Here is a 72089-nt window from a genome sequence, read left to right on the forward strand (position 1 = left end):
GTGGTCAGAATTGATGAGGTGAGAACCATTCCAGTTCCCTTTTTCCTTCACCTCAAACCCTTTGCAGATGTGAAGCTTAATCAGATCATCGCAGCCCAGACCACGAATGGAAACTCCAGAAACCTCAGTCTAGGGACGTCAGGCCACAAGCACACTCTCCGTGGCAGGATCGTTCTAGAAAGCATTCTGACCAAGCACGTCAGTCACGCTGGTTAGAAATTCATCTCCATGGCGATGAAGCAGTCACCGCAAGAATTTGTTCGTATTTTTGGATCACATCAGTGTGTGAAGGAACCATCCTGACTTGATAGAGGAATGGCCCTCAAAGGCCAGAATCTTAGCAGGTTGTTGAATCATTAGTACTGACCTTCACTCCTATCCTTCCCTGTAGAGCGCCCTTGTTTGTGTGACTTGTTCTGGGAGGAAAATTATCTGCTGGAAAATGTATTGGTCTTATAAATAATGGATGTTTTCTTGCTTATCATAACTTGCCTGGTGTCTCAGACCCTATAAGCTTGAAGAAGATGATTTATTAATATTATTACATCCAGTTCTAGCATGAATTAAAAAACAAGAAGATGACGAGGACAGGAGGGCATGAGCTGTGCCTGTGTAATGCTCTAGATCGTGATTGAGTTTGGGTCCATTTTCATCACTTTTGCTCCATGGATATTTATACTGGTTTCCAAGCTCAGGAGTTTTCACTGATTTCCAAGAGGGACCATTGCTCCCAGTGTTATCATTTCTAAAACCAAGACATTGGTGTCATATACTGTCCCACAGAAGCTCAACTGTTGGAACGTTTATTTAGTATTGGCTGATTTGGGCATCAAAAAACGTGTAGATCTGGATCAGAGAATGGGAGTGTAATTCATTCCTGGAGGGGCCTCAGGTGACAGATGGAGGGACAGTTTCTTCAGAATGACTCGCTTTTCGTCCCAGAAGGTAATCTTGAGCTTGATGGTGAAACCAGAAGTTCACGACAGTTTCCAGCTGTGGTTGGTGAACTCAGAATGGGCAGCCCGCGTCCAAGTACTGGAATAGCGTGGAAGCTAAAATATCGAATGCATCCCGTGTGTGCACTCTTTCTTGACATTTTTTCTCAGTCACACATATATGTGTGTTAGGCTGATGCAAACTTTCTTTCTATGCAGTAGATGATGGATTTATTCTTACTCAGATCATCAGGGTCATATTAAAATAATTTCAGTGAAAGGAGGATCCTCTGTCCTTGACTTACTCAGTATGATATGCTCTCTCCTACATAAGAAGGAAAGAAACAGCATTTTAAAGTAAATTTTTCCTTTTTCCAAACAAATAAGCATGCTTATTTTAGAAACGATAGCGCACATAGGTAAGCACAGAGGGAAATAAATTAAAATTTGTTCTCACTACCTAGAGATAATTAGTTGGTGTATGCATATTTTCCAGTTTTTGGATACATGTGTGTATGTGGGTAGGATGTGTGTGTGTGTGTGTGTTCAATGAGATTGTTACTACATATAATTTTGTACCCTGGTCTTTTCAAATAACCTCAGCCAGATATTATGAGTACACTAACTCATTATGAATATATTTTTGTAAAATACCATTTAAAGTGGCAGAATTACCTTCAACTTCAGCATTTTTTTAAAAAAGCAAGTTGTCGAGTAGATAAATGAATCTTGGACTGTGAGAGACCACGTCGACCATCACGGAACCTGGGATTTGGGAATAAAAATGTCAAGATAAGTCTAAAGAGGAAGAAAAGCAGGGACACAGGTGCTCTTAGCGAAGGGAGATGCATTGGGAACATGAAAATTCAAGGTAGTCTTGTTGGCAAACTTTGATATAGAAGAACCTTGCATGTCGAGAAGTGCCAGGAAATTTATCTTCATTCAGGCTGTACACAAGATGGACCCTAGGATGCTAACGATGTCCTTCAGACAGAGTAAAAAGTTGTACTGTTTTTTGAGAACTCTATTAGGTTATTCACCACAAGTACACGTCCCACAGGGGTTTATAATTTTTCAAAGCTCTTTTCAATAAATGGTCTCCTGACAACCAATCATAAACAGCCAACCAGGCTTTCTGAAATAACGCAACCACTCAGGCCTTCGCCAGTCAAACAATTTCCTTGCTGTCCCTCCTTCCCTTCTCTATAAAAGCCTTTCCCTAGCTCCTGTTGGCGTAGTTCCAACCACTTCTGGTTTATGCTGCTGGATCCAAGTTGATCTCTGCTCAAACAAATTCTCAAAAATTTAGGGAAAAAAAAAAGTCTTCTTTGGACCTCATGAGAGCCCCGTACGGAGGTGCAGTGTCCTCATTGTGATCTGTACTTCATGGACTGAGACTTGGTGAGATTGAGCGGTTCTCCCAAGGTCCTTGTTTTTGGGAAGGCAGTCTCCAACATGGAGTTGTTCCACCCCCAGGAGGTCACAGGAGATCAGGCTTTGGACCTGGACACATCCTTACGTGAGGTAAGGAGTCCTCACAGTCAGTGCTGGACTTGCCCCTTGTGTGGGAACAGCTTTCCTGGCTCTCCTTTGTTCTGCGTACACGGGTGCATCCTCTAGCATCCATCGTCAACCCCACTGCTACATCCTTCCCCCGTGAGGAGGGAACAGAGTCCTTCTGCAGCAGCTCAGGAAGGGAGGGACCCCTGGCCACGGGGAACTGACCCCACCCCTGAGGCTGACCTTGACTCCGTCTCTTCTCCACGTGAGGGGAGTGCGGTTCCATCCAGTGCTTGACTGCCGCTGGGTTTTCCTCCGTGACTCGGATACCAAGATGCAGTGGGTCAAGTGCTCCGACTTCTACTCTTGATGGCAGGCGACAGGTGCCGCTTGCTGGACAACAGAGATGCGGCCACAGTAGCTGCGCCTGGACTACATGGCTTCTGGTTCCAGAGTCGTGTCCTTCCTCTGGCTCCATCAGACCCACTTCCCCCTCCCCTGTGACTGTCACGTGGGTCTGGATGATTCGGTTTGGCCCCAAGCAGGGAGCGATGGGGCAGAGCTGGATCAGACCACAGCCTCTCATCTCTCGCTGCCTCTAGTCCTAAACTAAGAGATGTTGTGATTGTGTTGAGAATGACCAGTGAGGAATTCTTAGACAGCTTTTCAAACTGAGTGGAGAGCAACTAAAACTCGAATGAAACTGCCTGATGAACCCGTGGAGCTTGCTTTTAGGGTGAAACTTCCTTACAGTGATGGGCACTGAGCCTGTGCCAATGGGAGCTTCGGGCTGGATGCATCTTTTGAAGAGTGTCACTTTGTAAAGAAGAGAGGGTGTCTTCACTGCAACAGTTTCACAGCCTCGTGAAGAGACTCCGCTGCTCCTGTGACGACCGCCCGTAGCACACCTGCAGAAGTGAACAGAACCCTGAAACCCCGGCAGAGGATTAACCCCTGCTTTTCTCATGCTTGCAGTGTGCTGACTTGCTTTTCTTGGTTCTCAAACCATGCGATCTGACCGCTCAGCAGCTTCCTGTTTGAGGGTTAATTACTTTTTTATGTCTATGTTTAAGATGCTTAAATCTGTGATTCATTCTCTGTAATTAGATGCGATGCTTAGAATAGATCCAGGTAGATCACATTAATGTTCCTCCTTTGAGGGCTATTATTTCTCCCTCTGAGCAGCTGCCAATGGACTCAGATCACGAAAACATGATGAGAATGGCAACTCCAAATTTGTGGTGGCCTTGGCCGTGAGTCAGGAGAGCCCCAGCTGTGTCGCTGCAGAAAACTCATGTCCCCCCAAGACTGGTGCCGGTGACAGGGCCCCTGGGGTACGTGCGCCTTGTGGTTTGAGCGAGGGCTCACCGGCCTCCCCTTGCTGGCTTCTCTGCCCCTTGAGGGCGAAACCAAGAAATGACTTAGAGAGTGGGAGGGTAGTCAGCGAGGGGGTGGCGGGTGGAAGATAAGGCCTCAGGCAGGTAAGGGAAGGCTGGCGGATGGTCTGAGGCTCATTTGAGGTGGCAGAAACGGTCTCCCTCATCTCCCCTTCCTTTGCTCTGTTGAAAGAAATAGCAACTTCAGCGAATTCTCAGACTCCAGCACGTTTCTCTTCCATCGTTGCTTCTTGCTCAAGGATATGTGCTCTGTTGAAATGAAGAAGCCGGCCTTTTCTCTTCCCCAGATGAGGAAAGAGAAGAAAGGGAAAGTGGTGAGAGCCAGGAGGGGAGAAAAAAAAAAAAACAAGGAAGTGAGGAAAGGATGGAAGGAAAAGCGCCAGCGGAGGAGGGGGCAGCCTGCCTCCAGGGGCGACTGGCTTTCTCTGCTTTGCCAGCAGCTTGATGGCTGTCACTCCAGCACCTGGGACTTCCTCTTTCTCCAGACACACTGAGCTGGTGTTTCACTGGTAACAATAAGTTAATTGAATAGCCTGTCGACAGATGGGCTGTGGCTCTGAGCTCCGCACTCTTTTGTTGTATTTCTGTGTGAGAGACTCTGAAATAGAACGTATCTTTCAAAACACACACACACACACACACACCCATCTTTCATTGGGCACCTTCTCTGCCTCTCCTAGTCTTCTCACAGTTCTGCCTTTTAAAGGATTTAAGAAGTAATAGAGTGCAGTTGTCCCATGGTATCCCCAGGGAGATTCGTTCCAGGACCCCCCCAGGGTACCAAAATCCTTGGATGCTCAAATCCCCATGTACAATGGTGTAGTATTTGTGTATAACCCACGCACATCCTCCCGTACGTGACCAACTTCTGCAGGCTGGGCTGATGATCAAAGAGGCTTCACGGTCCAGGCTGGGTCAGGCAAGATGCTCTCATGTCAGTAGCTAGTGGGGGCCGTTGATGCACACGGTGTCCTAGCTGTGAAGGGACTTACAATCACTTCTGCTCATTTTCCTCCTTCAATCAAAAGTCAAAGTTCCCTCCCACCTAGAAAGGTCTTTGAGAAGTTAAAAAGGCGCCAAGTTAGTGGCTCAGTAACCCAATGTGCACAAGACTCACCTGGGATGCTTGTTAAACGATGTGGAGGGCCAGGGTCCACTTCCGACGTTCTGAGTCAGCACGTCTTGGATGGGGCTCAACAGTGTGCATTTTCAGCAAGGACTGTGGGAGGTTCTGAGGCAAGACCTCATTCTGAGAAACACTGGGAAGAGGAGTAACTCTCAGAGCCCGCATCTCCCTAACGCGTCCCTTAGAGAATCAGCAGTGCACCAGACAACGCGCCCCAGCCGTGTGCTACACGCTGTTTTCGGTCTTGGTGAGAGGGAGACCAAGAAATACGAAGCCTACTCTCGGTCCTCCGGGAGCTGGCTCCTTTCAAGGGTCTGGGCAGCCCTCGCAGGGAGGCGGAAGGTGACAGGAATGGGTTAAGGCTTTCAAGCTGAGGAGGGGAAGGCAGCAAGGATGCTTCATTGATCCAACCTGTGGAGATCTGAAGCTCGGTGCTGACTGAGCTCTGACTTGCTTGATACTGTTTATATGATGAATAATAAAATAATTCTTGGGTGACTCACTAGCTATCTGCAGAGCCTTATCATGGCCTCGAGTGAAAACACCACTGACTCCTTAGTAAGAAAGGGGCCTTTCTGAGCAGCTGTCTTGCCGCAGGACGCCATGAGGAAGCACGGGCTGAGCGGGCCCGGCCTCCCTGGCGCTGGCATGGCGCTGGCATGGCAAGTCAGCGGAGGCGAAGCCCGCCCCGGGGGGAGCCGACGGCCTGGGCTCTTGCCGGGTGCTGCGCCCGCGTCGACACTGAGGTCCTGGGTAGAGAGCGAAGCCAGGTGAGCGACGACGGACGGACGGGAGCGCTGGGCCGGCCTGGGGAAGGAGAGAGGGGCTGGGGTGGGGAAGGGGGTACTGGTGAGCGGGGGAAGCTGCTGGAGGGTAACCAAGGCCGGGTTCCCACTTGGAAGCCAGGGCTGGGTGGGAAAGCAGGTCACTGAGGGCGAGGAGGTGTGGGAGGCCTGGGTGTGTCCCGGAGGATGGGGTGCTGGGGGAGCACGTCTGCAGAGGGGCGAGGCCACTTGGTGGTGGAGGAAAGCTGCTGGAGAAGAGGGAGGGTCCAGGCGAGGGAGAGGTGGGCGGGAGCCAAGGGTGGCCTGCTGGGCGCTGGGAGGCCCAGGAGAGGGGAGGCCGGGACGGCAGACGCTTGAGCTCACTGCTGCTTCTGGAGACTGAAAACCAAGCTGTATTTCTAGCCCTGGTGGGGTCTGTGGTCTGTGGGGCGCCGGGCCGAGCAGGGGGAGGCTCCCTGTGATTCGACCTCACAGCAGCAGGGCTTGGGCTGGGCTGACGGTGGCTTCCACGTGCTCGTGCTCGTGGTTCTGGGCCCAGCGAGGAGGGACTAGCAGAAGCCCTGAAAGGAAGGCAAGTCGCTTCCGGACTCACGAGCTGGCTGGCTGGGGAGGAGCCCAGCCTCTGCTTGGGGTTCCTTCTTGGGTCTTCATAAGCAGGACGAGCCTTGGCTTCATTTAACCCGGACCCTGTTACCAAAGGATGGAGGGCATCCATCCAAGTCTCCAGACCCAGATTCCTTCTCCTTGTCCCTGGACGAAGCGAGGGCCACCTTTGGCACAAAAGGCACTTTCTTAAAGGAACAGACACAAACTAGGTCAGTTTCAGGGATGGAGTGTTGCAATGCTTTTAGGGAGGAGCAAATGGGTGTCGCAACAAGGGATGGGTGGACAAGCTCCGAGAAAATGTTCCCCGCCCCCACCCCCACTCTGCTTAACTTTCTCTTGTTTCACATCGGAGCTAAGGGATGCTCAAAAAATATTTTTTTGGTTATTATCTTTTATGAGTGAGAACTATTTCCCCCCACGCGCCTCTTTCCATTTGGTTCCCAGTAGTAGTTTGGGATTTACCAGCAATGATCTCCAAGCTTTGTGGAATCGTAGACCTGCAGGGCCCTTCAGACAGTAACTTAGGGTAAAGGAAGCATAAATGTTCCTCTGCTCTAAAAGGCTGGAGCTGCAAGGGCCCTCCGAGGTCACTCTTAACTGATGGGGAAGCTGAGATTGGGCTTTGCTCGCGGTCTGGGAACAAAGTCTTTCAGAAGCCGTCACAGAGCGTTACAGGTGTCCTTCCGAAGACCTCTGGGGAAGCAGAGCGCATCATTTTCTTTGCCATCGTCCTGTGTCACCATTTCTGAGGCTCAGGAAGTGTGTTTGATTTATCACACTTACATTTTATTTATTGTCTTACAGAGTAGGGGTCTTGGTAAGGGGAATATCATTCCAATACAATTTTGGGATAATTGGATGTTACCATCTTTTCAACTGCGTGTGGGTGGGGGCTGAGAAGTGCACCCAAAGGCAAGGCTATGTTTCGCCAGAAGCTTCCCGTTTCACTGGAGTCCGCATCCATCTAGAAAGACTGAGCTGGTTGCAAATCAAACTTGTAAATAAGCTTTAAAAACACCTTGAAGCTCGTAGATGTGTTTACCAGGTGACAGTCTCTCTTCCTCATCCGAATACCTAATTCTTTTTACCCGTGTCTCTTTTGTGGTACTTACAATGTTCTCTGTTGCGTTCTAGTCATTAATTTAATACATTGTGTCTCCTGTCCTGGAACTGTGTCTGCTTGGTTCATCAATGGCTTGAACTTAGCAGGCACTCCTGATGCAATTATTGGGTTAATGACGCTTCCCACAGTGGCAAAGGTCACCCTTTGTGGGTCATGCTTGTACCTTCTCGCCAACTCACTTAGCTTCCATCGGCGATGGATGAATTTCACTTTGGAGCTTAGGATTCGCTATCATCATTATTGGTTTTTTTTTCCCCCTCAAATCTCTTTGCAAAGAAAATCTAATAAAAAATATAAAAATGAACAGGTAACATCTTTTTCTTTTGGGACTGTTTTTGGATGTTAATAGGTGTTAATAGGTGACCCTCCAGACTGTGTATTAAGATGAGTATCGTAATTCTAATCTCAGAGAAATCAGGTACTGACTTAATAGAAAATTCGCCCCACTCCTTGCCCACTAAAGGCTGCCCAAGGAGGGTCATGGAGGGGATGTGGTAGTGGGAAGCCCATATGGAATCTCACTTGGTGGATGAAACTGGTCCCCCTTGAGGCATATTCCCATGGGATATGCTGGAGCCTCGACCCCGAGAATCAGCCGGTTGGCCTGACAGGTTTGAAATCTACTTGGGCTCCGAGGGAAGTGTGACCTGTCCCCATCTCCTCTCCATCCTTGTTCATCTGATGCTTGATGGTAAACCATGAAATCAGCACAGGATACGCTCATCTGTCCTATCAGGCAGGGGAATTCGACTTTAACCAGTGGAAGGGAACCTTTTGTGAGTTTGCTAGCAGCCTCTCACCAGAGTCCAAATTCAAACATGCATCCCAGGTCGAAGTCTTCATTTTTTAAGGAATACATGGGCCACATTGTATGTCCTCTCACAGTGATGCCCGTCAGCTTGGGGGCCTGGAGGCGAGGCATCAGGATTCAGTAAACAGGTCCCAGGGGAGCACATGCTGTTGAGGGGGCACGAAACACTCAGGCTCGCTGCTGAGCCTGTGAGTGTTTGGTTTCTGGGATCTGCGGCAACAGGCTTTGGGAATGGCTCTCCATGGACCACGCCTGGCAGTTTGTTGTCACAGCTCCCGCGGTGTACAACCTGTTGGCTTGTTTTTTTTTTTGGTAGGGATGGTTGGTCTGGAGGGGAAGGCTGGTGGAAAATAAAGAGCAAGAAGACAATCCCCCTTCAATTCCTAATGTAATAGTGAATTACTTGGGGGTGAGTTGATGTGGAAAAACACCAAGCACTCTAAAATCCTAAAGCAAGAGGGATTATTGAGAGATCGTTGGCGTCCTTTCATGGGCTGAACCACAGCTAGAACTTACTCGAGGTTGCGTGGAGGTTGTGAATGCAGCAAATCCCAGCCTCTACAAGCGTATTCTGCCAGGGGCGTCCAGCTAAGGTCCCCAGGTCTGTGTTTCTGAGCATTTTTTTCATTAGTTCTATGCTGCTTAAAGCCCGGGGATGGGTGGGAAAAAGCAACCCAGTTCCTTTTCGGAGCCAGACATAAGTACGACTGTTTCTCTTCACGCAGTGCCCTGCTGATTCCGGATTAGGTGCCAGTATCAAAGGGCGTGGTTCCTCCCACAGCTCAGAGTGCTGGCAGGCACTTCCACGTCGGGTCCCACAGCACTCTGGGGGGATGGAGATGGGGGGGAAATAGCAGAAACACAAGTGTTTTTGTTCATTGGAGGAAATGGGGATGTGTACCGAGGGGGTCTGAAGTTGCACCTGGAAATGGATGCTGTCAAGCGTAGGAGTCACGTTGGGGGCGGGGAGTCATAAGGGCACAGCACAAAGCCTACAGCCGTCCACTCCTGGCTCCGCCACCTCCTGGCAGTTTAATTTTAAGCAAATTAAATCGTCAACATTTAAACAAATTTTTTTCTGACTTCACTGTTTTTTTTTTTTAATTTATAGTTGATTTACAATATTGTGTTAATTGTGGGTGTACAGCATAGCAATTCAGCATTTTTGCAGGTTATATTTCATCATGGGATACTACAAGATGCTGAGTATAATTCCCTGTGCTATAGAGAATATCCTTTTGGTTGATCTGTTTTATATATAGCGGTTTGTGTCTGTTAATCCCATACTCCTAATGTGTCCCTCTCCCCTCCCCTCTCCCCTTTAGTCACCACGAATTTGTTTTCTACATCTGTGAGTCTTAAACAATTACATTTTTAGTGATATTCAATCATTTAAATTAACATTAAGCAAAATATCATTTCTTAACAATAACAGCGGTTTCAATGGCAACATCAAAAGACTAAATAAAATACTTGCCGACTGTTGTAAGGATTGGAGGTAGTGCAATGCTTATCCTCAAAGCAGGACTTCTGGACTCTTGCCTGTTGGATTCTCAACTTTGAACCGTCATTTTTTTTTTTTTTTTTAATCCATCGTTTCTGTTTGTAACAGGCAGAGGGCTTTGGGATGAGATCGCTTAGGTCTGCGTCTTGGCTCTGCTCCGTGATAACCATGTGGACACAGAGGGGTTTCCGATGGGAAGCTACTTTCTCCATCTGGACGTGGCCGTGATGAGACCTCCCTCTTTGCATTGCTAGAAGATTGAGGGGATATGCTTGTGAAACGTTTAGCAGAGTCCTTGCGTGTGTTAAGGGCTCAATAAATAGGGTTAAGGATCTGGCTCTTGTTTATGGGCTTCACACAGGGGGTCTGCTGTTACGGGGAGAGGGGGCAACAGCTCACCCCATCTCTGCACAGTCGGGGCAGGGTGGGCTTGCCATAGGGGCGGGCAGGGTTAGTTTCCTTCCACTTTGCATCCATCACTTACCAGGTAGTTATCTAACCCTCTTACCTTTCTGTGCCTCAGTCTTCACGTCTGTAACATGAGGGGAGAAATCGTACCCACTGCACCCGGTCGCCATGAGGATGAAAGGGCTTCATGTACACAAAGCCATAAACAGCTCCTGGTGAGTGCAAAGCACCCAGCGCACGGTAACTGTTTTATTAGGCGACTCACTTAACACATCTGGGGGCAGTTACAGTCTCAGCTCTTGGAGGAAAGCAGTTTCTTTTCTGTTCCTATGGCCTCTGGTTATTACAAATTTTAATATGATACAATCCCTGCTGTGGTAGCAGACTTTTTTTTTTTTAATGTCATTATGGCTTCCTGCCATTGACACATCATTGCTGACATTAGTAGGTGTAGGAAAAATGTTGTGGTCTGATCTATGGAGCAAAAATATTTGTGGGAGGCCCCTTTGATTAGCTTTATTACTGCGTTTAATGCACTGCACATGGGCAGTCAAACATGTTTGGAAAGAGGCCGTATTGGTTTTAAAGACAGATGATCTAAAACTAGCTCTCATTCTATTGTGGATTAGAGGAATTCCAGCTAGTGTTTCCAAGAGCTGCCACCAAATATTTGGTGGTATTCTCCCTGTGACTCCCAGAGTTATTTTGACTCTCCCCTCCCTGCCTGCCCACCCCGTCCCCCTGCCCCCATCTTGCCCTGGGTCTCCGACATGGATATAAAATAACATATCTGAGTTTTCATAGTTTAGATTTTATTTGTGTCAAATTTACACATGCACATAGTTTAGAGTCAGATCACAAGATTTATGATGACAGATGGCAGTCTCTCGCCAATACCCCTTGCTATGGTCTGAATGTGGACGTCCTCCCCAAATTCACAGGTGACAGTGTTAGGAGGTGGGACCTTCGGCAGGTAACTGGGTTGTAAAGGGGGATCCCTCCTGAATGGGATTAGTGCCTTTATAAAAGAGACATCACAGAGGTCCCTAGGCACCTTCTCCTAAGGGAGGACACAGTGAAAACTCTCTGACCCAGAAGATGGCTCTGATTTCAGACTTTCAGCCTCCAAAACTGTGAGAAATAAATTTCTGTCATTTATGCCACCCGGAATGCAGTATTTTTCAGTAGCAGCCTGGATGGACTCAGACACCCTCTTACATGTCCCTGATCCTCAGTTATTCATCTTCACCTGCTTTAACTATTCTTTTTTGATAATAACCTCCCTTATCTCTAAGTAACAGGTTTCTAAATGCTCTTTCTTTATTTTTACTATTGGGTATTTTCTCTTTTCTTTCCACTCTCAAAAATTCAAAGATGAATTTTTCTCTTTCACCAAACCTGCACCTCACCTGCTTTCCAATACCTCTTGCAATATTTACTTCCCGTCTCCTCCATCCTCTCAATAAATTATGTAGTAAGTGAAGTGATGTTACTCTGACTATCTAAATGCTAATCATAGCTGGGACATTTGCCATACTATGATTACCTTGCTTTCTTGCAAAACTTTTTGATTTTCCTGGAGTTAATAATTGCCTTGTTTTTACTTAGTTTTTGTTTTTTGTTTTAAATGATCACTGATCCCCCAAACTTCCTTTCCCTTGTTTTAATCCCCTCTCAAGATATTCAGATTCATCAGGTACATTCTTAATTCATTGTTTTGAAAGTTCTCTCCTGTGGTCACCAGTCTGGTAACTGCTTTCAAGCTTTGGAATCTCCCTTCCCTTTATCTGAGAGAGTCCCTTTCCCTTTGGTGGGTTTTGGCACCAGAACCCCGTCTCCTGGTCCCTAAGTCTCTATGTCTTCTTGTTTCTTTCCTCGCTTCGTTTGCTGGAGAATCTCCTGCAGTAGTTTCCTTAGGAGGGAGATACATTTTTGATTCTACCTATGTGTCTGAAAGTGTCTTTAGTCTATCCTCAAACTTAATTACAGTCTTAGTGTTACAATTCTCAATTGTAAATAATTTTTCCTAAGCATTTCCAAGGCATTACCCCATTGTCTTCTAGCTCTCAGTGTTGAAATCGAGATGCCTCCATCTATTTGGATTCTAAGTCCTTTGTATATGTTTCTTCTTCCTTTTCTCAATATTTTAAGATTCTTTTTGTTGCTGTTGTTGTCTCCAGACTGAGACTTCACCAAGCTGTGCCTTGGTGTGGGTCTCTTTTCATCTGCTCTGCAGGGCAGTCAGTCTCTTTTAATCTGGAAACTCATGCTCCTCTACCTGGGAAACTTTCTCAAATGATTTATTTGATAATTTCACCCTCACCTTCGTCCCCTCTTTTCTCTTTTTCTGGAATTCCAGAACAGATCTCTGATTTTCTTCTCTGCTCTCTCTTATTGTCCATCTTTATGCACTATGTTCAGAGGCATTTTCTGACCTTAAGTTGAGATTTTAATTTTTGATGTCAATGTTTTTAATTTTCAAGAGCTCATCGTTGGTTTTCCCTACCGTAAAAGAACACTCTTCTTTATACATCAGTGATGATATAACTTCATCTTCCTGCGTAGTTTTTCTTTTCTTCTTGATGCTTTTCCCTGTTTGCTTTGGCCTCTGCTTTTTTTTGTTGTTGTTATTAAAGGCTTTTCCTTGAGTGTCTGCTGATGCCTTAAATTGGACTGGATGTAATTCTGTGCTACCTTCTACACTTTTATATAATGACATTCCTCGTGTGTCCCCTGCGTGCTAAGCATAGTTACTACACACGCCATCTCTGCGAGCTGACTCGTCTTCAGGAGATGAACGTATGGCACACAGTTGAGAGAAGGAAGTGGGCCCTCTTCACCCCATGCCCAATCTATCAGTTCAACACGTAGTTGGAGAGGCTGGGTCCTCCTCGACAGTCTCTCTGTAAAATGCCCATGTTGGCTAAACCCTCCAACCTTTAAAAGATAATCCTGAAAATCAGTGTTCCGCTTAGAACCTTAGCGCTGGAGGCCAATGTAGAGATGGTCCAATCCCTGTTTATTGATGAAGATACAAAGGCCAAAGCTGGGAACTGACTTGCCCTGGTTTGCACACCAGAACCCAGGATGTTGCTTGTAGCCACAAGTGGAGGCGGAAAGGTCTTACTTATTTTAAAGAACAGTTTGGCTGAGAGTTTGTTGTTCAGAGTCTTTATGAGAAAGGTACACAGGCCTTTATTCTTCTCTGTCTGTGGCTGGGGAGGTAGAGGACTGTATATTTTTTCCCATGGAAGAGGGCAAAGATGATGTGCATGGGATAGAAAGTCGTGTATAAAAATGGAATCCAATTTTGTAAGACAGGAAAAATAGGTAGGAAAAAATGACAAGAGAAATAAACATTATGAGAAAATGAGAGAGAGAGAGAGCGAGAGGAGAACCTCCTTCCCAGCTGAGCTCTGGGAGGTAAGAGGTGAAGTCTCAGGGCTGCAACTGTGCTCAGCACCATGGCAGCAAGAGCCCAGATCTGGTGAGCAGAGAGGAGAGCCTTATTGGAAAAATTATTATTTTTCAATGAAAACCATTCCTGGCATCTTTCAGAAGCAGCTGGACGATGTAGCGTTGTCTCCGATGTTGAGAAAGCAGAAGAACCCATGTTGGCCTCCTCCATAAGCAGCAGAGAAAACTGTGTGCGGGCACCTTTCCCTGGGGGGGCTCCTACCTGCGAGACAGATGACAGGCTGAAGGACAAAAATGAATGTCCACAGACAAACCCACAGTGGCCGTGGGTCTGAAGTAACGCACACTCTCACAACTACACCAGAGGCACAACCTTCAGTGGAAACGGCTCATCTGGGTGGTTGGCCAAACCACCCATTTGGGTGGGAGAAAGAAGCTGCGTTGGATTGACTTGCACGGCTTCCGGTCTCTCTAGCTGCGTTTACCAGCAGGGGTTGCCTTGATTTGTGTAATTGGGGAAAAAAAAGAAGCAGCTCAATAAAAAGCATTTGGTTCTGTGTCTCTACATGAGCAGTTAACAAATTAGCACAGGGGACGCTTTTGCAAATGAGAGATTAAATTTCTTTGTTTAAGTTGGAAATCTCCCTCCATCTCTGTCAGCAAATGTGCAGTAACATTCTTTCTGTGTTGGGCTGGCTTTCAGTTCGTTTGTTATTTTTGTTTCTTTTGTTCTTCCTACAGGCCTTCAGAGTGACCATCTTTCTCAGAGTAGATACAAACTCTTGCCTGGGGCTAGGGTAGACTTCCTGGGGCAGGGCTGGGAGTGGAGTGGAAGGAGGGTTGCCAGATAAAATACAGGATGCCCAGTTTAATTTGAATTTCAGATAAACAATGAGGTGGTTTTTTATTTTATTTTATTTTATTTTTTTAGTATAAGTATGTCCTAAATATTGCATGGGACATACTTATACTAAAGAAATTCCTTGCTTACCTGAAATTCACATTGAACTGGGCACTCCTGTATTTTTATTTGCTCAATTTGGGCAGTGGCAGAGTCTCCCCTAGTGTGGGAAGGAAGTTTCTATGCCTGAGACATCCCAGGGCCATAGGAAAAGGCAGTTTTTCCTACCCTCTTCCTCTTTGGCTGCACCAGACTAGATTTTAACCTGCATCTGAAACTTGGTTTCCCTCTGGGCTGGGACTGGGGTGTGGAGAGTGAAGCACTTGCCTTGGGCACAAACACAGTAATCGAGAGAGAGAATTAATGCAATATTAAAAAAAAATTAAAAAAGGAATGGTCCTGGCTTTATGAAAATTTTTCATATTTTAAAATCTTAAATATGATTTTATCATAAATATTTGGGTTAAAATTTTTTATTAAGGTTAAAAATATTTCATCTTTGTTTTTAAATTGAAGTACAGTCTTTTTTTTTTTTTTTGGTTAGGTTTTTTTTTTTTTTTTTTTTGAGGGGCGAGGTTATTAGATTTATTTATTTATTTTTAGAGGAGGTACTGAGGACTGAACCCAGGACCGTGGGCATGCTAAGCATGCACTCTACCACTGAGCTATCCCCTCCCCGAAGCACAGTCTTAATTACTGAGTTTTTTCCACACTGTTTCCTGTTTTCGCTCCCGAGGTGGAGCGGTGGAAAGGAGTGTTAAATGCAAGCTTGTAGTTCTATGAAGAGCAATGCCAGAATTCGTCATTTAAAATTAAAATATGAGTTTTTCACTTTATTTGACCTCTATTTACATATAGACTTGGGGAAACCTGTGGTCTTCCCTTATCAGCTATAATATGGTGGTTACTTTGAACCTGAGTGAAGTTTCTTCCCTCCATTGCCCTGATCTTTGCCTGCGAAGATACTTTTTGGTCCTGATTTCCTTCTTTCAAAGCAATGGTATGGTAGCTCACAGAGAAAAAAATGTGACAATGAATATATATATGTTCATGTATGACTGAAAAATTGTGCTCTACACTGGAATTTGACACAACATTGTAAAATGATTATAAATCAATAAAAAATTAAAAAAAAAAAGGCAATGGAGATTCTGGTGTCTTATATTTTTTTTAAACCTGAGGATAACATCTGAGGATAAGACCCTGGCTTTGTTCAGTGGCGGAATCGTCCCAAAGAAGCTTGGGTGCGTAGGGGCAGGATGGGTTACTGCGGACTTAACGACTATTAATATCATCTTATGCGGTACTTAAAATGCCATGTGTGGGTTGTTATTCAAAAAATGTTCCTGCATTATTAGTTGACCACTGCAGATGTATGAAATAAATGCGATTTAGCAATGCAAATAATTAGCATCCATAAGGGGATAGTTTTTTTTAGCACATGTACTCTGTGGGATCTAGGAATCCTTGCTAACCACGGGTTTTGCAAACCATGATTGGTGTACGTAAACCCCGAGTTTGAGTCTCGGAGCAAACGTAGTTAATGGTAGTAAGTTGTAGCCTCCAAAGGCATACGATGTTCACACTACGGCCATGTGTGTCTGTACGTCTTTCTTGCCATGCATAAAAATGAACGGAAAACCAGACATTATTAGAAGATTAAAAAATACGGAAGAGGAAAAGGCCAGGGCAGGCCTGACATGGGTTAAGGAGTGAATGAATGAGTGAGTGAGCAGAGTCGGGGCCACACACGGGAGCCAGGGTGTGGAGAGGAACCCAGCCCAGGACGGGTGCTGACAGCCTGGCAGACTCATCTGGCCGCCGGGTTCGACTCCAGTCCAGTGGCCTGGCAGCGAGGAAGAGCTCAGATTCTTGTTTCCACCCCCAAAACGCAACCGCTGCTTTTAGTTTTGCATCATTTAATATCTTCTCAGTATCCAGAAGAGAGTGAACGATCGGTCTGTTTAGAAGATAGAGAGGATCTCAAAAATAAATATGACGTGTGGCGCGCTGATGGATGGCGCGCACGGAATTTCTGAGCTTGTGAATGAGCGACAGGGATTGAGCAATTTTATCTTCGTGTGCTTAGCCTAAGAAACTTGAATTTGAGCAAAGAGCAGTTGACAGTGATGTTCCCCACAGAGTGGTTTATAAACACTGCCAGCTGCCCAAGTACAACAACAGAGGAATGGGTAAGTAAATGATGGAACAATTGTATAATGAAATGGTGTGCACTTATTTAAAAAATCCTGTAGAAGAATATTTAACAAGGCGGGGAATGTCCATTCTATTATATTAGATAAAAAAGTTTACAGAAGATAAATGAAGTACTATCACATTAAAAATCTATCAATTATCTGTCATCTGCTTATCTACAAATTATCCATCTATCCATCCATCCATCTATCCATCCATCCATCTATCCATCCATCATATCTATCATCTATCCATCCATCCATCTATCCATCCATCATATCTATCATCTATCTATCTATCTATCTATCTATCTATCTATCTATCTATCATCTATCTATCCATCCATCACATCTTTTTATCTATCCATCTATCCATCCATCCATCTATCCATCCATCATCTATCATCTATCCATCCATCCATCTATCCATCCATCATATCTATCATCTATCTATGTATCTATGTATCTATCTATCATCTATCTATTTAGTCTAATCTATTTATGTCAGGAGGGAGAAAAACCTAGAACCTACAGCAAAATGTTGACAACAGCAGTTTTCATGTGGTGGTGGGACTATAGATTGATTTTATTTTTCTTCTTTACCATTTTCATTATTTCTGTTTTTTATCATAAGCCTATATTACTTTATAATTATTAAAAAATAAAAGTTTTTACATGTAAAATTTAAAGTTTCATTTAAAAAATTACTTTTTTTCATTTTTAAAGAGGAAAAAAAATCCAGATTACGAAATAGTTATATGGAAAGTGATCTGGATATGCGTGTACGTCATACACAGAATATGGATTGTAAAGAGATAACCAAGATGTATACCTTTTCCATGTGTGATGAGCTTTCAGAAGATTAAAACCTTTTTTCCATATCTTGTACAATTTGCACAAGAAACATGTATTATTTTTGAAATCAGGAAGCAAGGTACAATAAAAGTGAGTCCATGTGTAACAGTGAAAAAAGAAGTGTATTTGAATTATATGTAATAATATTCTTTCTCTCCGTATTTTTCCACGAAAGACTCCCAAGACAATTTTATAAGAGAGTTACAAACAAAAGATAGCGCAAACTTTCTGTTATTCTTACACCTCCATCACCACATAGACTTCTGCCTACTGTCTTTTCATTAGGACTTTCTCCATCCCATAGATAATGGCTAGAAAACATTAATTTTTTTTATTATTATTTTTTAAATTGAAGTATTGAAGATTTACAATGTTGTGTTAATTTCTGGTGAACAGCATAGTGATTCATTTATACATACATATATATTCCTTTTCATATTCTTTTTTCTAAAGCACACAGATATGATCAAGTTAAATCTCTGCTCAAAAACCTATGAATTCTTAAAAAATTAAAAAAGATTCCGATTATAATCAGAATAAAGCCCACTTGTTTTTGCCCTTATTTAAGGCTGTTTACTGTCTGATAGAAATCCAGTTTTCTCCTTTCAGACTCCGCAAAATTTACTTGTTCATCAACCAATGTTTAGTGAGTTCTCCCTCTGTGTGGGACACCATGCTGGGTGCTGTCTCTTCTAGTCTGACTAGACAAGGCAGCTTTCTCATTTATGACCTGGGATTACTCATCACAGTGTCTCCTCTTAGGCCACTTTCTTTTCATGAGTATTCTTCCCTGCACTTCTGCTCTCGAAATCCTACCCACCCTTTGATTCCCCCGCCAAGGGGCCACCTGCGAGTTGCAGCTGGGGATGTTTCTGTTTTCTGAATCATTCCTCGTTGGTACGTTTCTCACAGCGCTTGTCACACACTGCTTTCCACTAGAGCTGGCAGAGGCTGGCTGGGTCACAGCGATGATCGTGCCGGGGCGGGGCTGGGGCTGGGCAGGGTAGAGGTCCGAGGATTGCTCCCAAGAAGGCTGGATATATTCGCGTCTCTGCTGGGCCAGGCCTGGGGTCGTTCAAAATAGCATATTAAAAACAGCCATCATTTCATTATATTTTTAGCTTTGGTATGAGATTTGTCTGGACTTTAAAAATCAGAGTATCTAAAGGGGTGTGAATTAAAAATTGTGACTGCTTTATGAGATTGTATGGATGTTTCTATAGCTGTTGAATGAATGAATGTGGAAGAATGAATGAAGAACTGCTTTCCCCCATCGTGTACATTAGAGTTCACCCCTGGTGTTTTGCGTCCTATGGGTTTTGACAAATGTACAATGACATGTATCCACCATGACAGCATCTCACTGCCCTAAAAATCCTCTGTGCTTCACCTCCTCACCCCACTCTCCCCTCAACCCCTGGAAACCACTGATTTTTTTCCTGTCTCCATAATTTTGCTGTTTCCAGAATGTCATAGAGTTGGAATCATATGCTATGTAGCTTTTTCAGACTGACTTTTTTTTTCTCACCTTGGGACATGCACTGAAGTTTCCTCCATGTCTTTTCATGGCTTGATAGCTCATTTCTTTTTAGCACTGAATAATATTTTCTTGTCTGAATGTTCACAGTTTATTTATCTGTTCACCTTCTGAAGGGCATCTTGGTTGTGTTCAACTTTTGGCAATTACGTGTAAAGCTGTTATAATATCCATGCGCAGGTTTCCCGTGGGCAGGTTTTCCTAGTTTTTAACTCCTTTGGGTAAATACCAAGGAGCGTGATTGTTGGATTGTGGGGTAAGAGTATGTTTAGTTTGATTAGAGACTGCCAAATTGTCTTCCAAAGTGGCTGTACCAGCTTGCAGTCCCACCAGCAACGAGTGAGAGTTCCTGGTGCGCCACATCCTTGACGACTTTTGGCATTGTCAGGGGTCTAGACTTTGGCCATTCTAATAGGTACACAGTGGCATTTCATTGTTGTTTTTATTTGCATTTTCTTGATGACACATTTCCTTGATGCACATCTTCCCATATGCTTCTTTACTACTGGTATGTCTCCTTTGATGAGGTGTCTGTTCAGATGTATTGCACATTTTTAGAACTGGGTCATTTGTTTTCTTGTTGAAGAACTGCTTTTGATCACAGTGTGCCCGTGGCTGTGATGGGCAGTGAGTTCCAATAATTCCAAGTTCCAGTGACTTAAAGATGACACTGTCCATCACTCTTCTAGGTGAAGGTGACGCTGTCCATCACCGATTTGCTGATGTGACAATTGTTTTTGCCAAGCAGGGTTTTTTTTTAAATTTTAAAATAGTTTTTTTATGTGACATGTATAGATAATAAATTTACCATGTTGTAATAAGCACTTTGAAGATTCAGGCTTAGTCTAATTCATAATTTGTTTCTTTCAAAGCAACTTGTACAATTTCCTACAATAAAGGGGGTCTAATATTTATTCGTTGAACTTAACAAAAAAAAATCCAGTCATTGAAATAGTTCCATTGTCCTTTACTGCGCCTGCCATTTAGAGGTATGAATAGTATGACTAAGAAGATTAATTTGAAAATATTAAGGGGGAAATAACAGGCCTTGTTTGTTTCTATCTTTTTTAGCTTCAGGAGCAGAACCCTGGGGTAATCATTTTTTTTCAGTCCACAGTACACTGTCAGCATTGGTTTTCAAAGGCCCCACTCTTTTTTTTTTTTTTAACAGCAACATTATTTATAATTGCCAAGATATGGAAGCATCCTAAATGCACATCAATAGATGAATGATGTGGCATATATGTGTAATGGAATACAACTCACCCACCAAAAAGAAGGATATCTTGCCATTTGCGGCCCCTAATGCACTTTTTTTTTTCACTTCAAAAACCAAAATTTTATAACTGGCAGAAGACTGGGACCTCCACGGGTTCCATGCTGCACAGAGAGATTCAGATTTAGAAGAGTGTCTGGTGGCTAAAGATGCAGCGTAGAACCCATTTGGGGTGGTGCTGAATGGTGGAGACCCTGGGTCCCCAGAGGCGGAGCTGCTGGTGGAAAAGTTGACCTCCGTGGAGGTCCTGGTGCTCTGGAACTTCTCCTGCAGAATTTGGGGAAGACTTTAGGCTGGATATTTTTCAAGCCTGGTTCTCTGGCCTTCTGGGAGCTTCTGGGAGCTACCTCACAGCTTTTAATAACTTTGCTGCTCAGACCAGTTAGAGTGGGTTTGTGGCTTGCAGCAAAGGGCCCTGGCAGGTGCAGACCTCTCTCTGGGTGTACCAGTAGCCTAGTCCTTCCCACCCAGGCTATATTTAATCTACTACAGAGATGACTTCAGCTGGCGTTGGGTCCTGCCAGAGCTGTCTCTCGACTGGGAATGAGCCATCTCCCAGCCCTGCAGGGCAGCAGCTGCAGTAAGAAGGGCAAACTTATACACTGGGCTGAAATCCAAATTTTTATGGACGTAATTATGCCAGAATTCAGGTCACCCTCTAGGCTGGGTTGACTCACAGTCCGTGATACACAGGAAGGAAAACACCGTTTGAGCTGCTGTGGGGGTGCTTCTTGACTGTACTTTGAAATGTTGTTTAATTATTTGTCTTCTTCCATTTACCTGCAAATTACTCTGTTCATCCAAGTATCACCTTTACCTGCTTGAAAAATAAATACCCCAAATGACTAGGCGTGAAGGGCTATAATTAAATGATGGAATGCCCTGATGGGCACCTCAAGAATGACAGGGAGTTGGTGATTTTCTAAAAGAAAACTCTAAGTTTCAAACTATTAAAAAGGTCTGAGGTGACCAAATTTGTCTACTTAGGCCTCAAAAATCATTGAACGAGATCGTGGGTACATCCTAGCCTGAAAGACACTGACTTAGGTATTTTTGTTGGTTCTGTGTTTTCAGTGTTGAAACTTCCCTGCCTTGCGCCCTCTCTCTTCCCAGCATTTCTCGGTCTATCTGAGGAATGGGACAGTGCGGCTAACTCAGTGCTCTTGTGAGTTGCCTTGTCTGAAACACTGGGGAAGTAAAGGAACGCAAAATTAGCATTTAGTCAGGAAATAGCACATGGAAGCCAAAATTCCCTCTGCCAGTCCACTTCCCCTTTTCCACTGGTTATCTTGCTCGTGGTGGACGAGCATGCAGAAAGCTTCTTGGTTCAGATGTCTCCATAGTTTTGCCATTTCCAGTTGGAATCATTCAGTAGGTAGCCTTTTCAGACTTTCTTCTTTTACTTAGTAATATGCCTTTAAGTTTCCTCCATGTCTTTTTTTGGCTTGACACCTTATTTCTTTTCAGTGCTGAATAATATTCCATTGTCTGGGTGGACCACAGTTTATTCATCCACTCACCTTCTGATGGACATCTTGGTTGCTTCCAAGTTTTGGCAATTATGAATAAAGCTGTTATGATATTCATGTGCAGGTTTTGTGTGGACATAAGTTTTCAGCTTGTTTGGGTAAATACCAAGGAACATGATTGCTGGATTGTATGAGAGTATGTTTAGTTTTGGAAGAAACTGCCAAACTGTGTTCCAAAGTGGCTGCACCATTTTGCGTTCCCATCAGCAATGAATGAGAGTTCCCATTTTTCTACCTCCTTGCCAGCATTTGGTGTCATCAGTGTTCCAGGTTTTGGCCCTTCTCAAGGCATGTAGTGGTATCTCATTGTTTTAATTTGCGTTTCCCTGATGACATACAATGTGGGGTATCTTTTCGTATGTTTATTTGTATCTTCTTTGGTGAGATGTCTGTTAAGGTCTCTGCCCCATTTTTAAAATCAGGTTGTTCATTGTCTTATCATTGAGTTTTAAGAGTTTTGGGGCAAATATTTTCTCGCAGTCTATAGCTTGCCTTCTCATTTGCTTAAAGATTTTTTTTTTAAACAGTTAGACACTGTATTTTTGGTGTATTTTATTTGTAGGTTCCGTTGAACTAGATGTTATAAGATAGTCACTTAGAGAAGGTAAAATTATTAAGTTTGGTATAAAATGTAAGATTTTGGTCCCTTTTCCTGTCCATACAGTTACTCTAACCCTTATGACTGGGCACTTACATCTTCAGACTAAGCAAACCATAAACACACCCAACCAATAGGAACCCGGAACGCCTTAACTATCAGCAGCCCTCAGAAGATGGTTTCTGCATCCATCAGAACGCAGCAAACAAGCAGTAGAGGCTGGATGTGGCTCCACATCAACACCGTATATTTTTATTTGTGCTTCCTCAGGGCTCCTGAGTGTCGGCACCTCTCAGCGTGTCATTCACAGTGTGTCATTCCTCTTCCACCTCGGTTTCTACCCTATAGACTTGGTTTTTTTGGTTCCGCCTTCTGAACTCCAGGATTGTGTGTATAAAGCAACGAGGTTACCCGAATGGTAAAGGTGAATTGATTATCAATTAATGATGGTAATAAAATAAGGCCGTGCCTATGGTAAAAATACGTTAGGTCACGCGTGAGGCGGGAAAACAGGTGACGTGAAGACTGTCCCTTCCTTCTCGAGGTCCTTTCCCTGGAGCCTTACCTGCTTTTCTCCACCCTGGTGGTGCTCCCTTTCCTCCCTCATCTCCGAAGGATGCTGCTTCTTGCTCTGGACAGGGAACGGGGAAGCATCAGGGTGAATGTCAGGGAGAGCCAGGCAGGAGAAGGGGGCGCTGCCTTTCGAGCACACACGTGATGGGCTTACACACAAAGGAAATCCCCACAACCTTTAAAAAAGATTATTTCACATCGTGTTTCACCACCAAAAGCTCACCAAGGGAGCTTTTGTAAAAGCTGGGACTGGGGCGGTTCTGAGTTTGTCTTGCATTAGTTTACGTGAATTCAACCCTTTTCCAAATCCTGCTTCCTGTGTTTCCCTCTGGAGTCCACTGTCAGCAGCCGAGATGCTCCTGTGTGGATGAACTTCAGATTGGTCTCCGTGAAAAGTGTTTCTGTTTTAATTTTATTTTTTTAATATTTTAAAAATTTTAATTGAAGTATAGTCAGTTTACAATGTTGTGTCTATTTCTGGTTATATGTGGAATCTAAAAAAAAAGACACAAATGATTTACAAAAAGGTGTTTCTGGTTTTGACATTTGCTTTGAAGCAGTGAGGTTGCTGGTGTTGACAACACAAATACAGATCAACAAAAGTTGGTATCTGCCTGTTGGCTTTTCATTATTATCAAGACTCCTTTAGGAGAATAATGGAATTAAATGTTTTCTTGGTGGGGGCTCTACGTATGTGTTTCTCCTGACACTTTGACCAGCAAGTGCATTATTAGTGCTGTGTGTATCTCTAGTTCTTTCCCATCTCTAGGATTATTCCATAGCCTCAAATTTTTGTTTCCTCTTCTCAACTTCAGGACAGCCAAGGCAGTTATCTTACTACCAAGTTGTCAGCTTACTACCTTTTTGTTTGTTTGGTTTTTAAAGGAGTATCCTTGCAACCAACTAACAAACCCATGGTCTGACTGAAGGGGAGGCTACTGTTGGGTAGCACAGAGAGAGCGCGTTGCATATTCAGAAGATTCCCGTGCTCCCATCAACCTAGCGGCCGGGGAGGATGAGTGGTGCCTTGTTCGCTTGCCTTGAATAGAGAGCGGTCCCCACTGCTGCCATTGGGAGTGTACTTGAGAGGGTTTTAAGTAAATACCACCATGGGGCCAGTGTGAGCAGACTGTCAATTTGTATTTATATGATGTGTGACTGTGCTGAAACAGGCATCATGAATCATTCAGGATTACCCTCATGGAGAGCCTCTAATTCTGCCCGAAGGATTAGGGAAACAGGGTTCAAATGCCATTCATCAGCCTCGTCTTTCAGGGAGCACCAGTGAAGTCACCCAGCGCCTGACCTATCATTGAAACACTCCATCTCCAAGTCTCTGAGAAAGGTCACCTAAAGGTAATGGAATATTTTTGTCAAGGTGGCATAGCCATGCCCCCTAAGCTGGTTTGGGAAAATATTTTCTGGGGCAGGAGACACAGGAGAAGGGGGAACTCATGGAGCATGAAAGGAGAGAGATGGTTCAATGCCCTGTGCATTTCTAAAAAATGTCTTCCTGGATGATAGATATTAATGTCGTTTTGCAGAATAATCCCACTGACACGCACGTTAACGTCTCCCCGAAGGAGACTCAGTTCACTGTCAAGTGGTCGCTAACCACGCAAGCAAGGAGGAAGTTTTTCAACAAGTGGTTTGGAACTCCTTTCCTCTTCCGTCTTCTCATGTCAGAGTCTGAATAATATCTGGATCGTGTCTGTGCCCAGCAACCTTTTCTTTATTCTCTTCATCACCCTGGGTGTTTGCGTTGAGAGCAAACATATTTAAATATCTAACCAAAATTTCAAGGGAGAAGGGACTTCAGTGAATCACCAAGAATGAGAAGGGGGAATAGCAGAATTCAACATAAGAGTGAAGTAGCCTAGATACAGGATTTTACGTTTGATGGTTGGCTTCAGTCACCTGTACCAACACTTCTGTGGCTGCTGTGAAGCTGTTTTCATCACGGCTGAGCTGTCAACAGCTTTTGACACAGTAGACGGCTCCGTGAAATATTTTTTCCACATCATGGTGTACACCTTTGGTTTTCCTCCTACCACGAGTTACACATTCTCAGTTTCTTTGCTTCTTCCTCATCTACCTGACTTCCTGGTGTCAGGGTGCCCTAAGGCACCTTCCTTGGACCTCTCATGTCCTCTGTCAGGGCCCCGAGAGATGCTCTTTTGTCTCATGGATTTAAACCTCAACTGTGTACTGACAATTCCCACGCTGACGAGTGCGCCAGTCCGGACCTCTCTTCTGAATTCCAGACTCACATTTCTGCCTGCCTACTAAAGATTTCCACTTGGTTTCTTGAACTGAACATGGCTGACACTGATTCCAAATTGTCACCTCTCCAAACCTACTCCCACCACAGACTTTCCCATCTTAGCTCATGTGAACGCTATCATTTTTTGTATCTTAGGTCAAAAATTGTTTATACTCTAGCACAGATCAGGGTTGTGTGGAGTGAGAAAGCTTGTTTTTGAACTTCCAAATGTGGTTTGAGGTTGTCCGATTAAATGCTGGCTAGTGTCCCACGTCCCCAGGCGTAATGTCAGCAGACGGCAAGCCTCCCGGAGAAAACCAGTGTTTGGTGTGGGAACACTGACATCAGATCTGAGGCTCTATCCTTTACAGGTGGGGTGGTCAAATAATTCTTGAGAGACATGTTATAATTTACAATAAGACGGCCTAGATATAAAGGAACTTCTTGTATCACAGAGTGTTTCACCATAAGTCAGACTGGGTCCATGGATTCCACTGTTTTCTTGGACGCCATTGATACTGGGGCTCCAGACAGCTCCAAATTAGCATTAAAATAGGACTGATGCTCTAAGAGGTCTTGTATTCATGGGATTATACACATAAAATACACATAATATATATTATGCATAATCCCATGGAAAGCATAAAAAGAGTTAAAAAATATATTTCTTTCCCCCCAATATGGAGAATTTTTTCAAAATCCTCTTAACAGGTTTTATGACCTCCACCTTTTTTTTTAATGGATGTACTGGGGATTGAACCCAGGACTTTGTGCACGCTAAGCACGCGCTCTACCACTGAGCTGCACCCATCCCCCCATGACCTCTGCCCTGATGGTCATCTTTGTGCATAAATCCTGGTTCATATTTCAGATGGCTACTTTAGGATAGATTCCTTGAAATGAAAATACTGGATTAAAACACTTCCAGGAGCATTTGAAGGTGCCCGATGCTTATTGCTAAATCGTGTTTCAATTTGCCTTCTTCTCTGATTGCCGCTGTTTAGAGCAAACAGAGCTGTGTAGTTATGACAAAAATGGGGGCGGGGGTGACCTTTCAAGTCCCATAACCAAAGGGCCGAGGATGTTAAGGAAGGTGAACCTGATGAGCTCTCATGAATTTTTGTATCACAGAAGAACTGAGTGGAGCATGGGAGGAAGTTAAATCGGAGAGTGGAAACTAACGCAGGATGTAGTTAATGTTGAAAGAATTTGACGTTCAAGGGTAGAAGTATCCACAACTGCATGCGTGTTATTATTCCCATTTTTATAGATGAAGAAGTGGAAGAGGTTTAAGTTATTATGCCCGCGGTCACGCAGTGTATTAGCGACAGACCTGGTTCCAGTCTCTGTTCTCAGTTCCTGCTCTGTATTACCCCTCAGTGTTTACAAATCTTGTTTCCACTACTTAGCGGTTCAAGGCGTCACATGTTTGCTAAGCAAGATAATTTAGGGTGGGACAGAGTCTCTCCTAACATAGCCAGCTATGGAACAACTGGCCAAGACCAACCTTCCTCTGCTGCTGAAGGCAATTGGAAAGCTCACATAACTGGTCAGCATATGGAGGCCTGTGGGGAAATCCATCACACCACCAGTGTATGTACAGCTTGTGGGCTAAGAAGAATTTTTAAATATTTTTAAATGGTTGAAAAAAATTTAAAAGAAAAATACTATTTCATGACACGTGAGAAAATTATATGAAATTAGATTTTCAGTATTCATGGATAAAGTTTTATTGCAACCCAGCCACACCCATTCATTTACATCGTTGAGCAGTTACCACAGATACCTGATGGCAAGTCTAGAGTTTTTACTGCCTGGCCCTACACGCAGAAGTTTGCTGACTTCCGGTTTAGTTCATAGACATCATGTCTCAATGATCCAGATTCTGCTGACGTCTGAAAGCTCCATGCGTGTGAAATGACACCAGTGACAGTCCTGTTTTCCACTTATCAGTGTGTCCATTAAACATTCTTTGATTGTGTCTGGTTATTGAAGCAAGAAAAAATGGGAAATTTTGCCACTTCATCTTCAGGGTTTGTTCTGTACCCAAGAGTCTTATTGCCATGATGTACTGGCCATGAAAACCTTCAACCATTGGTTTCAGAGCAGGTTTGGAACAGGCGTCTCACGTCACTTGAGAATCAGCTACCGTTATGCATCTTTTTGGCATTTGAATGTGCTTGTCAGCTGAGGGACTGGTGGGTGGACATGAGGATCCATGTTAAGTCTATGACCAAATGGACTATGTGATTTAGAGCAGTCCATTGTGTGAAATGTATTTCTCCTCATTTATATATGATCATTTTTCTGTATTTTAATCTTTTTTTGCACGACACAATGTTCGACATTTGTATCTATTGCTAAATCATCACCACAATAAATCTAGTTAACATCTGTCATGACACATAGTTACAGACTTTTTTCTTCCTTGTGATGAGAATTTTTAAGATTCTCTTAGCACCCTTCAAATACGGCACTCAGTATGATTAACTATAGTCCTCACACTGTACATCACATCCCCATGACTTATTTATTTAACCACTGGAAATTGGACCTTTTGACCATCACCCATTTCACCCACCCCTCACCCCCCATCCCCATGGGCAACATTTACTCTGTTTTCTGTATCTATGAGCTTGGTTTTTTGTTTCGTCTTCTTTTGTTTTTTGGTCTTTAGGGTCCACATATAAGTGAGAGTCCCTTCCTTTTTTTTTTTTTTTAACACCTCAGGGCAAAGGAAAAAATACGTATGTATAAACTGAGCTAGATAAGCAAATAAATATTTTTAAAATAATAGAATAAAGGCTACAGGAGAGGTATGATGTTCTAGAACTGCCAGTATTCAAAAACAAAATGGTGCACACTTTGGAAACCTGGTGTGCTGGTCTCATAAAAATGATACTTCTGTTGAAAACAACTAAAATGCCAGGTAAAAAGAATTGTAATCTCCTTAAATCATCAATGAGCTGGGAAAAATTTCAACAATAACCAGGCCAGGGACTGAATGAAGTGGGGAACCACAGAGAGGCAAGCAAGTGAAACAGTGGGCCTGGCTTTTGCCCTGAGGCTGTATGCCAAACTGAGTAAACTTGAACTTCAGCTTTGTTGTTTTAAAGTGATGTAATAGTTCTATTTAAAACTCAAAATTGACAGTATGCTAGAAATTACATTCTTTGTAACTGTGGAACATTATAATGTAAAATTTGAACATTAACTTTAAAATGTGTAAGGGAACATGTAGTTTTTTTAAGAATCCTTTTGGGGCTGTGCAAATAAAAATATGAAGAATCGTGGGTAAGACAGGATTTAAAAATATATATATATATGTTCACAATCATGATCAGTTTCCCGACTCTCTCCTCAATCACGGAGTGGAGTTAGGTTTACAGTTTTTGGCTACTGAATGCATCAAATCTGTAATTGTGACCCCAGGAGCACTATTTTCTGTTACTGCCTTAAGTTTTATCTGCAAGACCAGGTAGAACTAAGCTCAAAGAGGTAGCGTGTTATTTAAGACGACCAGCATTTCACAAAGAAATACTCATGTATAAAAAAGCCATCAAGAGCATCCGTTTGGTTTAAAGGGCAATTGTTACCTTAGCACCTGCTAGGAAACCAAGCAATGGCATGTAGTCTCTGATATACTTATTACAACTGTAGCTTGATGCACTAATATAATTGAAGGTGATAAATACAGTAGAAAAAATTAATATATTGGTGTTGGGGGCAAGGTGACACTGTGAACTGGATGTCACTCAGTGAGATACTGTTAGTCATTGTACTCACGAACATGATTTGATTTGTAGTAATTACATCTGGGACCATCATTAGGGCTCTTGATAAAAGGAGTAAACACAGGGTCCGCTTTTTAGGGCTGTGAACCTCTAACTGGTGACATCGCACCCTGCCTCCTCTGGAAAGCTAGTAGTTCTCACCAGAGGGTCATGGCTACAGGAGCCAGCCTTCATGACAGCCCCCGATGGTCCCTGGCTTGGGACAGTCACGCACTTGCAGAATCCCCCCTCGCCCACCTTGTCTCAAGGTTGGTTGGTGTGACCATCACGTTTAGCAGAAGTCGTATGTCACGGTTTACTTCTTCATTAATCAAGTTATACAGAGGCTAAGGAGAGCTGAGAACAAGGCCATGTGTAGTAGAGAATGGGGTTTGGTATGATTTACTTGGCTTTTGGATCAAATTCAATCCAATAATAACACCGATGCAAAGAAAAGACAGAATCCGAGGCCCGGAGAGACCAAGAATCCATAAATTGATGTCTCCTTGAGTCATTTACATTAAACGTACACGTGGATCACAGAAAGCTTGCCTAAAACTGGCAATCACTCCATCTTAATGTGAGTCTGGAGAGCAGACTCTCTCATAAGGTCTCCCCCTGAGTGCTGACTCGTCTCTGTTGAAGTCGCATGGCAAGTCATTTTCGTTTGAACAAAAGGACGTCCCTCTCATCTGTAAGTGACCGGTCATAAAGGTAAATGTGAATAGACCTCATGCACGGTTTGAAGACCACCAGTTAATTTGTGATTGACTGAAGGATCCACCCCTTTTGGCTGACAGAGGGCAAAAGGGAACTTTCCACTAAGTGAGTGTGTCTGTTTCTTTGCTTCTCACTCACTCTCTATAATATTTAAGTAGTTATCCAGTGTAGACGGAAGAAACCGAGGCGTCTCCATGTGACTGTAGATCACTGGGGCGAAGCGTGCGTTCTACCTGAATAAAAATAGGATCAAAACACAGAATATACTGACACCTGATGACGCTCTGTAAATTTACCTGTCAAACTTTACAGTTCTTTCTGCTTGAACACGTCCTTTCTCCCACTGATCAGAATGTTTGGGGACCATCTGGAATTATTAACTAAAAAGAACAACTCCCTCCCCGATCGCTGTAGCTTAAGTTAGTCCTTTGTGGGTCACTGAGGTTTACGCTGTTTCTTGGAGTGGTCCTTAGGTTGCCTCTGTTCTGTGGGGAACGTGGTTGTCCCACGTTTAGGTAGTAAGTGGCAGCTGGTAGGTACCTTGCCGACACATGATGGTCTCTGAACGTGACAGAGAGTCCTAGCGTCGACCTAATGGAACATCCTCGTTTGCAGATATGGAGACAGACGCCGTGCGGTCAGCTGTTCAGCGCCCCACAACCCACTGGCGGCGAAGGCACACTTAGGATCGGGGTCTTGGTGTGCTGGCTGTGCTGTATGTCTGCAGTCACGATGGTGACTGCAGAGCAAAACCTGCTTGTGACTTGGGTCTTGCTTTCTGACGCTGAATATCCTGATGTTGGTGTAATTATTCAGGCAGTTAAAATCTCAGGCATATTGTGGCTCATAAAAACAAGCATCTTCTCTGAAGAAGAAGGTCATTCTGTAATCAAGGCGGGGGCTAAGTCCTTCAACAGGTTTCTCCCACAGACTTCCCAGAGGGTTAAATGACACTTTCCCCATCTCACTGGCTTTAAACTGTTGAGCTAAGATCTTGACCCGTGAACATACTGTATATCAAGTGGCTCGAAACACAGCAGGGGGGAAAATCAGCCTTACTGCATTTTCTGGTAGGAGAACATCCTTAAATTATATCGAACTCTTGCCTTATAAAACAGCACATGGCTCTCCGGCTTCAGCGGCCGCTGCCTCACCGCGCAGGCTACTTGGAAAGTAATTAAATTGAACAGACACTGGCCTTGATTTAAAGTCAGAGGGGGAAGCAGTTAATTGAATAGAAATGACAGTTCTTCTTTTTTTTTTTTCCAAGGCTAGGCCAAGCTGAGAGACAATGTAAATATTAAAAGGGAAACAGCCCTAAACCATCATGATGAATCACTTGCTTGGTGAGTACAATTTATTTTATTTCACTTGATAAGCCAAGGAAACATTCGAGTCCTTTGTCATTCTCAGGGCTCCTTTCTCTCCGAATAGCAGTTGGACTTGGTGATTCTTTGTCACCTTGGTGTCCAGGCTTTCAAACCTTCTCTCGCTGGAGTCTTCTGGTCTGTTTTCAGGTTAAAGGGGCGTGTGTGACAGAAGCTGGGAAATAAAAGATGGAATTGTTTTCTTGTCATCCTGTCCCCTTGCCACCTGGCGACCGCGATTCTGTTGAGTGGAGCTAGATAATCATCATCTCAATGCAACGTGCTCCTTTATTTCCTGGGGGTCAGGCACCAGGAGGACCAGGAGGGCATAAGATCTGTTGAAACGTGACCCTCTTTGGAGCAGAGTCGTTCCACAAGTAGAGGATTGAAGGAAATGACTTCAAGGGGAAAGTTCCTGGAGTTCTGAAATCAATAGCTCACAGTCAAAATGCTCATTTTCAAGAACAAAGTATAATTAAAATGTGCCCAGAGGTGAAGGAAGAGAAGGAACTTCCTTATCAAGTGATAGATATAAAATAAAAATCCAAAGTGGAAAAAAAAAAACCCCTCAAGTTGCAACTCTGAATTTTGCTGTCATAGAACGGTTTGGAGCTCTAAGGACATTTACATTGCAAGTCTTTCTAGCTTGCCCTACTCAATTTTATTTCCCTTTTCGTGATTTCCTTTCCCTCTCCAGCCAAATTCTTAACCTTGTGCACCTCCTGGGAGAGATGGCCAGGACACTGTTGGATCCGTGCAGAAGAGAAGACGGGGGCTGGAGAGTCGTTCCCGGTGATTCTTCCGGAGCTGTTTGGAGTGGAAATCTTTTCACCTTTGCACTTAGAATAAAACAGCCCAGCATTCACAATTAGACGGCTTCTGCATACTCTTTGGCAAGCAAGGGCTTCTGCCACAAAGCCCAGTTTTCTAGTCTGAAGGTCAGGAAGAAGGCCTGCATAACTCCAGGCGAGGTACATGTAGGCATGGAGGAATGACAGGTGACCAGTGGAGACTCTGGTGAACTTCTGGCTTTGCTGCTGTTTAAGTGTCCCTTAGGGATGATGCCAACTTCCTTCTTTAGACCACAGTTTCCTTATGGCTGCAGAATGAAAAGACCAAGTGAGGTGATCTCTAAACTTCTTTTAGCTTTGACTCTATGCCAACTCCTCCCCCTCCTCCCCAGGGCATTTAAGTGGTGGAATCACACATCAGTTCCAACCACCAGCCACCACAGGATCGAAGGGCATGAGCTGAGAAGAGGCTGAGCGTAGCCTGGAAATGGGTGCCTCCAATGCAGGTGAGCTATCTTTAAGCAGCACCTGTATTTCAGGAACGGGTCCGTGGAATGAGGTGGTTCTTCTCTGCAAAAGGGAACTGATCTGCAATTTACAAAGAACAAGAAAATGCTGAGCTTTTTGCTTGGGGTAGGGTTTACAACGTTCTCATTTTAAACTTCTTTTCTTCCAGCTTTATTGAGATCTAGTTGACACGCAGCACTGTGTGAAATTAAGGTCTACAGCATAATGATCTGATTTACAGACATTGTGAAACGATTGTCACAATATGTTTAATAAATACCCATCGTCTCATAGAGATACAGAATTAAGTAAAAAGAAAAAAAACTTTTTCGTGATGAGAACTCTCAGGGTTTAATCTCTTAACAACTTTCATATAAAACATACAGCAGTGTTAATTATATTCATCATGTTGTACGTTACATTCCTGGAACTTATTTATCTTATAACTGGAAGTTTGTATCTTTTGACTGCCTTTATCCAATTCCCCCTCCCTCCACTTGGTCAAAATGTTGGCAAGTTTCTATCTTTCCAGATTCTTCAAGTATAAAGTAAAGAAATTGGAGTGGTGATCTCAAGCAGAACCTCCCATTGTGTCTTTCCCAGAAAAATTTCAAGAACTAATAACAAATGTTTGGGTGGAAAGGACTCTGCCCAAAAGCTAGATTCAGCAAGCATCATTACTACTGGACTTCTCAAATCTTCTAATATGCCACTAGAACATTTTGAGCTTTGAAGGTGGAGATATAGAAGATCGTATTTACTGAACTTGTTTAGTTACAGATTTCATCCCTCCCCTGCAAAGTCATTATTATTATCACAATAACTTTTTGTTATTTTTATTATCTTAAGCAACTAGCGTTTGAAGAGGATGCTTTGGGGGAACATACCTATAAGCAGTAAATGCTTTCAATGTCCACTTACTCTTCAGAAGAGATGTGCCATTTATTCTTAATTTTCTTTTTAAAAAAATTTTTTTTATTGAAGTATAGTTGATATGAGGTGGGAAGCCCCATAAAAAGACCAGCAGGACCCCCAGGCAGGCCCACTGCTCTCCTGCCAGCACCACCCGGTTCCCTGGCCCAGAGGCTTTAGCTCACTTTTTGCCTCTGAAACGGCTTACTTACCCCTAAAGTTCTATTGGTTCCCTGAGCTCACTCCTGATTGGTTATTTCCTTCACTCCTGATTGGTCCATTTCTACAAAGCTGGTTCCTAATTAGTCAACTTTCGTTATACCTCATTTGCATATGATGTTGCAAAGTGTAAACTGGCAGCCGATAAAAGCCTGTGTAGACCTACAGATGGGGTCCATAGCTTGGAGTGTTCACTCCTCTGGGCCCGCTGGCATAATAAACCTGAGTTCTCCACCTCCCCCAGTGCTGCTTGGTCTCTCACCTGGATCCAGGTTGCTGTCACACCTGAGCTGTAACACATTTTTTCAGCAACAGATATACAATGTTGTGTTAGTTTCAGGTGCATAGCAATGTGATTCAGTTACACATACCCATGTACATATTCTTTTTCATATTCTTTTCCACTGTGGTTTATTACAGGATATTGACTATAGTTCCCTGTGCTCTCCAGTAGGACCTTGTTGTTTATCTGTTTGAGATACAGTAGGTTGTATCTGCTGATCCCAAACTCCTAATGTATCCCTCCCCCACCCCTTTCCCCTTTGGTGACCGTAAGTGTGATTTCTGTGTCTGTGAGTCTGTTTCTCTTTTGTAAATAAGTTCACCTGTGTCATATTTTAGATTCACATGTAAGCGACATCATATGGTATTTGTCTTTCTATTTCTGACTTACTTCATTTAGTATGATAGAGACGTACATTTAATATGGGAGCCAAGGGGGTTTCAACGTAGAGGTTTTGAAGAACTTTCCAGATGAAACCACACAGTAGGTACTGAGGATTATAGGATTTCCCCATCCAGACTTTGCTCCATCAGTTCACAGACCATCACTTGTGTCCCCATTCAATCAGGGCTTTCTTAAGGATTCTCCTAAAGCACTCTGCCTTGTGAATGAAAAAGAAACAAAAAAAAATTGGTCTTCACAACAAAGAGCCAACAATGAGAGGAAACGGAATAAACCCTCGTAAGACCCACCGCGATTTCGTGTAACAGCTGGGGGTAGTATTTTGAAGTTCAGTTATTTCGCATCGTGGCCAAGACCTTGATATGAGCATTTACGTGAAATCTGTGGGTGCTGTTGATTGTCTCGACTGTTATATAATCTTCATTACTCACTAGGATGTGGTATTCTTGCTGTGTAGCCTCTGCCATTTCTCAGGCAGCTTAACTATACACAAGATTGAGGGGGCTAGCGTTCAGACTTTAAAGTTTTCACATTCGCACATTTAAAAAATAAAGTGTATGCTGCTTTAAGTGAATTGTGTTAGTTTTTTTTTTTTTCTCTGTTCTTGCAGGTTTCAGTTTGAAAAAAATCTAATTGTTTGAGAAATGTAGGTTACATGTCACCTAGGAAAGTCCCTCTCTGAAGCATGGTAGACGGCAGAGCAGGAAGTCAAAGGTGGCCAGCCGAGATTGCTGCTCCCCTCCTCTTGTCCCTGGCCCGGCACCTGCATCTCTTCTGATTGGTGTGAAAAACCAAGTGCACGATGAGTGAAGACAGGTGGTCCTGCCCATGTTCTCCTAGGGCTTCTAGATCAGGATGGTTTTTACTAAGACTGTCGTTTGCCTTTGACCATTTCTTTTCTTCTCAATTCCTTCTTTCCCTTCCCTTCCCTTCCCTTCCCTTCCCTTCTCTTTTCTTTTCTTTGCCATTACCATTTCTAATAAGCACAGTTTTGCATTACCCCCAGGGTCATAACTCGAATCACAAAGATGGCATCCAAAACGGATTTTTCAATGAATGAATGAATTATATACGAAGTGAAAAGATAGGCGTGCAAATTCTGACTCCATCAACATCCAGCTCCCTTACCCAGAGAGCACAGCTTTTCTTGGCTGCACCCCCCCCCCACCTCCTCCACCACCACCGACTTACATTAGGGCTCCTGACCTTGTAAAGTCCACCCTATTTCTAGTAGAACACAGTCTTCCAGGAGAGTTATGAGCCAGTTTTATGCCATTTCTTGTCCTCTCCTTTCTCTGGATATGTCAGAATTTCCAGCAGAAAGGAGGGGGCGGTGGAACGTTAAGTTGGCATCTTCTTTCTATTCCAAACAGAGTCTTTAATCCTAACTCCAACACTTCTTTTGTTGGCTACCATGGACCTCCCTCCAGCCATGGAGAGATCTCAGCTTCCAGTTATAAGATAAATAAATCCTGGCCATGTCACATACAACGTGGTGACCATGGCATTTGGTGGGGGTGATGAATCTTGGAAACATTAAAGCTGAGGGGTGTAATAAGCAGCTGGATGTATGGGTCCAGAACTTACAGAGAAGGGGTCTGGGCTGGGGATGGGATTCACATTGGTTACTTCACTGGGAGACATTTCGGGGGAGGAACACGGATGGGAGCTGGACCAGGATGGGTTGAGACATTAGGAGGAGGAATGGGCTGAGGGGCGTGAATCCGGACTCTGGTTAAGATGACCAGCAGATTATCTGCCCGTATGACTTTGGGGCAGAATCAGTGCTTTGCAAGTAAATTGGCATTAACTCTCCACCATTCAACCAACACTTCACTCGCAATGATTAATACCTACTATGTGCCTGGTGTGTTAGCAATGGTGCTGCAAAGATGACTATAATTCAAGACCTCAGAGCTGGTGGGAGATGCCTGCCCAGAGATGGTCACCACCAGCCAGGCGGAGAGCTGTGTCTCAGGGCTTGGCTTAGTGGTGTCTGCTGAGGCTCATGGGTTCTTCCCATGACTCATCTCCTTACCCGAAATGAATTATGTGAACCTTTTGTCCCTCAGTTTCCTCCCCCCAAAAGTGAGGCTAATCACAGTGGCTTACCTATAGGGGTGCAGCGAGAAAAGTCTATGAAAAAAGACAGAGCAGTAAATGTTAAAGTGTTTATTCACAATTAGTGCTACCTGGATGCTGAAGGATGAACTGGAACGACTTCTCCATCAAAGGCAGCAGCCAGTTTGGTGAGGTTCTTGTGCTTAATCATGGAACGATCACTTACCTTCCAGAGTTTTCTCGGTTGGACGCTTTCCTCCTTAATAACAGAAACATGCATTGGAAAGGGGCGTGGTCAAAAGCTGAAAAAGAAGAGTTACCCAGTCCTTTTGGTATTCCTACACTTAATTGTTCCAGGTGGGTAAGAATTTTTCTGTCTCTGAAAAATGTTGAGGAAAGAAAGGAGAATGTCCAGTTTCCCTCATTTATTTATTCACTTAGCAATTCATCAAATATTATTGGTTGAACTGACAAGGCGGCACAAATCTCTGATGGTTCTTTTTTTTTAATTTTATTTTTTATTGAAGTGTAGTTGATTTACAATGTTAGTTTCAGGTGTACAGCAAAGCGATTTAGTTATACATATACATACACACACACACACATATATATATATTTTGCAGATTCTTTTCCATTATAGCTTATTACAAGAAATTGAATATAGTTCCCTATGCTATACAGTAGGTCCTTGTTGTTTATCTATTTTATATACAGCAATGTGTATCTGTTAATCCCAAACTCCTAATTTATCCCTCCCCTGCCCTTTCCTTTTTGGTAACCATAGTTTGTTTTCTATGTCCCTGAGTGTGTTTCTGGTTTGTAAATAAAGTTTGTATCTTTGTTTTCAGATTCACATATAAGTGATTTCATATATTTGTCTTCCTCTGTCTGACTTACTTCACTTAATGTGAAATCTCTAGGCCCATCCGTGCTGCTGCAAATGGCATTATTTCATTCTTTTCTATGGCTGAGTAGTATTCCACTGTATATATGTACACCATGTTTTCTTTTTCCAGTCATCTGACAGTGGACACTCAGGTTGCTTCCATGTCTTGGCTATTGTACATAGTGTATACCATTTACCTTTTAAAAATTCACTTTCTTAATATAGACCTAAGTGTTGATTTCATTAATTTATTTTTATTTTTAAATTTTTTCCTATGATTTCTCTAATTTATTGTGTGAACTTGTGTCAGTCTGAGTCTTTGTGCATGGATTTCTGATCTGGAAAGGAGAGAATCAGTCTAGAAAATACCTGGGATTCTTTCCATTTCTAAACTTGGGTGATTCTGACTAGCTAACAAACCATTACAGGTGTCACTACTTTGTTATTTACTTGTCAGCACCCATATCTGTGGGCAAAGACAGCGTAAGAGTCCTGACACACCCTGAATTCAGGACACAAGACCACTCCGTCTAACGCGGCCTTTGGGGCTGGGTGCATTCCTCCGTGGTTCTCGGGAGGACTGGCTGCCCTGGTATGTAGCCAGGGCTTCCCACCTAGGGCAGCCGGGTTGGCGCACAGAGAACTGGTTCTCTCATAGAAGCCTCCCACTTCCCGAGAGCCGGAAGCAAACCAGGACACCGCTGAGCTGAAGCTCTTCCTTGGCAACAGCGGAGCAGCCACTGGAAATGGCAGACCGTTTTGATGAAGACTTCTCCAGCAGCTAGCTCTCAACCAGAATGACTTAATCCCAACAGTCTTCAGCAGCTCCAAGTAGGTGTGGAGAGTTGGTAGACCTCTTCTACAAGATCCAGTCCAGTTAAAGTCAAAGCTGATTTAAGGAAGATTCGAGGATATGTGGTTGAGCAGTAATGTCCTTGTGCGAATTCACCAGCTGTGAGACCCACCTATGAGTTGATGTGACTTGACTGTATCCTTCAGCATCCTTCACTTGGGCACGTATCAGCTTATTGCTCCACCCACACAGGTGCACCAAGGGCCCGAAAATTCTCCTCTAAGAAAATGTTAATAAGTTGAAAACAAGGCTTAAAATACCGTCATGTAGCACTGAAGAAATCCGTATCCCAAGTGTCTTAGTAGAACCAGGACTTCAGCTATTTCTGTATTTGAGCTCTCTCTGGGGAGTGGGCCTTACTCTTGTGATCATCTACCACAGAACCAGTATTCAAAGTAACGTGAATTATAATATTTATAGAGCAGATCTTTTCCAACCTAGTTTCTTTTCCCGGGACCTTGCTGTAATACTGACCTTTAGTTTCACTGCCAATTAGAGATAAAATAAGATGTTGTCTTAAAACCTCTAGAAACCTCCAGAAGCCTCCTTTGTTGAGTGAATTACTTGAATTCACACAGTGCTCTTCAGAAATGAAGTTACTTGGCTCCAAAGAATGATCTTCATTTGCTCTTAAATTCAGATTTTTTTCCCCAAGTCCCCTGCCTGCTGGCTGGGAAAAGTGGACCAGAGGTAAGAGGCAGCCTTTTTGATTTAATCACTTTGATTAAAGAGAAGCCAGTGAAGGAACTCTTGAAGATACCCCAATTTGCCTGTATTATTTCTGAAGTTTAGTTGAAGGCAAAGGGTTACAGAGTGAGGGCAATTTCAGAGTCCTTTTGACTTTCGAAATATATCAGGAAAGAAAGAGTTGAAGACAAGAAGAGGAGGAGAACAGGAAAGTAGCTGGAGGAAGGAGGAAGGGAGCCTTGTAGTTGAGTGGAGAGAAGGAAGTTGGAGCCAGTGTAAGTAGCAAACTACGTCAGGAGGAAGGACTCTGCTTTCAGAGGGAGGATGGAGGTGGTGGTTCCGGGAGAAGACGGTAGCTCTGGGCTGTTTGTGCCGGCCTTGATTCTCCACATTAAGGGCATCTAAGTGGGGGGAAGTTGTGTGGCAGAAGAGATAAGTTGTCCCTGTGATGTCAAGCCATGAAGTGGAGGACTGAACACACAGAAGAGCTGGGCACCCCTCAATTCTGTAGGTGGATTGTATACCCATATGGAAAATGGTCCCTCTCTCTGCAGCTCAGGTGATGCTCATAGTCATGGGGCCCTGTACCAAACAGAGATGTCTTAACTTTCTAAGATATAGTTAAAAAGAAAAAAAATGTATATTTAAAATAAATTCCTTGTGTTTTTAACTTTTATTTTTTAAAAATCTTTATCTTTTTTTGTGGGTGGGGGTAATTAGGTTTGTTTATTTATTTTTAATGGAGGTACTGGGGATTGAACCCAGGACCTCGTGCGTACTAAGCACGTGCTCTACCACTGAGCTATACTGTCCCCCATTAAAAAGAAATACTTAAACATGTATTCTTACACGTTGGTAGTATGAAAGCAATTTCTCTTGCACAGGATTAGGACACACGGATAAAGGAGAGATCATAACGTGGAATGAGGGATGGTACCAAATACTTAAAAAGCAAAGTGGTGGAAGGACAGTGATAAATCTGTGTGCTCAGAGGAGTCTGTCATGATTGCTGACTTGGGGAAGGCAAGACTACGTCCCCAGGTGGGAAAGGAAATTCCAAGGAGAGGAAACAGAACGAGCAGAGACACAACTTGAGAAAAACACAGAATGTCAGTGTTAGCTACCTACATGGTTTACGAAGGATGTTTTAATGTGACCTTTGAGTCTGCGGAATGTTCTCAGCAATCAAATTTACCAAAGACAGTTGATTTGCTTCTCTTCACACAACATTACCATCTTTTTTCCCACTCTGTTTTAATCTCCACTTACGCTTCCTGGAAGGCAGAAGAAAAGTTATGAGCATAAATGGCCTTGATCTCAAACCTGCAACGATTAATTATAATCTTTAATATGCATTACACAGTCCTCGTGAACCCAGCACGTGCCTAAACGCTACCCAAACAGCTAATTGAAAATTTCAATGAATTCAGTCATTTGGCACCATGTAATTGAAAAAGAAAAAGGTCTGTAATTTTCAAAATTCTCTCTTTTTTATGCTGAATTTAGTCAAATTGAGACAAAACAGTGCCATTAAAAATTTTCTCTTTACAACTTCTCAAATACTGAGGTGTTTAGAATAAATACTGCCTAGAGGTTAAAAAAAAAAATTGTGATCTGAACTCTGAAAAAATGCCCAGAAGTAAATATTCTTTATGTGATCTATTTCTGTTGCTTTCTATAAATATCACATGCATACTTTAGTTTAATCTAGAATAATAATTAAATATGTAGTAACCTATCTCTTCCATGTTCCAAGTTACTACCTGATCTAAAAAACTGATTTTAGTTGGTTTCTTGTTTAGTCAACTGATAGAGAGATATGATGATTTTCTCAAGAATAACACCAGGTGGGATTTGGAGATTTTGGTGGAACGCTGCTCAGAAAGGGTGAGCTTGACTGCCAAGAAAATCCAGCATGAGTAATTTACTCTGTACTTCCTGGCGAATGAGTTTACGTACAAACTTTAAAGTATGGAATTGAAGGTCTGTATGCCTTGTTCTGAATAGAAACGCAGCTGTGAGATATTTCCACAGGTCAGTTATAAGTGATTTTATAATTGCAAAATGGGATTTATGCAAGTATGGTATAGTCACCTGTGAAAACAATTAGGTAACTTTACCTTGTTAAAAGAGGACAGACGACAAGACATTTAAGGTCCATTTCAGCTCTAAGATTTTTATCATTTTATGACTAATAAATCACTTTGAATTTAAAGATTTAATTACTAAAAAAAAAAAAAAAGCCAACAGTGATTTTAACAAAGAAACGATGAACTATGGGTGAGAGCTGAGTGGATCGTGTTGTATCGACCTGTCCGTTTAAGACCATGCAGGAATCATAGTAGGCACTTAAGTAAATATTTAATGTTGGTGGATGGGTACAGGATTGAAGTTTTCTTCATAGCTTACTTGTGATGTTGATGTTTCTAATGACTTTAAAAAAAGAACATTTCAGAGATGTTCCCGCATGAGCAAACAGAGAATTGAATCCCTCATTCAAAAAATTTGGAAAGTAAACTGTTTTGGCACATTATATCCAGAGAGTTCAAGCCCTAAACTAAATTTTCTCTCTGAATTCTTTATAAAATTTCTTCAATCTCCCCTGTTGGTGAAAAAGTTTCAGAAGAATAAGCTTCAGCTGTAGGTTATAGAAAGTTTCCTTGTAGAAGTGATTGGAGTTCTACACTTATTACGAATGTCTGTGGATGCCAATGAGTAATGAGCAGGAGGGAGAGAGGTCAATCTATTACTTTTATTTTATTTTTTAAATTTTTTAAATTTTTAATTTTTTTAAACTTTTTTATTGATTTATAATCATTTTACAATGTTGTGTCAAATTCCAGTGTAGAGCACAATTTTTCAGTTATACGTGAACATATATATATTCATTGTCACATTTGTTTCTCTGTGAGCTACCATAAGATCTTGTGTATATTTCCCCGTGCTGTACAGTATAATCTTGTTTATCTATTCTACAATTTTAAAATCTCATTCATCCCTTCCCACCCTCCACCTCCTTGGCAACCACAAGTTTGTATTCTATGTCTGTGAGTCTATTTCTGTTTTGTATTTATGCTTTTGTTTTTGTTTTTGTTTTTTAGATTCTACATATGAGTGATCTCATATGGTATTTTTCTTTCTCTTTCTGGCTTACCTCACTTAGAATGACATTCTCCAAGAGCATCCATGTTGCTGCAAATGGCGTTATGTTGTCAGTTTTTATGGCTGAGTAGTATTCCATTGTATAAATATACCACATCTTTATCCAGTCATCCGTTGATGGACATTTAGGCTGTTTCCATAGCAGCACTATTTACAATAGCCAAGACATGGAAACAGTCTATTATTTTTGGCATGACTTTCTTTTTCCAGTGTTAATCTTAGGGTTTCACTTGCCTCTATTCAGATAGCTTAAAGAGCTGTGCTGATTTTTGCCTGTGAAAGTACATCAGTTAGCTTTCATAAATCTGAGAGGGAAATCCCAGCATTTTTGAGACTTGAGGCAAAGCTCTCCAACAATGAAAACTTTGTGCTGTTCTGATTGGCTCAGCCACGCATCATCCCGCCTTCTGCTGGTGGTGTCCTGGAACTGAAAATCCTCCTTCCAGAAGCCTTTCAAGGCATCAAGCATCAATGGCGTGAGATATTTGTGATATTTATGATGTCCACTAATTTCCAGAGGTTGCGGGGAGCATTTTGTCGACATATTAAGTGGTTTTTGTTTATGTGCCAATCTTTGGCCGAGATTAAGCCTAATCAAACTCGTAGGATTTATCCTCCTGCTGAGAATGTGGCACAGGGACCAATTTCCAACCAGATCAGCATGTGGAATAGTTTATGGGTTTTATAACAAGACAAAAGACACTTATCAATGTTATTAATGGGGAACATAAGAGAAGACACAGAGAAGGAGAAGAAAGGGCAAAGAAGGAGGAGGAGGAAGAGGAGGAAAAGAAGAGGAAGAAGAAAGGGATTCAATGAAATTTCCTCCCATAGTCTCAAGATTGAGCACGATTTCTACCGAAAACTGCGTTAAATAATGTCACCTTATCCAGAAGATATAAATGGGGCTTTTCATCTGAATAGTTGTGGAACTGAAATTCAGGAAACGATCAAAGTAGTCACTAATAAGTTCTCACCACCAAGGCAAGTATTACACCTAATACGCTAAAGCCTTTATCACCCAGCATGTTATGTTTATTAAACAGTCGTATTCAATGAACAATGGTTCATGTTCATATGAAAACCGGGAAACACAAGCTACTGCATTTTCCTTAGTTCCATTCAAAACAAACTATCTGAAATGATTTCAAATGGCATAGTTATCTTAGAATGTTCCAGAAAACATTGATAGACAATTCCTTTAATAAAATGAAATATACAACAAATCCACCAGAAGCATGGGCAAAACTCACTTCTCTGATCATGTAAAACAAAATGGGAATTACAACCAACTGGTTAACACTTAATTTCCCACAATTTGTCTATAAAATGATCAGCCATCTCTTTGTACATTTAGAAGATTTGTAAGGTATATCGGTATAAAGCTTTCTGGTTAGTAGTCACCTTCACGCAGTATTTTGCTGTCACGGTAATGAATCGGCAAATACGGGCAATGTTTTAGTTGGATTATTTGAAATCCCCTAAACCAGACCTGAGTGGAACATAATCCTATAGACATTTGACAACATGGTTTAAAGACCTAGTGATGAAATTTCGTTCCCTGAGTGTTATTTCTTGTATTTCCTGTTTGTTTTATGCATTGTTACTTTCTGATCTTCCTAATACCCTTGAAGTAAGACAACTGGCTACTCCTATCTTGAAGCATAAGGTGCAAGCATGACGTCACAAATCATACGCATCGGCCAAGTCTGTGGACCAGAACAAACAGCCACACACGATGCAAAACGCTGGAAAGAAATGATCAGGTTCCTATTATCAATAACAGTTAATTGCCCAAGAAAAGTTTCACATTTCTCTTGGATGTATTCAGAGACAAACCTCTCCACCTTTATAATCTAAACCCAGAAGAGTATTTTACGCATTACGTACTGTAGATTTACTATAGCCCAAATATCTGCAAGCAAGAACACCGAGGGCAGGGACATCGTCCTGGTCTTCTTGTGCCTGCAAAACGCTTTGCACAAGGTAAGTTCTCAATCATTGCTCATTTGTTGTGACTTAATCTGCTGTGTTAGTAAGACTCCTACGTGGGTTTACTCTACTTAGTGAACTGATGAAAGATAAAATCAAGAAGAAAGAAAATAAGCTTAAGAAACATCGGAGTATGTGAAACAATACTGAAAAACTTAATCAGACTGTATCATTGGTTCTCAAACTTTTCAGTGTCAGAACCCTTTGACCCCCTTAAAAATTACTGAGGACCCCAGAGTGCTTTTGTTTATGTGTTTTATCTGTGATATTTTAGAAGTTAAAAATGGGACACTTAAAATACTTATTTTAAATATTGACAAATATTTAAATTTTAAATATTTATTTTAAATATTAACAAATAGTTTAACTTTAAATATTGACAAATATTTTAGTTTTAAATATTTGTTTTAAAGATAATTTTGTTTATTTAACAGAAATATTTAAATCAGAAAAAATCTATTTAAAAAATCACATAAGTGTAACCACGGTAAATCTATTATATGTTGACCAACCATTTACATCTTATGAAGAATAACTAAATTTCCCTAAACAAAACAAAATGAGCCGGGAGAGTCATCTTATTTTACAATTTCACACATTTCTGTAGTGAAAACGGCTGGTCTTATTTCATAATTTTACACAATTCTGTGAAGAAAACATGTCGGCTTCTGAGTTCAGGCTGTGTGGCCTCACACAAATGTGTAGTAGGGAACTGGAGGACCTCTGATCCCCCCAAAGGGTCTCGGGGACTCCAGAGTTCACCAGAGCACACTTTGAGAATACTGACATTCGTAACTAGAGAATTACAACCATGATCCCTCTACCGGGAAATCATTCAAAACTTGGTCTGCTGGTCCACATGGTTGTTAACTGCTTTCAACAGGAAAATAGACTTTTATACGAGTCTATGATCATGATGTTTCTGCATAGCTTCTGGAAGGTCGCTCTTTACCCACAGTTACCTTCATACCACTTAGGTTGATTTTGCTAACCACGTGTCCTCCAGCTAAAGAAACAGGATGATCCTTAGGAGATATTACCATCTGTATTTATCATTGTGTTAATTATCACTCTGCAGTCTCCAGAAATGCTTGTTGGTCTGTCATTAAAAAAAAAAAAAATGACACAATAGTGTTGGCTCCCTAGTGCTTTCTTCCCAAGACTGAAACTGCTGCCCTGGTGAAATATTCCAGTTTTGTTTCACTTTTCACCTAGCGATAGAGAATGATGAGTGGGCTGGTATGTGGATGAATCTGGTTATGTGTGATCAGTGTGGTGAAATCCTGGCGATAACTATCTGGTTTTTAGACGGGTTTATGAAGATACTTCTCAGACTTCTGCTATTGCCTTGAAATGGAAGCCTCAAACAACAACAACAACAACAACAAAAGCTAGTTGTGCTGTGGATTAGAAATCTTAAGGCTGCCTGTAGACGCATGGATTTCAAATCTTACGGTTTTGACAATATTTACTGATGCAAATTATTCTCCATAATTTGCTTACTTCTCAGCTTCTGATGGTACAAAAGGCCCTAGAGAATATACGTATGTACAGTTTTCACAGTATTGGAAATTCTTAAAGGATCTGGAGTGCCTACAAATCATAAAGGAGAGAGAATAGAAATGCCAGTCTGCATGTCACATTTTCTAAACCCAGTTTCTTTCATCCAATGGCATTATGAACTAAGCCCAATTTTGTTTTTTTCCCCTACTGACCTGCTATGTTTGCTTTTTAAAAATTTTAAAAAAATTTAATGCAATTTTAAAGTTTGCTTTCCATTTACGGTTATTACAAAAGATTGGCTATATTCCCCATGTTGTACAATGCAGCTTTGAGCCTGTCTTACACCCAATAGTTTGTACCTACTGCTCCCCAAACCCTTATGTTGCTCCCCACCCTGGTAACCACTAGTTTGTTCTCTGTATCATGTTATATTCACTAGTAGTTTGCTGTATTTTTTAGATTCCATATCTGAGCAATATCATACAGCGTTCATCTTTCTCTAACGTATTTCACTTAACATAATATCCTCCAAGTCCATTTATGTTGCTGCAAATGGTAAACTTTCACTTCTTTTGGTGGCTGGCTAGTATTCCACACACACACACCACGTCTTCTTTATCCACTCATTTGTTGATGGACATTTAGGTTGTCTTGGCAATTCTAAATAATACTGCTATGAACATTGAGTTGCATGTATCTTTTTGAGTTAGTGTTTTTAGTTTTTTGGGGAGTACACCCAGGAGTGGGATTGCTGGGTCAGTTGGTAGTTTTATTTTTAGTTTTTTGAGAAACCTCCCTACTGTCTCCCACAGTGGCTGCACCAGTTTACATTCCTCCCAACAGTGTACAAGAGTTCCCTCTGAACTGAGCCCAAGCTCAAACGGCTGACGTAAACAGTGGCAATACGCCTTTCGAGTTAATGGAGTTTAATCTCAAGTACTCAGTATATATTTGTTGAACAAATGACTCCATTAATTAATTAATTAGCTATAAAGTGAGATGACCTTGTTGTACAGAGCCCACAAAGGTGGAAACAAAACTGGTCCCCAACATGTGTAGTTCACCAGGGAGATGTTGTGTTTAAGCCATCATTTTAAACCAGAAGATAATTCAATAGCAATTCCATAGAGAGCTATTCCTGTCTCTGAATATTTCACACTGGCCGTTTCTTTGACTTTCATTTAACAAACATTATTTGGCTGATTTCTACTGAGTATCTAGCATCCCTCTCCTGTGCCAGGCACCGCTTTGGACCCAGCAATGTAGGGATGGAGGGGCTAGCTCCCTGTCCTCTAGACTCTACAGGTTCATAATCTGATGGGAAAGACCAACAATGAGAGGAGGGCCGTGAAAGAGGCAGGAATGAGACGCTCTGGGAAAACAGAAGACTGTCTTTGTCTTCCCTGGAAGGTCGAGGAAGGCTTTCTAGAGGAGGAAACGTGGCCACTGAATCTTGGCTGAGAGGAGTGAGGCAGGTAGTATGAATGTAACTGCCAGTGTGAACTTGGAGTGAAGAAACATACTTGGAGCACGCGTTAGAATTCATTTGACTGAAAGTGACAGAAACCCAACATCGCTTAGCTCAAGAAAAAAGGAATGCATGGGCTCACGTAGTGGGCAGTCTGAGTTCAGGAACAGCTTTATTCAGAGACTCATGTAAGGTCATCAGTTCCTTCCTTTCTGAATAGATAGGTGAGTTTGGAGGCAGAAGATTCCCCAGAGCTCAGAGTCTCACCTAAACAGCTACTGAACAAACGTTCACAGAATACTGGTGTGGGGCACCAGATCGTTAACCTCTCTGGAGCACTCGCAGCGCTCAGGCAAACCATATTCAGTCCTGGTCCCCAGGCCACCACATGTGTGGGTGCCATTTGTAAAAGGGTTAGCACTGGGCTGGTCATGGAGCGCTCGGGGATGACACATTCATTTCTCCAGCAGATTCTGGAAAATACATCGAGTCTACCATCACCAGGCATTTCCATGAAAAGTCACTGACAATGTTCTTTAACGTGTGACTTTAGAAAACAACAAAAGTAATTACCTGCAGATAATAAAAACAACAGAGGGCTGTAACTGTCAATTTAGGCGTATAACACAACTAATTACACATGACTTTTGCAAGCATGGTCTTCTTTAACTGCTGACACCTTCCACTCCGGAGTGGTACCTCCCTCTCGTAGATGGCTGGTCCAGCTCCGTCTTCCTGCTTGTCCGAAGTCTTCGCAGATGGGTTTGTTCCCTTCTCGGGTGCCACTTGGCCCTTGTCCCTTGTTCTCCAGTGTCACATCTTCTCCAGTGCACCATGAATTAAGATAATCACGACAGGGTAAACATTGGCCACCATTTTTACAGATGGCCATCCATCATTGCTACTCCTGTGGTTTCCTATGCACTCCACTGGCCTGGAGGCTGCCCTGCTCTGCTGCATTTTTTTTTTTTCCTCTTTCTTGCAGGGACCACTAATGCCCATCCAAAGTTTTCTTGGGCTGGTCTCTTGTTTTGAGTTCCTGTGCTGTTTTTAAGGCTCTCTTTTTTCTTTGGTGACCTGTGTTCATGGCTGCTCTGGGGCGGTCTGAAACTGCTAAGACAGTGGCTTTTCAAACTCTTTTGACCACAACCCACAGAAAGAAATTCGTTTCACATTGTGCCCAGTACACACATACGTGGATAACCAAAACAAGTTTCTTAGAACGATACCACTCTTATTGCAAACGGTGCATTCCCGTCCCTTTCTGTTTTATTCCATTTCATCCCTAAGGACACATCTCATAAACCCTCAAGATGAATAACCAGCAGGGTGATGTCATTTCCTCTTGGTGGGCTGACAATATCTGTGGTCTCTCTGTGATTCAGCTGACTCCTTTCTAATCACTGGACTGGAAGGGATTATTTATATATTCCTCTGGGGAAGATGGTTAAATTAGAGATGCCATTCGGAAGGCAGTGTTCATGAACACTAGGACTCAGATAGGTTCTTTCTCTTTAGCCTTTTCTCTTCCAAATTGTTTTCTTCGCCAGTGAACTCCTAGGTGACCTTTTATAGTCAAGTGCTATTTGCTCAATGTTATACTGATTATTATTAGAACAGCTCATTATTGTTCAAATACAGTGATAGCAGTTGATTACAAAAACATCGTTACAATCAGCAAAAACTGGTTTCCAGCGCTTAGCCAACACGCAGTTCTCTGCCCCCTTTGCCTCTAGCCGGATTTACAAACGCGACGGCTTCTGGAGAGTCTGCAGGCTTTTCTTCAGTTTTTTCATACTTGTCAGAGGTCAGTGTTATCAATTGTTTGAGTTTCATTACGTCTAGGGTGATTGGAGAAACTCTCCAGATGCCCCTGCGGCAGGGACCGCTCATGCCCACCCAGATAGCATCCCGCTTCCCTCAGTGAGAGACTCCCGCTTTTGTTCGGAGCAGCGCGGGGCCCAGCTGAACGCACTTGCTCGCTCAGCGCCCTCTTGCGGCGGGGCGGGCCCCGTGCCCTGCTGCCGGCCAATGAGGCGCGAGGCCAGGGCTTCTGGGAAGGCTTCCGCTTCTCCGAGACCGGAAGCGCTGCGTCACGCTCCTCCTGCCGGAAACGGGAAACGCCTGGGTGCTTAGCAGGCGTTTAGCGGCCAGAAGGTAATGGATGCGAGGACGCGGATCCACAAACTAAACGTCTTTGAGCAGATATGTAGAAAGAGCCTGGATGCCTCATGGCGGCAGAAAGCTATGAGGGTCTTCTTTCAGATTTATGTGAGGAAACCACTAGGCTCCTAACTTTTCTGTGGTATATCTATATATTTTATTTATATCTTAAAAACTGCTGAATATATCTATATGCATATAATTATACAGATGTTTTAGACCTTTTAATTTAGTTTTATTTTTTTGAAATGTCACTTTTATTTATTTATTGTTGGTTTTGTTTTTTTTTTGTTGTTTTTAATCTATTTTTATATGTAGTGGTTAACATTTGCAAATCTCAAACACCCAAATTTATCCCTTCCCTCTCCCTTTCCCCTCGGTAACCATAATGTTGTTTACTACGTCTGTGAGTCTGTTTCTGTTTTGTAGGTGAGTTCATTAGCGTCTTCTTTTGTCCTTTCTTTTCTTTTTTAGAGATTCCATGTATGAGTGATATCGTATGTTATTTTTCTTTCTCTTTCTGGCTTATTTCACTTAGAATGATGATCCCCAGGTCCATCCATGTTGCTGCAGATGGCATTATTTTATTAGGTTTTATTGTTGAGTAGTTTTCCATTGTATAAATACACCACAGCTTCCTTATCCAGTCATCTGTCAATGGACATTTAGGCTGTTTCCATGTCTTGGCTATTGTAAATGGTGCTGTTATGAACATTGGGGTACATGTATCTTTTCACATTAGACTTCCCTCTGGATATATGCCCAGAAGTGGGATTCCTGGCTCATATGGTAAGTCTATTCCTAGTCTTTTGAGGAACCGCCATACTGTTTTCCACAGTGGCTGCACCAAACTGCATTCCCACCAGCAGTGTAGGAGGGTTCCCTTTTCTCCACAGCCTCTCCAGCATTTATTGTCTGTGGGCTTCTGAATCATGGCCATTCTGACTGGTGTGAGGTGATACCTCACTGTAGTTTTGATTTGCATTTCTCTGATAATTAGCGATACTGAGCATTTTTTTTACATGCCTGTTGGCCATTTGTATGTCTTCACTGGAGAATTGTTCGTTTAGTTCTTCTGCCCATTTTTAGATTGGGTTGTTTGTTTTTTTGTTATTAAGTTGTCTGAGCTATTTCTATATGCTGGAAATTAGACCTTTGTCAGTCGCATCCTTTGCAAATATTTTCTCCCATTCTGTAGGTTGTCGTTTGGTTTTGCTTACAGTTTCCTTTGCTATGCAAAAGCTTATAACTTTAACTAGGTCCCATTTGTTTATTTTTGCTTGTATTTCTATTGTCTGGGCAGACTGCACTAGGAGAACATTGCTAAGGTTTAGAGACGTTATTTTATAGAGCAGTTTTAGGGTCACAGTGATTTCCCATATGCCTCCTACCCCTACCCATGCAAAACCTCCCCCATTGTCAACACCACCATTGGACCCGTACATTTGGTACAATTGATGAACCTACATTGACACATCATCGTCACCCAGAGTTCGTAGTTTACATGAGGGTTTACTCTTGGTGTTGTACACTCTGTGGATTTTGACAAATTGATAATGACGTGTAGCCTGCATTAGAGTACCCTACAGGGCGGTTTCACTGCTCCAGTCCCCATATTTTTTAAGCCAGCTTTGTCTGTGACCTGTAATCACATAAATACATAACTGATCCCCCTTCTGATTCTTACACTTCTGTGTCTTTCTTATTCTTTGGTGGAAATTCGGTAACTACAAATGACTCTGATGACCATTTCAAATGTCACTAGTTAGAACCAAAGCCATTTTACAGAGAGTAAATATTAATGAAAGTGCCTCGATGTCCTTCTGTATGGCGTCCAAGTGAGAGAAGCCCCGTTGTCAAACTATCCCATCAGGGTTAAATGCTTTGAGAATTACTCCGTCCTCCACATGGTCCAAGGATTAAATCACGATGATTCCATAGAGAATCAGGCTGACCTAAGTGACTCCCTGATCTAGAAAGGGCGTTTTTAATCTTTAATGGCTCATTTTAGATCGTCTCGTTAGCATCAAGTCCAGATAGTTGTTGGAATGTTCTGGATCTGAAAAAAGTTAGCTAGAAATCCTGTAAGAGTTGAGCTTGTCTCAAGGTTTGGAGAGCCTTTCTGATTTTATTCAGAATAAAGGAAACCATTTTGACAACAGCTTTCCTTAGAGCAATTTAAGAGGCTGTTTCTGCTTGGTAGGATGAAAAAGATTGGATGAGTGTGAACGTAAGGATTCTCAATCAAACCTTTGTTTTCCATTTGCCCTTTGGGACCTCTCAGTCAAGACAGAATTTTTCAGAGAAATGTGTATTTCCTGCTCTTAGACGCATTCGTTGTTTTAGATGGGTAAGGACAAGCCAAATTAGGCAGTCCGTGAGAGTGAAGTCCAATAGGATTATAATGTGAGCCCCGTGTGTAATTTAAGTTTCTAGCAGTCACATTAAAAAAGTGAAATGAAATAGGTGAATCTTAATAATGTATTTTCTTTAACACAATATAATGTATATATCACTTAACTGTGTAATGTAATCAATGTAAAATTGTTTATAGATATTTGCATTCTTTTTTTTGATACTAAATCCTGTGGATAGTTTACAGTCACAGCACGTCTCATTTTGCAATAACCAGGTATCACATACTCCAGCACACGTGGCTGGTGGCTGCCATGTTGGGTGGTGCCCGACTTGCCCGTCTACCTGATCTTCACGAGGGCAGTCACCACTCAACCTTCAGCCTGGCTGTTTCTGCTCTCCTTGCTCTTTCTGACCCTGTACCTACCCTCAGAAGAAGTGCTCTCAGAACCTGGCTCTTGCTTGCATCTATAGCTGGACCCCATGGCAGGGGGATCTCAACACCATATCAGGATATTCTGAAGGCCTGTCTACATAGCCTTTTTCCTGTACTGCTTCTGCTCTTTTGTTTTTATCTGTATCCCAGAGATTACAGTGAGAACGCGAGGTGCTGTGACCCAGAGGCCGAAAAAGTCCCGGGGAAAGAATCAGAGAGGGCACAAAAGCATGGAAACTATATTCCACCCCACTTACAAGTCAACCCCACTTATAAAGTCCACACAGACACCTTAAAAGTGACAACTGCACAACTAAGAAGCATCATTTTTTCCCGAAAAGGCATTCCAGCCAAAGCCACAGGAGAGGCTGAGTGTGTTTGGGAGTTCCTGACTTGTGAAGATAATTATTGTACCTTTAAAGTTCCTGTTGCTTAATGCGCTCCTGTGACAGACTGGCTTCGGGAATTCGGCTGTTCCTTCCTGTTCCTGTAACACTACCTTTGTTTTCTTTGCAGGACAATGAAGATTGTGTCCATTGGGCTTCCTCAAATTAATGAGATGCTCCCTTTGCTCTCCTGATTAGATACAGATCTTTCCCTGGACAGTCGCGCTGTGGGCACATGAAGAGCAAAAGCTGCTTCCCCCTCTTTAAAAGTGAATGGAACAGCTTTTGAGCGCATGGTGACGGCCATGTCTACCCTCACAAGGCGTTAGAGTAGACGTTTGAAAGTCAAAATCCACATACTTTAAGGCAGAAACGTGATTCCGAACACTTACATCCTGTCTGCATCACGCAAAGACTTGAAAGAAGCTCCAGACACTTTACACAGAGCACGCAGCTTATGCTGCAGGGAGCTTGAAATAGAGCCCAGAGCACAAACACCGCACACATCTTGTGCAGAAGAAGCTTCCGTTGGGCTGAATCCTTGCCACGTTTCCATCGCGTTCTTAGTGCTGACTAGATGTGAACATTTTCCATTAGTAAGAGGCCGAGAAAATCCCGCCTCTTGGAGAGTGGGGAGGTGCGGTGTTATAGAACAGGATGAACAGAGCTCTTAGTGAAGAAAGGCTTCAATTCTAACTGCAGCTCCGGCACTTTGTAGCTGTGTGGCTTTAAGGCGAGTTCCTTAACCTCCTTCCCTTATAAAATGGATAGATTGATAATAGGCTATCTGTCCCAAGGGTGAACTGCAAACCCTTTGAAGACAGATACCACCTTCCTTTCTGGCATCTCCGGTGCCTCATGCTAGATCTTGAAATACAGTAGTCAAGTGGCACTTTCTGAATGAATATATCAAATGAAACGATTTATGTGCAATTACTTGTAAAGCTGATCACGTTATAGTATTGTAAAATATTTCTCTTGTTCTGTTTCTCACTAAGGTTATCCCCATGCTGCAAGTTTTCCTAAGAAAGTTCTTTCCTAAGAAAGAACAAAACTTTAAGGAAGAGACGTAGAAAAAAGTAAAATGGTTTTGAACTTGGGGTTATTTGATTGCCTAAGCCTTTGATAGCAGTAGTGTGGAGAGAAATCTGGGGTAAGGAATATGGTTAAATGGTCATATTTCACAGAGTAGGCAGAAATGGTTTGCTTTTTGGTGTGTGTGGTGTGTGTGTGTGCTTTTATTTAAAGCTACATGAAAAAGAGACTTATTGGAATAAATGCCTTTTTATAACGTTCATGGAACAGCCAAATTAGTAACCCAACCTGAGCTGGCAATATGGACTATTAGAAATCCTTGGGGGACCCACATTAATGAGTAGATAAGAGTGCTTTGTTGTTAGCACATTATTGTTTCTATTCTATACTGGACATCAGTCATTTGGTCCATTTTTCAAAGACCCACTTGAATTGTCTGAACCCATGAACTTCCTGAAAGTTTAGCCACCAAACTCCATTAGTAGAGTCAATGACCGCTCAACTAAAGGGTATTTATTTTATTCCTTCCTTCAGTGCAAGTCTCCCCAAACCCCAAAGACTAACAGATGTATTTCCTCTCAAGAGGCCACGGGCAAGGACATTTCAGGCCATTGTGAGATAATTATTCTAATTGGTTAAAATCACTTTGGAATTTGCTTGTCTTATTAGTGTGGAGACCGGACTCGGAGCTTCATTAAGAAAAACACGTTAAAATTCAGACAGGCATCAGGACGAACTGTGTCTTTGTATGGCAAACTCTGCTTAGATAATGCAAATCAACGGCGTAAATGAGAAGACAAGCTTGTTTCAAGTACCTAAAGCATCATGAACATGGACCCACATAGAGAGACGCAGGCACAGATTAACTATAACTCTCTCCCATTTATTGATTAAAACAGGTTCCCTAAGGACTTGTAACAGAAGTCATCCCAGCTTAGTTTGATTGCCATGTGCACTTGAAATGAATAAAACTGCCCTTCAAAAAAAAAAAAAATCCATAGGAGACATCTGTAATTAACGGATATTTCTTGACATTCTACAGAATTTATCCAAATTAAGGCTTTATTGTGATCTTTTAGTTGCAAGGTGCTGGAGATAGCGACCAGAGATAGAGAGACCGTCAAACACACCTGTGTGTAGAGATCTATTCTACGAAGTTTGCCAACGGAGGTTTCTCACTGTGTAGGCAGAGGAGCAATGGCGGCTGGTCAGTGGCTCTTTTTGTCATGCTGGACCGTGTTCTTGGTACTTTATGGGTGTAATGAGGATGAGGATGAGGATGATAGTTACCATTTATCCAGTGTATTCCAGGAATCAGTGTCTCACTCGATGCTTCAGGAGCCACTTACAACAGACACTGTTATTCCCATTTTACAGGTGAGGAAAGAGGCTTGAAAGAAACTTCACTGCCCAAGGTCAACATCGAGGCAGAGGTGGAACTGGAACTTGAATCACGGTGAACTCCGGGGCTAGCTCCTACCCTGCAGAGACATCACAGCAGAGTTCACCAGGTAAGGGTCATTCTTTCTCTGAACTCACACTTAGTATATAATGTAGAATTAACCACAGTTCTTCATCTCGTTCTCATTTTGAAATGACCTGGAGTTTAACTTGAGAATGATCGTACACTTACTATAATATGCATTGGCCTAAACAATGCCTATCGTGTGGTAGATACACATGAAATATTTGTTAAAGGAATATTCTGCCCATTTTTGGTATAGCCGCCACCCTTGGTGGGAAGAATGTGGATTGGAGATGGCTGGGAAGTATCAAAATTAAAAGTAAACTTTTTCATTATTTTAAATAATCCATTGCACTTCCTGGGGAAGGTCTGCTTAAGGAAGGGGCAAACTGCAAATATCATTAGGAGACTGTTTATAGTCAGCAAAGGAATATATTTAAGAAATGAGCACGGCTGCGCATTTTCCTATTTGGTGACAGACAAAACCAATGTTTATGCTTCTCATTTAGGATTCACTGAAATGAAAACATAATCCCAGTTAATTACTGTTCCCTAAGGTATCTGGTTGCACAATGTTTTATAAAATTAAATCCTGTTTAGCGCCCATGAAAGGAAAAAAAAAAAAACTTACCTTAGCTGCAAAACATTTTTAAAAAATGAAAGGAAAATGAAGAAGGAAAAAGGAATCAAGTAAAACCCAGTTAGCACCTTCAGTTCTTGTCACGGATGCCTGAATAACCTGGGACAATGGAACTCGTGAGTTGGAGGCTGCTAGGAAATTTCTTAGGACTGCATTGAACACGGAGATCCAAAGAACCAGCCCTCGGTGGGTGAGGTCGCCGTTTTGACCTGTTTATTTGCTCATCTTCCAGCTGATTTTAAAATTAGGAAGAGACACCCCACAGAGGCACAGCTGCACCTTCGGTCTGAGCAGACGGAGGTTTCGAGGGCTTCTTAGTTCATGGTTATTTCTCTGAAGAATGAGAGTATGAGGTTTGTATTCATTAGCGAGAACTGGGTTAACCGTCCTGACAGGAGCGGCCTGAGAACCCTCAGGAAGCATCTGGATGCCCAATAGGTTAAGTGTGAGGATTAAGTGAAATAATATATGTAAACTACCCATCAGATGGGAGAGGGTGAACACACTTTATTTCTTCTGCCTTCATCTCCTTCCTGAGAGTCTTCCTTTTACAGTTTTCCAGTCTCCATGATTTTCGATGGGGCACCTCTGTCCTGGTGGACTCAATCTGTTTTCTGCCTTCCGGATGACGGCAGACTGTAGCCCTTCTCTCCCACACAAAATGCTTTCTACGCCCTTCTCTGTGACTCTCCTAGGGTATATTTGATCACAAGTCTTCTTTTCTGGGAAGACTTCCCTGGTTCTATCCATTTGGTCCAGTATTTGTAGTTTTTACCGTATTGCTTGGCATCCAATTATGTATTCCTTTGTAATGCTTTCAAAATATTTTTACCTGCGTGTGTCCTCTGTTCCCGACAACTTTGTGAGAAAACGCTCTGCTTTGTTGTAGCCATACTGAATGGGGAATGTTGAATTAGTACAGAACACTTTAGTAGGGAGAAATATATACGTTGGGGTGCATTAAAAGACCAGCTAGGATCATGAGGGAACTTGAAATGATTTCCAGATAAGAAATGGTTGAAGAACTTGGGCCATCTATCCTGGAGAAGACAAAGGTGGATGGGAATATAAGGTAAACTGTCTTTGTCTACAAACAGTTAAAGAGTTACCATGTGGAAGCTGTATTGGTATTTTTCCAAATTAGGGCCAATGATACAAAGCTATAAGCAAGAACTTTCTAACAGACCCAGCTGTCCAAAGATGAGTTCTCTGGATTTGCAAGTCTTCACACTTGGGCTGAAAAGTCATTTGTTTGGAATATTGTACAGAATTTTCAAGGTAGGTGATGAGACTGGAGGAACCCTGATGTTCCACCTAACTCTGGTTTTGTTTTTCAGTCCAGATGGAAAGTGCTTCTCCGCCGTGTTGTGTTTGTTGAATAGATAAATGAATGTTTCTCACACAGTGAGGTCTTGGCAAATATTCTCCAACTGACCTGTTCTAGGAGCCTTAATAAATATTCAAAACTGTTAACAAATACTTAAAAAAATCCCTTTGTCTATGTCATAGAATACAAACTTGTGGTTTCCAGGGGGGCAGGGGTGGGACGGGACAGACTGGGAGTTCGAAATTTGTAGATACTGACAGGCATATGTAGAATAGAGGAACAAGGTTATACTGTAGAGCACAGGGAAATATATACAAGATCTAGTGGTTGCTTACAGCAAAAAAAAAAAACGTGACAATGAATATATGTATGTTCATGTATAACCGAAAAATTGTGCTCTACTCTGGAAATTGACATAACATTGTAAACTGACTATAACTCAATAAAAATTAAAAAAAAATCCCTTCGTCTATGTGTAAAAAGCCATACTCAACTGTGTTGTAAACAGGACTTTCAGTGACTACTTGTAGATAAACTCAAGTGGCACTGCTTAAGTTCCTGAGTATATGTGGGGAAAAAGTTATACAAAAACCCAACGTTAGTTTTCTCAGCAAACTAAAAACATGAAATAGATTAACAGAAAGAAGTGAGGTATAATAAGACGAGATTGGTTGGGTTTGAATCCTCGTTTCCCCTTGAAACCTGTGTGACCCTCAGGAAGTTACGTATTCACGTGAACTCCAGTTTCTTCATTTGTAAATACCAGGTTAAAAATAACAGTCCTCTTGAAAGGTCATTCAGGGCACAGACCAATCAGAAATGATGTCTGGCCAGTGGTACTGGATGCCAGCCAGTATGTTGTTTTGGAGCAGACCAGCCGAATGTCAGCTCTGGCTGTAGGATTAAATACAAGTAAAAATGCCTGCACAGTGTTTAGTGCATAGAAGATCCTGAATAAATGTTGACTTCCTCCCACCACCGAGAAGCTGCGATTGCTGTGAGATGTGATAGGAATTATCTGCAACTTCCCGTGGGATTCAGAATCAGTTTGAATAGCTATGAAAATATTATTCCTAGTCCTATTAGTTTAGGTTCAATTGGTCTTAAATTGTTACTCTGAAAACATATTTATTTCCCTGCAGTGCTCATTTGGCTTTAGGGGTACAGGACAAAAAGGGGGCACGACTCTGAGGCTATCCTGATGAAAATAGGTAACTGTTTTCCTCTACATTCCGGATCCTTCAGATTAATCTGCTGAGATGAATGAAGGTGAAATAATAGTTCATTTTGGGGGTGAAAACTGCACTGAATCCATAGAGAAGGACATTGAGAAGGGATTGCGCTGTTACAACTGTTTTCTGAGTATGATTTTTACATGAACTGTCTTTATTGAGGAGGACGCCCTCAATCCTCCTCTTATTAGTACCGATGGCCTCCCTGCGTCCCACACCACCCTCAATGGGAGTCAGTGTCTGTGTTGGAACGAGTTCGTGGGGATTCGTACTCCCAGGGTGCCATCACATTTTATTTGATTATCTACGTAGCTTTGTTTCCTCCATCAAAGAAAGCTAATCAGGTTAAAGTCAAAACGCATCCAATGTTCTGTAAAGCTGTCATCACCTAGGTTATGATTTCTACTAGAAATCAAATCCATGGTTTGCTTTCAGGGGAGGGTGAAGGGGAGGGAAAAGCTTGCAGGTCCATGGAGAGGGCGCGGTGTGGGCAGGATTTTCACTCTTTTATGCTTGAGAAGAACTAGTATTTCCTGCTTTTCATCAGCCCCAATGAAATCCTTGCATTCTCAAATGTTCTCCCTAAGTTGTTCTTCCTCAATTAAAAAAAAAGTTTTAACCTGTTCGATTCATGAAAGTGAGGAATTGAGATCTGTTCTCGACAAATGCAATAGTATTGAAGTTAGAGGAAGAAACCCTACAAAAACCAGAAAGTTGCTTTACAAATAAACAGACAAAGTCTAGTCCCAACTAGCTTTGCTGTGGTCTGCCTAGACATACGACCCAGACAGTAAAATCAAGAAAATCATCATATTTTCTACAAGCTGGCATCCATCTTGCTCCTCCAAATGAGCAGGAGAGACATGACTGCTGATGCTCTTTTAATCTTTAGCTATGAGACCCTTCAGAGATACCCTCAGTCTTTCTGTGTTAGGCTTCCTTCCTGGGGCTCTGGGAGTTAGGACTGCAAGCACTCTTTTCTGGGACTGTAATTCTTGTGGAATTTATCTTCAAGGATGGGCAAAGGCCATTTTTTAAATGTTTGCAAAATTCTGTGGGAGATAAAATCAGTAGGCTTTGTCTTATGACCCTAAAATTCATGTAATTGGTTACTCTAATTTTTATAGGTCCATTTTCCCATTCCTTCTGTGTGTGAAATCAGGGCTCCTGGCATAAGAGCCATTGGGAAAGTTACCTCTGCTCTAAAGGTATTAGTGGGGAATTTGCCTGCAGGAAAAGTGGTTGGTGCTGCAACTTTCGCTGAACACACACACACACACACACACACACTCACTCCTGTCTTTTCTTCTAGCCTTCCAAACACTGCACAGAGAGAACCTTTAATAAATCAATGTTTTAGGGCCAAATTCCTCAAAGGCCTTCGTAAGAGCTTTGACCCTGCTTGTTGTGATAGTGTGTGAATGGTCTGGATAGAATCAATGGTATCTAGACTGCAAATCATGCCGTCTCACAAGTGCTTGGTGGCTTAAGCCAAAGGAATTGGTTTTTTATCATCTGCACTAATTGCCATCCACATAGAAAAGCGTTCAGGATTGTCGACGAGTTAGCAAGTATTCCGACTGTAGGTCCACAAAGGGATTTCTGTAAGGAGGGTTAAGATACAATAAGAAGGTACAGGCTTAACTTGTAGCAGGCAAAATTTCGACCAAGTGCACAGTGCTCTCTCAGTCTTGCTAGGTACTGATGAGGAACTTAAACGAGGGTCTGGGACTCCTCACTGTGTGTTACAGATGCCCTGAGCAAGCAGCCGTCTTTGAGGTCAACCCGTCTGCAAACTCAGACCCGGGTGCCGCGCGGTGACAGGCGCCGAGCCCTGGCCAGCCTGCATTTGGTTGTTCGCGCTCCCTCAGCTTGAGTGTTGGATCAGCCGGTGATCGAGGGAGAGCAGAACGCAGAGGCAGACAGACGGATGGTTCCCGTGGCCGGGCAGAAGTCGGAGCTGGTGGCCTTACAGAGGAGCCACCACAGGCTGCTCTTGTGAAATCCTCGGTGTTCACGGCATGCGTGGCTTGACTTTTATCTCATTTGCCAACTGCAGCTGAAGCAGAACTGGGGGCACTTCACCTCTCGGGATTCATCAGAAACCGGCTTGCTTGGGTTCCCGTTTTTCTGTTCACTTGGTGGTTCTGATTCCAGCTGAAAATGTCTCAGAAGGCTTGTGTGCCGATGAATCATGTAGGCCAAAACAAGGTGTCTACTCCCTTCAAAGAGTTTTCTCTGATGAAATGTCTGTGATGACAGGCTGTTTACCATATCCTGTTTTCCATCATCTAGAGTTCCTTGTAAGATCATTTACCCATTAATATGATGTATCTGTCTATTTATCATTTATCCATCAAGCTATCTACCTGTTTCCAGAAGCCCTATCAGATAGGACCGAGGCGCTCTGAACGTGTGCCCAGCAGGCATGCTAGAACTTGTCCTGGCCTGAGAGACTCAGCTCTTGATCTAGTTTTATTGAGAGTAATTAGCATAGAGGGAACAGGTTTATAGGTAGTGCTCAAACTTTAAAATGTTTCATATGCATCGTAATCAAGCTCTTAAAAAAAACAACTTTGGGGGAAGCTGATTAAATCTCTCCTCTCCTTTTCTTAGTCTCTCCACGTTTGAAGGAGGGGGAGATACTTTCTCTGGGAAAGTTAGATCCTTCATTTAACGGTATATGGACCACTGTCCCATTTTATCATTTGTTCGTTCTTCCAAAAACCTGTGGGTGTGTTCCAGGTGGACGGGTGGTGTGGGTTTTAAGCCACAGCAGTAATGCGGTTGCAGCAGGCAGTTTCCTGGGACTGGCCCAATTCCACATGTTGTGTTTCTCATGTCTGCTGATGCCAGTGAGCAGCAGAAAAGAGAACAGGCGTGAAAGGGATTCTGGGATGGGGCAAACAGGATGGAGAGGGCCAATTTTCTAAGTAAGACAGAGTTGTTTGCTGCTAAAAGCAAGCAAATGAGTTACACTCCTTGTCACCCACACTGTGTTCTCCGGGTGAAGACTCATCGTCAAATGAGGGACGGCTGTCAAGAATGGCCCATTTAAATGTGGCACTCGGAAGAGGTGGCTCTCTAATATTTGGAGGCTTGCTGCAGCTTAAAATACAGCCCAACAGAGCATAGAACAATGTTGTTGGTTTGCACTGCTTGGTTTCTAGGGAAGGGCAGCCTCCTGCCTTCCCCACCTCCTCTCATTCCCCAGTCCCCTTCTGAATCACCCAGACACTCGCTTGGCTTTATCCTCACTGCCTCTTTGCCTCTGTCAACCCCGTCCTTTTTTTATGACCCCACTGAGGATTCTTCAAAGACACTTTTCCTTGCTCTGAATTCTCTTGGCAATGATGTACCCCAATTCCATTGTCTTTCTGTTCTTTCATTCATTCAACGCCATATAACAGCCTTACATGTGGCTTTCAGAGCAGTCTCATGTTGGTTCATAACATCTTTGGTCTTGTCTTTCAGTTGACTGGTATCTGAGGCAGGGCCTTAATCATAGGGTTTTGTTCCAGGAGGGACAAGCAATGCGACTGATTTAAAGTTTACTACCATTTTCTAAAGACCGATGGCCACCAAAATTTCACTGTGTGTCTCTTGTCCTCCTCTTGAAATGCTGAATGTCCATGGATGAGCTCAGAGTTCGTTGGAGAGGAGAAGTGCTCATCGCTATGGTCGAGCGATCTGCTCTGCTGTGGGAAAGCAAGGGATCTAGACAACGCGTCCTTTTCCTTCCCTTCTCTGCCGGTGGGGGGTTCGACGCTGGGGATTGGTGCCTGCACTCTTCTTCCTCCTTCCCTGTTAGGTTTTCTCATTCTACACCAGACCTGAAACCCTCTTTTAAAATACCTTTCTCTTCTCATGAAGTTTTTTAAACGATTTTTCAAAGTTCTGAAGGAAAAGTCATACTTCAGTGTTTAAATCCTTTAACATGAAGTTGGCCTGAAACCCTGTTATCTTCTTATAACTTCAGTAACAGATCCTAGTATCACATTAATGGACTTATAATAACTAGGGGGAATTGAGGAAGAGTGGGGGTGCTGTTTTATGACCCAGTAAATCACCAATTAGGCCTGGTCGGATTGGTTGCGCTTCTGTCGCTGAATACGATTACTACTTCAGTTTAGGAAATTGCTACCGTAGGTGCGCAGAGGAATGAACAAGACAGCACAGGTGAGCAGTAATTTTTGACACAGAGGTTAGTTTTATTATGCGCTTTATGTATTTTCAATAAAATACATAGGTAATTAAAAATTGAACCATGGTGCTTTTTTTGGATTTATATTAATTAGCACATACATGGCACTTTATATTTTCAAAAGCTTTATATGGCTTTAATTAACTACTTCATGCTACACAAGTGAGGTAGTGGGTATGATTATACCCATTTTGCAGATGAGCAAGCTGAACTATGGGGTGCTTAAATAAATTGCCTAAGGGCTCCAGCAAAGCAGGGCAGAAGATGAGTTGAGCTGCGAAGCCTGTGGCACCTGTCTTGGCCTTGTCTCTCCTAGAGCTACTAATGGCATTGTACCTTTGCTCCAGAGAAACAGGCAAATGTTGCAATGAAATCCTTTCTTTCTTTCTTTCTTTTTTTTTCCATCTTGGGGACTTTTAGTAGTACTTTGTTTTAAAATAAGGAACCTCAACGTTTTTGATTCTATTGGAGGAAGATAAGTTATGTATCTACAACACTCAGAGAAAGATACAGTATGTTTTCATTCATATTTTGCATCAGTGGGTAAATTGAAACACAGAGAGGCAGCCCCAGATGTCAGTGGGGCAGTGGCGCCCTGAGTAGATGGATGCCCAAAGAACCTCAAACTGAAAGGTCTTACTCCCATCCTCCGTGGGCCACAGGAATGTATAAAACTGTGTATAATGACAGCACTAAAAAGGACCCAGCCAGCGTTCACTTCCCCGACTTTTGAAAGCATGTCCGTTTAAATTTCAACACCCTTCAGAGCCTTCCTAAGTGCACAGCTGATCGCAATCCTCCCCACCATTCTTCCTTGCCAAGAATTAAGAAACGTTCCTTTCTCTTGATGATAAATTCCACTCACCACCCCGCAGCCCCCTGCCAACATAGGAGCCACCGAATGTACAGTTTTATTCTCTTTTTAAACACAACAAATCCAGAAAATATTTAATCCTCCCCTTTGCTCTGAGTGTTCAACAAAGACCAAGAACTCATTTTCATAGAAATCACATTTTCCTATGCCTTTTCCTCAGGTACAGGTGCCAAGGAATAGAATTAAACAGTGGATACCTAACTATTCCGTAAGCCAACAGTCAACTTCCTCCACTTCTAGACAGTGGATTTAGTCGTAGGAGTTGTAGGCTGAATTCTAGAGAGACCCAAGTTATCAGCAGGCACATCCAAGCCTTGTTTGGGGCGGTTTGTCTTATCTGTTCCCTGGAAGGTGGAACCACCACAATCTTAGAGGAATCACAGATCATAGCCCAAGGTGGATGTTTCCACTGATGGGAGGCTAAGGAGCTCCTTTCCTTTTAAGCTTTAAAAATAGAAAGAACAGCCCCGATGTGCTGTTTTCTCCTTGAGGAAGTAGTCTTTGATTGGATTTAGAGAACCCGATAACTTTAAAGATGACATTGAAAATGGCAACAGAAGTACAGCAAGGGCATGCGGGCTCCGAGGTGAACGAGGGGCACACAAGGCCGGGTCTGGGTGCTGTGGAGTGAGTAGGCAGTCGCGATGGAAGTGAGATTGTGATGGAAATAATTACACTGTGAAGACAGGGAGAGGAATTCTTGCCCCCACCCCCGCCATAGGCCATGGGGATAAAGCAATCTACCCATCGGCAGAGTTCTGAGCAGCCGACCTAAAGAATGCAATGGCGGCGGACAGCGGGGTGGGCGGCGGGGATGCACCGAGAGCTGGGGGAGCAGCGGCAAAAAGCATCCAAACTGAACACGGGCTTGTGGGAGACGAGCATCACTGAGCCTTTCTTTTTGCTTTTCTGGAAAGCACAGCGGCTTGTATGTCTTTGACAAAAGGCTGATTCTGTCCAACTTGGAAAGGTTCTTGACTAAGATGAAAATGTGAGGGACACAGACAGGGTCACAAAAGAGAAGGACCACACCTCTGCAGCCCAGCAGAGCGGCTGGACTCTCTCTCTGGCAATCTATACGATGATGCTTATAATCAGTGTCATTTTTTTTTAATGTAAAAATATCATACTTGATACTTGGGGACAATACTGCACTCTTAGTATTAATTTATTTGCTAAGCAAAACTACTATGTATAAAAGAGACAAACAACAAGGACCTACTGTAGATCACAGGGAACTATATGTAATATCTCATAATAACCTATAACAAAAAAGAATATATATATGTATATATATATGTATAACTGAATCACTATGCTGTATACCAGAAATTAACACAACATTATAAATCAACTCTACTTCAATTAAAAAAAACTGAAAATGAAGTAGTAAATAAAACTAAATGCAAACGGCACTTAGGTGCCTAGTGCTTCCTATATATCCGTTCATTTAATCCTCGCAAGATCTCTATGAGGCATGCGTCACTATCTCATCTTTTAGATGAGGGAACAAAGCCTTAGAGGTTAATTGCTGGATATCACATACTAAGTGAAAAAAGCCTTACGTGGATTTCCAGTTCACTTGATCCTGATTCTTTTATTACTTACTTCACAAGGTTTTGAGGAGGTGGATGAAATCAGACAACTCACATTAACACTTAGCGTCTGGCACTTAGCAAATGCTCCATCACTGTTGGTTATTATTTGGAGCAATTGTTGACCGCTACTTGATATGACTAGTTTCTGCTGAGTTGGCTGCATTGATTAAAGCCAATTAGATCATAGAGCAGGGGATCCCAACTTTTCCTACACTTAGGAGGCACTACCCGGAGCATTCGCTACCTGCCCACCTGACGTGCTCTTCTCTGATGATTTCTGCCCTGTACAGAGGTCGTGAATTTCCACACACCAACAGGTCTGTTTAACCATCCTTTGTCCACCATCCATCTTGACTCATCAACACAAGAAAGAATTAGGAGGTCCTGTTTCATGCCAGCATTTCCACCTTCTCTGGCTTTTGGGGGGAGGGTTGGGTTGGGGCAGTTGACACAGGCAACATTTGTCACTAATATGCCTGAATTCTTCACACCTGGAGACAGACGGGACCGAATGACGGAAGCAATGTAGTTCTCCATTACTCACTTTGGAAATGCATGTGCAAACAAACAGATTTTTTTTGGCCTCATCTGAGAGACAAGAACATGGAGATTCACGTTGTCTTTGATTTTTATCAGTAATTTATCAGATTGAGAAAATTAGTAGGACGTATTGAGCAAGAGATGTGGAAAGATGTCATTGGCTGTTCCTTGTTCTTGCCTGTGCTGAGTAAATCATTTCATATCTTTCTGCCTAATTTTTCGTACCTGCGGAAGTGGCCTGCCTGAGGTCATGACTTGCAGGACTTCTCCTGAATACTTTGCAGGCAGCATACAGTGGGCTCAAGAGAAACCTGGTCTAGGAGTAAGTGGAAGGTGGACTGTTAAACTTGGTGCCAGTTTTGTTCGAGGTCGTCAGGAAGCTCATTTAGAGGCTTCCGCTTTCTAGTTCATAGGCCCTCACGGCGGTGGGCGGGAAGATTTAGGTACAGCCAGCGAGCAACTTCCTTGTGGGGCCAGCTGGTGGCAAGAGCCATTCCTTCAAACTCACTTTAGAGGCAGCAGGGCAGAAGAGAAGGAAAGGCTGAATGGCCTGTGGCGCCTGCAGATTCCTAGTATTTCCAAATAAAAGGGCATATTCATATTCCAGCCAGTTCACATAGCCCCAACCCTGCTTCTAGAGGTCATCCCGGGGGTGTGTGTGAACTATCTCTGGAAACTCGCTTCTACTGTGGCTGCAAGCAGTTTTTGTCCTAAAGGGACATCCCCAAGTGAAGGTGGAGGCATCGTTTGTGTACTGTGATCGAAACGCATTTATTCAGTGAACGATCATACAAATGCAAGGTTATGCCCGTTCCACTGCAATGTGGGTTCTACTGTCTGATATGCAGGTGTATAATGAGGTAGGTTTAAAATTCCTTGCCTGGCTCCAGGATTCAGGTCCTTGTGGAAACTGGCTGAGCGTTACATAGAGCCCTAGCTCCTAGCATACAAATTGGGAAGAAGATAAATGAAAAGAGAAAGGGAAAAAGAAAAAGAGAAATAATAAAGGTGGTACGGTGTGCTCTCCCAGGCCCAGTGCTGGTGCTTCGCTTCTTGAAGGTATGGAGTCTCGATCTGTGGCGTGATTTTGAGTACACATTACCCACCCCCTGGGGACTGGTTCCTTGTGGTCCGCGGTCCACTCTGTCCCGGGGTCACCTAATCAGCAGTGCCAAAGGATGCCTCACAGATGTCATAAAGGAAGATACCTTCCCTGAGACTCTTACCATTTTCCTTGATTATTTGGGATGGGGTTTGGAGTCAAACAAACTCTGTTGGAGGCCTAATCATTGGAAAAACCGACTGTAGCCGCGGAGGAGGAATTCAAAGCTACAGAATTCATGGACTCAGAATGTAGAAATGCAGTCCCTGTGCTTTTGGCTGAGATTCTGGACTCGGGCTCTTTCGAGCCAAACACTGCAAAACTTAGCACCACATAGCTTGTTTTTTGGGTTTTTTTTGTTTGTTTGTTTTTTTCAAGGCACAAGAACAGTTGCAGATGGAGACACCTCTCCACTGCATTGGTTGGAAGATGCCAGAAAAAAGCAAGAAGTTAATAGTACTGGTCAGAGGGATTATGCTGTGCTGGCAACAGTCCTGGGACATTAATTAATGTCATGTATTAGCTGTCAGCAGGTCAACATGGCTGCTCTGTTTTCGACAACTCTGTAAAGTTAAACTATGGATTCAGACCATGCCCCTAATGAAGGTCATTACTATGCCTCTTCCCGCTGGGGACACATGGGGCTCTAGGTTATATTGGCATGTAACCTGTTTCTCTAACTTTGGACAATTCTCAGTCCCCATCTTGGAGAGTCCTGGCTTTTGCTCTCTCCTTAAGCTGTTGACTTGATGGGACTTTATTAAAGTTCTCCAAAACTCACGTCCTTTAGTTTCTGGTGCTCAACTCACTGCCTCCTACCTTGAAAAGCTGTCTTAAGGCTTGTTGGAATCATCTGTGCCAAGGGTGTTGGGAAATGTGCAATTTCTTTTCATAAGGGCCATAGGAGTCGCTTGAAATCAGCTTCTAATAGAGAATGTAAAAAAATTTCATGATTTTTTTTTTCCCCTGGGGAATTTCAAAGTCAAAGCACCCAAATCACTCTTAAACCTAAACCCACATCTGAAATTCCCTTCAAAATCCTTTTCACTGCCCGGTGCAGAGAATGGAGGTAATTTTAGATTTGGGGAAAATAAAGTCTACCTCATTAAATTTTACCACTGGAATTGCTATTGTTTCCTCCAGCTCTCCCGTTTATGGGGCTGACATCACCCCGAGATGAGAGAGACGCTTCTGTGGCACGGCTTCAAGAACCAAACGCCTCTCAGTTAGTCACAAAGTTAATAACAACACAAGAGCTGTGAAAGACGTACCCAGCTCGCTGGGACTGGAATTATAACAGCAACTTCTTGCGGTGCCGGGAGGGGAAAAGCTGAACAAACGGGCACTTGCAGGTGGATCAGGAACGCGCAGGTGACAGCTGAGCACGGCTTCAGGGACACCCCGGACCCGACAGCGGCCAGTGGGTGGGATGGCAGATATTAACGGTTCGTTTTACCTCCTCGCAAATCCTTCCTCTCTACTCACCATTGGCTTGTCAGGAAGGCCCAGGACATTCATCTCTGACAACCAGCTTTGGAAGGATCAGTTTCTTTTTCATTTTCTCCCTTATTTGCATCTGGGCTCATGGTGTCGAGCTGGAGGCTAAGCCCTAAAAAAGTTTGACTGACTTACTTTCAACCCACTATTCTTTGCCGCCTCCACTCCTAGTCCCAAACCCTTTTTCTCCCCTCCGACGGTCAATGTGGAGTTTTCATCCGTGTCCTGGGTCCATTCTGCACACGTACATAAGATAACGTAAAATAAAAAGTAGAAGGCAGTCTTCCTTTTACCATTAAAAATTTCAAAAAGTCGTTTTCTTTAAACTCGGTATCTGGCTCCTTTCTGGAGTAGTTGCTCTAAAAATCTGAGATTATATTTTACGTTTTTGCAGCTGCATGGCTTCAATACAGGCTTCGAATCATTTACTGGCATTTCTGACCGGACTTTTTGTTTTAATAGGTGTGTAAATGCGCTATCGAGGATGCTTTGCCATTTGCCAGAGACTCAAGTTTGTAGCTTCAGTTAAAGAGACCTGCTTCGTTGCCCCCGCCCCCCTGATTTCTTGAAAGAGAGAAACGGTTAACCTGACAGTTCCTTTGGATTTCTGTACTAAGGCTTTGACTAAATTTATTTTCCTTGAGGTTGCTTGTGCTGAAGAGCTAAAATTCCAGCCCTCGTGACAAGACCTCTTCCCCCTTCCCCTCCCCTCCTGGCCGTGGCTTGTCTAGTGTTTTGAGTGGCTCTGACTGTTTCATTCCTATTTCTCCTCAAGCGTCACTATTACATTGCGTCAGATTTCTCTGACCAACCTTAAGCAACGACTCCAAAATCTGACTGATGTATCCAAATGGTGCGGGGGGAGATTTTTTTAAAATCTCTGTGCGAGGACCAAGGAACTTGAATTTTAAAATCTCATTAGATGGTCCTGTGATCAGCAGGTTTGGGGGTGACTATGGAGCAGAGAGTAGGTGGGGTTGGGGTGGGGAGCCTTGGGAAATCTCCTCTCGGTACAGGGCAGGGTCTAATCAGTTATTCAGTTATGTTTACATTGAATGAACACTTGCTGAATACTGACTACGTGCAGGTGCGATATCGGATGTTAGGATGCTGAGATGAATGAGGTCTAGTTCTACCCAAGAGGATCTCCTAGTCCAGTGAACAAGACAGACACACAGAGAGAGGCTTTCCCTTTAATGTGGTCATGTTAGGGCAGAGTTGTGCACGCTGTACAAGGGAGACATTTAGCTGAGCTCAAGGGGGAAGAGAAAGCTCCCTGAAGAATTCACCTAATTTCAGCTCCCTCTGCTGAAAGGGCATCAGGCGTGGGTCAGCGGGAGGGGCAAAGGGACAGGTGGAGCCGGCGCGGTACATGCAGGGGAGGATGGAGGGAAGGCTGGCGGGGTGGCGCACCGGGGCCATCTGTGGTCCATGATCGCCACATCAAATCAGGGCTTCTCAGGGTATTTCCCTTTGGAGAACGGTGCTCTCCCTAACCCCCTGCAGTCCTGGAGACCTGGAGCAATAGACGACTTCAGTGCTGGACAGGAAACCAAAGACATTTTGCTCTTGGCTTCTACTAACTGGCACGTTTCAAGGAACAAGTCACTTACCAGAAATCTTCCAAATGGGTTACCGTTTCTTTGGGAACTCTAAGAGAGACTCGGATTTCATGAGAGAAAATAGAAATAATTTTATTAAAACCAAAAGACAATAAACCCCGTCAGTTTTCGTGGGGCTCCACCATACAGAGGGAAGGAAGCCCAGGGCATCCTCTCTATATTTTTCAAACTTAGAAAAGTTGTAAATTATAACAACGATAGCGAAAACTGCATAGAAGTACGTAAGTTAGCGATCAATGAATTGTACAATGTGAGCAGTCTCGTCACCACACCGCAAGAGAAACGTGCTGCTTGCTTTAGAACCCCTTCCACATCCCCCATCACACACGCTTCCACATCATAAAAAGTACCATTACTCCTGCATGGTAATCACTTCCATGCGTTATAGTCTTTATCACCCAAGTGGATGTCCCAAATCACTAAAGTTTAACTTTGCCTGTTTAAAAAATGTTTTTAGCAGCCACTGTGGAAAACAGTATGGAGGTTCCTTAAAAAACCGAAAATAGACTTACCATGTGATCTGGCATTCCTACTCCTGGGCATATATCCAAAGGGAACTCTAATTTGAAAAGATACATGCACCCCAATGTTCACAGCAGCACTATTTACAATAGTCAAGACATGGAAGCAACCTAAATATCCATCAACAGAAGACATGTGTGTGTATATATATATATATATATATATATATATATATATATATATATACACACAATGGAATACTACTCAGCCATAGAAAAGAATGAAATCATGTCATTTGCAGAATCATGGATGGACCCAGAAATTATCATACTAAGGGAAGTTAAGTCAGACAAAGACAAGTATTATATGATATCACTTATATGTGGAATTAAAAAATAGTCAAATGAACTTATTATAATACAGAGATAGACTCACAGACAAAACAAACTTATGGTTACCAAAGGGTAAGGGGGGTAGGGAGAAACTGGGAGTAGGGGATTCCCTGATGCACATTACTATATATAAAATAGATAAACAACAGGGACCTACTGTGTAGCACAGGGAACTATATTCAATGTCTTGTAATAAACTATAATGGAAAAGAATAGGAAAAAAGAATACAGGCATATACACATATGTATAACCGAATTACTTAGCTGTACATCTGAAACTAACACAATATTGTAAATCAACTATACTTCAATAAAAAAGAAAATAAAAACCAACTTTTTAAATACATGTCTTTTGAACTGCGGGGAGTTTTAAAAGCTCATCGAGTCAACTTCCACCTGAGCCCACGGAGAACAGAGAAACACTCATGAGCAGACTGACAGCCGGTGCTGATGTGGTTTGTGAATCAGATCACGGTGAAGCGAGGAGCGTGGAATTATGGGAGGATCTGGGGTGGGGGCGGGTGTCTCCCAGCAGGCAGGAGGTGCTGCCCCACTGCTGTCACTGTTGTCTACCCTGGTGTCCCCTGCCTGCCGTCAACGGGCAATGGAAAGAGGAGAGGGCTGGGGCAGCTCCCCGCTCACCCCTGTGAGGACCGCTGCAGGAGACGCCCTGTCAGCCCACGGCGTCTGTGTGTCACACGGTGCCACCTTCGCTGTCTCAGACCTTGACCTAACACCCACGGGGCCCTCGGCTGGAGGGGAGGGAGACTTGGAAAGTGCCAGCCCTCACACCCAAGCCGTTGCCCTTCCTGTTGAAGAAAAGATGTGAACACAGAGGGGAGGATGAGAGGAAATTAGGCAAAATACTAGAGAAAAAAAAAAAAAAAAGCCAGACAACTTTTTGTGGTGGGGATGGCAGCTCTGAGAAAAGTTCAGGAAATGGAAGTGAGAACCGGATTTATTATAAAAGGGCATTTCAGACCACGGGCAGCCCTTCAAGCTGAACCTGCTGAGTTTGGATGTTCATTTTCTTTCCTTAAAAAAAAAAGTTTCTGGCTGTCGCTGAGCTACGTGGCTCAGAGGGGGAGCGGCTACAAACGCAAGAGGGAAAGGAAACACGCGGGTCCGCATACCAGGCCTGTGTTCTCTCTGTGTGGGCAGAAGGGTTTACGATTGGTTTTTTTTATTTTATACATCATTAAAATGCTTTGGCTTTTCCCCCAGGTCAGCATGCTTTTATAAAGTTAACGAGAAAGGGAAACACTAAAGAAAAATAAAATTCTGCTTTATTTGTAGCAAGGTGCTGCGGAAAGCTGGGACCTCGCTTTCTCTGGCAATGCCTTTGTGTGAGGCGTGGCTTCTCCTAGAAACTCAGTTTTGAAACCCCAGGAATGAGACCTTTCCAGCCTACAGTCAAAAGTCTGAGAGGTCCTGTGATTCTGAGAGTATATCCTTTCTGTGGCCTTGGGCCAGGCACTTTGCCGTTGGGAGCCTCAGTTTCCCCCTCTGTAAAATGGGATAATAGTCCTTAATTACTTCCCGGGGCTGAGGTAGGGATTAATTAGTTGATGTTTGTAAATGGCTTGGAAGCCAGAAAACGCTACAGCAGGGCTAATAATTATTAATAATACATTTCAATCCAGTTAATAATTGCATTTGCTTGCTCACATTTCCCCAGTAGTTTCAGCTGGTGACTTTATTTCTCAGCTTCACTCAATGAAAAGAAATTGGCAGAAACAGCTCTGGTCTTCATCATGAAGATGGGCACTTATCTGCCGTGGGTGATGGAACGTCTTCCCTAGGCTTTCTGTGGGAGATTCTGGAAAATACCAGA

The 72089-nt window shown here is 42.8% G+C and overlaps 1 long non-coding RNA gene and 1 other non-coding gene across 3 annotated transcripts; one reads left to right on the plus strand and one right to left on the minus strand.

Moving 5' to 3' along the window:
* Positions 1 to 5478: 5478 nt before the first annotated feature.
* Positions 5479 to 32067, plus strand: LOC116661522. Of its 2 annotated transcripts, none has more exons than XR_004317405.1 (3): positions 5479 to 5728; positions 31103 to 31178; positions 31897 to 32067. It is a non-coding gene; the product is annotated as an uncharacterized LOC116661522 (long non-coding RNA). The 2 variants fall into 2 exon arrangements; XR_004317406.1 differs by lacking the exons at positions 31103 to 31178; positions 31897 to 32067 and adding exons at positions 10311 to 10410; positions 13754 to 14968.
* A 7473-nt stretch (positions 32068 to 39540) lies between these two features.
* TRNAT-AGU lies at positions 39541 to 39612 on the minus strand. Its single transcript has one exon. It is a non-coding gene; the product is annotated as a tRNA-Thr (tRNA).
* Between the last annotated feature and the right edge of the window lie 32477 nt (positions 39613 to 72089).

Source organism: Camelus ferus, chromosome 35 (assembly GCF_009834535.1).
Source record: "Camelus ferus isolate YT-003-E chromosome 35, BCGSAC_Cfer_1.0, whole genome shotgun sequence".
Taxonomy (NCBI): Eukaryota; Metazoa; Chordata; class Mammalia; order Artiodactyla; family Camelidae; genus Camelus; species Camelus ferus.